Source organism: Dasypus novemcinctus, chromosome 3 (assembly GCF_030445035.2).
Source record: "Dasypus novemcinctus isolate mDasNov1 chromosome 3, mDasNov1.1.hap2, whole genome shotgun sequence".
Classification (NCBI taxonomy): Eukaryota; Metazoa; Chordata; class Mammalia; order Cingulata; family Dasypodidae; genus Dasypus; species Dasypus novemcinctus.
In genome coordinates this window covers 41408035-41480123 of record NC_080675.1, presented here as the reverse complement: position 1 = coordinate 41480123, position 72089 = coordinate 41408035, and the positions used below count along the sequence as shown (strand labels likewise).

The 72089-nt window shown below is 46.3% G+C and overlaps 2 long non-coding RNA genes across 3 annotated transcripts; one reads left to right on the top strand and one right to left on the bottom strand.

Moving 5' to 3' along the window:
- Positions 1–28087: 28087 nt before the first annotated feature.
- Positions 28088–35170, bottom strand: LOC139438646 (uncharacterized). Of its 2 annotated transcripts, none has more exons than XR_011648313.1 (3): positions 34847–35170; positions 33083–33211; positions 28088–28259 (listed from the first exon to the last, which is right to left on the bottom strand). It is a non-coding gene; the product is annotated as an uncharacterized lncRNA (long non-coding RNA). The 2 variants fall into 2 exon arrangements; XR_011648312.1 differs by lacking the exon at positions 28088–28259 and adding an exon at positions 28278–30950.
- LOC139438647 (uncharacterized) lies at positions 35053–40815 on the top strand. The gene is made up of 2 exons (XR_011648314.1): positions 35053–35201; positions 40478–40815. It is a non-coding gene; the product is annotated as an uncharacterized lncRNA (long non-coding RNA).
- The last annotated feature ends 31274 nt before the right edge of the window (positions 40816–72089 follow it).

The following is a 72089-nucleotide window of genomic DNA, read 5'->3' as shown; positions in this document are numbered from 1 at the left end:
CACAGAAAAATTACTTGATAGATTCCAAAGTTCCTTCATTATAAAGACTGTTAGGAAACTAAGAGTAGAAGGGAACTTCCTTAACTTGACAAAGACGACTAACAAATACCTTTATAAACATCACACTCAATGGTAAAACTTCCAAGGTATTCTCATTAAAGTCAGAAAAAAGACAAGGATACCTACTATCACTTCTGTTATTCAATTTTCTGAATTCTGGAAGTCCTAACAATGCAATGAGGGAAGAAAGAGAAATAAAGTATAAGAATTGGAAAGGGAGGAGACAAACCTATTTTTCTTTAAACATAAAATTGTTTAATTGGAAAACTCAAATATTTACAGGGAAAATTATAAATAATAAGAGAGTTTAGCAAGTTTGCTAAATACAACAGCAATATACAAAATCCAACAGCATTCTCTATATATCAGGTAAAATTAATTAAAACAGAAACAGAGAAATGGGATGGTAACTGGAGGGTAATGTTGTATAAGGGGAAAGATTTTCAAGATGAAGATGCTTAAGCACTTTTTTTTTTAAGGTACTGGGGATTGAACCTAGGACTTCGTACATGGTAAGTAGGCACTCAACCACAGAGCTACATTCACTCCCCATTGAGAGTTGGTTTTTTCATTTGTCTGTTTTTAGGATGTACTGGGGATTGAAACCAGGACCTTGTACATGGAAAACAGGCGCTTAGCCTGCTCCTCTATTTGGCACTTTGTATGCTGATGAGAGTGATCCAGAAGAATGGAAGAAGCTGATGGTACAGAAAAGAGAGGGGATGACTTCAGGAACAAAGTTTCTGAGATATCAGGAGGGAATGGGATCCAAAGTATAAACAAAGGAGTTTGCCTTTAATAAGAACAGGGACCCTTCTTTTATTGTAATGGGAGGGAAAACAGATACTACGCCAGATGTTCGGCAGATATCATGGTGGTGAGATGAAGGAGTTCCTATCTGATTACTTCTGTTTTCTCGAAGAAACCTGAGTTGAGGTCATCAGCAGAGAGTGGGACATTTGTTGGAAGTTTGGGGGAGAAAAGGAGATATAGATAGAGAACTTGGAAACTGGAAGAACGAACTTAGTAGGGAAGCAATGTAGGATTTCTTGGCAAAGCTGAGTGCTCATTTGAGGACTGCAGTCTTGAATTAAGTGTTATCAGTCAACTCACTTGAATTGTTTTCTCCATTAATCTTAAACTCCCTCAGGGCTATTACAGCCTAAAGCAATAGTTGGATTTAACCAAACTGAGAATTTGCTAAGCAAGCAAGGCAAGTAGGGCACAAAGAGAGAGGGACAAAGAAGTTGAGGATGTTTGCAAGGTGGTGATTATAATGAATTGTGAAACTGATGGCAGGGAAAGAGAAAAACAAAGACATGAGAGGAGATGGAAAGTAACAAAAAACTGAAGAGGTGAGGGTAAATTGATTCTATGTCTTGATGAGATCAAAGAATTATTGGAGTGGAATTACTAAAGAAAATTGGCTGGAAGGATTAAAATGGTAGCTGGCTCAAAGAACAGTTGAAATCTGGGCTTTAAAGGTGGTGATGAGAAGGTCTAGGTTATGGTTATTTTAATGTAGCTGAGGTAAGTAGACTAACAGATCAGTGGAAATGAGATCAAGGAATTGAATGACCAAGGATGTTAAAGTCACAAATACTGACAAATAGAAGAGAAAGTTCAGTAAATGAGTAATACTGATGTCAGCAAGAAAATAGGAGAAGTGTTATAAGGTCTGAAGGAATGAGCGTCAAAATAGCTGTGGTTTTTAAAGGATGAAGGAGGAGAAAGTGTTGGGAAGTGGCAGTGGGAAGCAAGGAAGCCAACTTCCCTCTCTCCTGGTTCTGGGCTACGTGGACAACAAGAGAAAAAAGAGATACCACTTTTTCCCTATGGGGAAAACCACGTCTTCAGAGGTCAACCAGGCTTCAGCTAATGTGCAAAAATTGAACAGAATGTTCAAAGATGATAATAAGGATTTAGAGGGGCTCCAAAGACATCCATCAAGTGAGTGAATATGGGGTCAGATAATAATTGGATCAGATAAGAGCACCACCAACAGTGTTTATTAATAGTTTCTTCTGCAACCCCCACCACTACTGGAATGTAAGCAGCATGAGGGTAGAGATCTTTGTCTATTATGTTCACTGATATATCCCAAAGACTGGAACAGTGCCTGGAACCTTACGGATCCTCAGTAAATACTTGTTAAAGGAATAATAATAGCTAACACTTACTGAGTACTAATATGCCAGGGATACTAGGTGTTTTATATCTAGGTATTATTGTTATCATTATTGCTATTATTATCACCCCATTTTATAGATGAGGATATTTTTTTTATTGACTTTGTAATAATATTACATTAAAAATATATATATATGAGGTCCCATTCAACCCCACCCCCCCACCCCACCTCTCCCCCCCCCAGCAACACTCATTCCCATCATCATGACACATCCATTGCATTTGGTAAGTACATCTTTGGGCACTTCTGCACCTCATGGTCAATGGTCAACATCATGGCCCATACTCTCCCCCATTCCATCCAGTGGGCCCTGTGAGGATTTACAATGTCTGGTGATTGCCCCTGAAGCACCATCCAGGGCAGCTCCATGTCCCAAAGCGCCTCCACCTCTCATCTCTTCCTGCCTTTCCCCATTATCCATCAGCCACCATGTCCACTTTTCCCAATCCAATGCCACCTTTTCTATGTGGACATTGGATTGGTTGTGTCCATTGCACATCTATGTCAAGAGGAGGCTCAGATTCCACATGGATGCTGGATGCAATCCTCCCACTTTCAGTTGTAATCACTCTAGGCTCCATGGTGTGGTGGTTGTCCTTCTTCAACTCCATCTTAGCTGAGTGTGGTGAGTCCAATAAATCAGATTGTAGGTGCTGGAGTCTGTTGAGGCTCAGGGCCTGGCTATCACATTGTCAGTCCAGAGATTCAAATCCCCTAAATATATCTTAAACCCCAACACTAACTGCAACTCCAGCACATTAGCATGAAAGTCTTATGAAGAGAGATCCCATCTGAGTCCAGATTCATCACACATAAACACCAGTTCCAAAGAGGGGCCATCTGACCTGGTAGTTAACCCCATCTGCCATGACCATAACTCCCATGGGTCTCTTTAGCCCTCAAAGGAACCAATACCTGGGGGTTGTATCTGCTTTATCTGTCTCTCAGACTCTGCTCAGTTGTGTGTAAGGACAATCCTTCTGACAGCCTCCAGACTCTTTTTTAGAGACTCGTAGCCATATAAACTCATTTCTCCTTTCCATTTCCCCCTTACATTAGGTCAAACAGCATTTTAAAGTCATGTTATTTTATGTAGACAGGGATATTCTGCTGATCCGCACTGAACCTTCCGTATAAGGTCATTTTCCAGTTGCATCATCAGTTGGTAGTTGATAGTGGTCCCTCGGTGCCAGGGAGGCTCATCCCCGGGTGTCATGTTCCACGCTGGGGGGAAGGCATTGCATTTACATGCTGAGTTTGGCTTCGAGACTGGCCACATTTGAGTAACATGAAGGCTGACAGGAGGAAATTCCCAGGCACAATGCTGCTCTAGGCCTTGTTCTTATTTTAGGCTTATCAGCTCACAAGCATAGTCATTAGCGTCAGGGGTTCACTGTTGAACCCTCACTCCCTCCCAGTCCCCGCCGCTGCACCTGGGAGACTGTCACTGCTCCCCTAGGGACCACGACAGAGCACCACTGGCCAGGAACCCAGTACCCCCCCTGCTGTGGTTTTTAATTGTTGCCACTATGAGTATATCCATACATTACCATGCACCCTGGACATATGTTCTGTACAGCTCCCTGTCAGCCATATATCACCTGTCAATGGTATCCTATACCAGTATTCCTCCATTGCCATTGTTGAACCACTCTGTGATCCAGAGCTCCCTGAAATTTGAAGCCCAATATAATGTCAGAGTCCCTTACTAGGAAATGGCATATAGCGATGGGTTTAAAGGTTAGATAAAGAATACGTGTTGACTTGGAAAAAATTCTACATCCTATCTTTTTCTTTTTTTTTTTTTTCCCCTAATTATTGAACTTCTCTTCACAGGAGCCCTAGACCACAGCAATGCATATATATAATATACAGCACTCCCATACATCCACCACAAAACTTTTTCCCTTCCACAGCGATACTCTTACACCCTATTCACATCATATTTACTTAAATTGATGTACAGAGTCTGAGACAATAGTTTTCAAACAAGGTGACATCTGTGCTTACATTGTGGTGCATACTTTAGGATACACAGTTTTTTAATTCTTAGTTATCCTATGTTTTACATTATGGTTTACATTATCAGTCTGTCATCTCCTATATGTTATGGTGTAATATTACATGTTTTATATCCGTCCTTGTGTACTCTCACGAAACTCCTCTCTTACCCCCCATTTACCTTGGTTCCACACATTTAACGTCCATTTTCCCTTCCACCTTGGTGCCCACAGTGACAGCCAACCTCCATTTCCCGAGGAGCCACATCCAGAGATAGATGGAATAGTGTTCAGGGCCTAACTTGCTCAACTGCCCCAATGCCCTGGGAGCCACCCTTTCTCTCAAGGGATACAGTTCCCTCTATTTGATGGCATTAGTCCTCCCCAGGATGTGGGTCCACCCCCACTCTCACTACTTGGGTTTCTACCCCATGGTGTCACCCACTCTGGCAGAATGAGCATTTAGACATTCCCCAGTAGATGAGGATATTGAGACATAGATTAAATAACCTGTCTTAGGCCGATCAGGCTAGCAAGTGGTAGAGCTGAAGTTCAATCACACTCTGGCTCTGGTCTGGTTCTAGAGCCCCTGTATTCTTAACCAGCAAATTACCCTGCCTCCCCCTGGTTGATGGGTGTACAGAAGTACGCAAGAATCCAGGTGATGGTGAAGCTGGAACTCTAGTGGTGACTGAGGTTAAAAAAAAAATTAATACTTATTTCAACAGCTAGTCCAAAAGCTAATACAGGGCATTTCCTAATCCCCTGACAGCCTATACTTTTGTTCCTCTCTGACTGTGACCCCTGGGCACTTTCTGCTATCAGCTTCCTGATTCTTTTCTTTTCCTTCTCCCTTATCTTCTTCTCTCACCGCTTACACATCTCCCTTCTTTTGTTATTTCCAGCATATTCCCACTCTGACACCTGGAAAACCCTTAGCCTTTTTCCACTCAACTTCTTGCAAGGGGCAGGCAGGCACATTGGAACTTAATTTCTAAGCATGTGATATTGACACATGGACGGTACAGCAGGCTTTAGGATTAACCAGGCTGACTCACTGTCATACTGATTCCAACTACAAACTCATACTGGGAGCACCCTTTGATGTGCTGGCCACTTTACGAAGAGCTCATACTGTGAAGTGAAAATTCACATATTCATAAATGAATATTCCAACCTTTCAGGAAAACCAAGAAATAAAATGAATATGTGTAAACGGGTGGAGGAAGCCTGGGATAGGGGCACTTTTTTCCGCATTAAGCCTCTGTGTCATCCCTCCATGTAATATAGGCTCTCTGGCATCAAGGCACATGGAAGGTAAATTGGACCTAAGCTGAGTATCCCTAGTGGATCAATGCTGCTGAATCTGTTAAGGTTCTTGGGTTGTGTGCAACAGAAACACCTCTAGCTAATACAGAGAAAGGATATAAGAGGCCCGTGGCATTGAGAGAAGGCTGCAAAACAAGTCTTAAAGATGGGCAAGAAGGAGGTAAGCTCCTGAATCAGAAAGTGAAGGCCACAACAAGGATCAAAAAAGTCTGGCAGGATACTCCACTTGAATGGGATGAAATTCCTACCACTTTCATTCTCTTTGTCCCTTTGCTCAAAATTCACTTTCCCCTGGGGGAATACCTGATTGACCTAGCCTGGGCACCTGGTCTAACTTGGCTCAAAGACCTCCTGATCACCAGTTATTTTCATAGACTATACCCTACAGGAAAGAGATAATCCCCAAAAAGAAAATCAGGGTGATGTTGGGAAGGGGAAATGGATGCTGGGCATTCTAACTTAACCAAAGTTCGCTATTCCCAGCTCTTCCCTGTACATTTAAGAAAATAGCCATACCTCCTCTCTGACCATACTTTCAGAGTCAGTCTTGGATTAATCAAAATAGAAATAAATCTTTTAGTACCAGGCCAGGCATGCTTTGACAGGATTATCTATATCAGATAATGCTTCTTTGGAAGGGACTCTTAAATTTACTGTCACATAAAGTTTTCCTGGTAACCGAAGTTACCTTTTACAAAATGTTATCTACCTCTGTAATTGTAATTCTCCTTATATATACATTTTTAAAAATTCCTTTCTTGCTACTGATTTGGGGTTTTTGTTCTTGTTTCTTTAATTCTTAGTATTTCCTTCCTTTATGAAATGGTTTTTTTCCTTTTGCTACTTTTCCTGTTGGTTTTCTTCCATTAAAAGTGAGAACCCAAGATTTCTATTAATAAAATGACTATCAGAATAATAACACATGTGTCCCTAAGGAGAGATCCTACCTTAAAGTTGATTAAAGGGGGTTGCTATATTCTTAAAAAGAAACCACAAATCACCAAAGTCCACAGGTTTTATGGTTTTGTTCTGTTTACCTCTGCAATATCCTTTTTTTTTCCAAAGAGGCTCATGTCCCCATACCTGTTTTTTTTTTTTTTTTTAATTTAAGATTGTATTTATTTATTTTCTCCCCTTCCCTTTCTCCCACCCTGCTGTTTTTGCTGTCTGTATTGTCCTCTCTTCTCATTTTCTCTCCTCCAGGATTCACCAGGATTTGATCCTGGAGACCTCTGATGGGGAGAAAGGTCAATTTGCTCCACCTCAGTTCCTGGTTTCTGCTGCACTTCACCTTGACTCTCCCATTGTCTCTCTTTTGTTGCATCATCATCTTGCTGCATGACTCACTTGCGCAGGGTACTGGCTCACCGTGCGGGCACTGGCTCGCCACGCAGGTGTGCTTTCTCTTCTTCTTTTTCACTAGGAGGCCCCAGGGATCGAACCCAGGTCTTCCCGTATGGTTGGCAGAATCTCTATCACTTGAGCCACATCTGCTTCCTTGCAATATCTTTTAAGACCAGTTTGATGGAAGACCCATCAAAGAGATTGTTGGAAAAGAGGGAAAACTCTCAAAGAGAAGTACTGCTATTTGAGTTCTTCTAGTCTTTGTCCACACCTTGGGATAAAACAGAATTTTAATGATATATTTTGAGTAAGATTTTCATATTTATATTGCTGTTGATAAAAATTGTGACAGTTATTATTCTTTTCTTAATCATCCTTTTTCTACTTCTCTGAATAGTTATTACTTTCCAAAGTATTTTCACATGCATGATCTCATTTTATTTCTCAAATGAATTGGTTAGAGCACGTATTTTATTCCCATTTTATTATGTAGAAACTGAGTCATCAAAAGATTGTGATTTGTCCAAGGTTACATTGTTGTATTGGAAACAACTTTGAATTTATGCACTGGCTATATCAACATATCTAGTTGGTCATAAAACCAGGCCAAAAAGCAAGATGTCTTCACTTCTAGCCATTTGCTTCTTTGACTCAGAAATCTCAAGTTGGTACCTGGAGGCCAGTACCATGCCTACATCTAGGTAAGGGGGGCCCTTGTCTTGGATCCTGCACTTGCTTTATTTATTTACTTATTTTTAAGATGTATTTTATTTATTTATTTCTCCCCACCCCCTCATTATTTGCACTTGCTGTGTGCTGTGTCTTTAGGAGGCACCAGGAACTGAACCCGGGATCTCTGATATGGGAGGGAGGCACCTAATTGCTTGAGCCATCTCTGTTCCCTGCTTTGTTGTGTCTCTCATTATGTTTTTTCTTCTTGTTTCTCTTGTTGTGGCATCTTGTTGTGTCAGCTTGCTGCACCAGCTTGCTGTCTTGCTCATTTTCTTTAGGAGGCACTGGAAACCTCTGCTCCCTGCTCTATTATGACTCTCATTATGTTTTTCTTCTCATGTCTCTTATTGCTTCATCTTGTTGTACCAGCTTGCCGTGTCTGCCCTTTGTGCCAGCTCACTGTCTTCTTTAGGAGGCACCAGGAACAGAACCATGGACTTCCTATGTGGTAGATGGGAGCTCAGTCACTTGAGCCACATTTGCTTCCCAAATTCTGCACTTAAAGAGTCCCATTCTGGCTTTGTCCAACCCCATGAGCCAAAGAGATGTGACCACCCAGAGCCCATGCCCCTCCTTCTAGGCCACACTTCGGGTCACAGGACCCTAGAATTTCCTGTCAAATGTCACCAAGCCCATCTGGGTCTGTCCTCCAGTGGCAGACTCGACCCTCAGTGTGTGCACCCCTTAGCCTGAGGGGCAGGCAAGCGGTGCTGTTTGCAAGTGTGGGAGTTTAGACCGAGCTTGGACTTGTGGGTTGAGGTGTCCACATGGATGAGATGAGAAGAGCTGGGGGCCAGAAGCCAGCTCTCCACCAGCTGCCCCATTTCCATGACTCCAAGGCATCCCAAAACTCTGAATTTGCACCTGGCATCCAGATCATTAGGTCACTAGTGTTCTTTGTAGGATCGTAGAGCATACCTTAGCAGCTAGTGAGCTTGACTTATACCTTTTAAATATTTGGACATAGGATATATGGCTGCTCTCCATTCGTACTCTTGCCCTAGGCCCTGCAAATGTTAATGGTGCTTGTTCGGTTAGCATATTGTTTGCTTTTTCCTTAACATCTTGATTTAGTTTCCAACGTTAAAAACCAGGAGATTTCCTAAAAGTACACAGATTTCTGGTTATTCTTTAAAACAAAAACAGAAAATCATACAATTCAGAGCCCGCATACCTGTATGGCAAAAACAGGCTGGGGCTAAGTAGCAACGGCTCTCTAGACGGAACAGTTGTTTTCTGATTAGCCACAGTTCCCACCTGTCTCCCTTCACTCAGTTTGGTGACCTTTCTGGCCCCTGGGCACATTTAAATTTGCTAACCCTGATTTAAGCCCTTCGCTAGATAGTTTTTTCTGTATAAAGTCACCATGCTAATCACATTTAATTTTCTTTTTTTTTTTTTTCTCCCGCCTCTTCAACTACCCTCAAGAAAGCCATTAGCCAAGTATAATTCCCTAAATTTCAATATGGATAAATGCCTATCGTTTTGACATCTTGCTTCATAACCTCTGAATCTGTGAGAATCAGTAAAACACCAGCTAGAATTTCAAGAGAGCAGTCTCTCTACAGGGGTCCCCTCTTTCACCCTGCCATGTGAAGTGGAAACCAAAGGGGATGGGTTTTCTCACTTTGACCGGGGTGAAAGAGGGAGATTTTTGATAACTGACAAAGAGCTTTTTGTTCAGGTTTGCATCAGGATAGATCAGTTCACCCCACCACACAGCCCCCTACTTCTTCCAAGCTCATTTTCCCTTTCGGCCCCAGGCAAGAGCCCCCAGCTCTTCCTCCCTTTTGCATCGGAGGCCACAGCCCTTGTCGCCTTCAGTCGCCCACACTCTCCCCTTCCTCTGCCCCTCCTTTCTATCTGGAAAACAGCTTTGCACGTTAGCCTCCAGAGGCATTCACTGGGTTTCCAGTGGGGTCTGCAGCCCCACAGGCTGCCAAAATAGGCCCTTTACACGCCATAGATGGAGAGAAAAATCTGCTTGTTCAGTTGCAACTGTCAAGCAAGGGGCGTGCTGAGCTCAGAAATAGCAATAGGGTCAGGGCAGGGCAAGGCCCCAGCATTTCATTAGCTCAGCCCAGCTAAGGGTGATTAAATGCGCACAGTGGCCCATGAATGGGGCCGTGGAGGGCAGCCTCACAGTGCAGCACAGAAAAATCATTCTTTGCCGCTGTCAGCTGGCTGAATGGGACTTAATTATTGGGATAATGAGAACTGATTTTCATTGTTTTAATTTGGGGGAAGGGGTGAGAAAGGAGGGACTTTTCTTCCTCATCTGGGTGAAAGGATGCTAAACTGTGGCCTCCAGCGTGGCCCCACATCCTCCAGGCTGCTTTTGGCTAAGCTGTCTGGGTTCACTGTTTTTAATCGACGCAATAAGAAAGGGTATTAAGATGGTCTTCTGTGTCAGTGTTTCCGTTAGGCCCTGTAATCCGGGCAGGACGTGTCCTCACAAGAATATGTCTGTGCTGGCATCCATCCCCAGCAGCTGTTCCAAAGCAACCGGGGAGAAAATATCCACTGGACAGCCCGCCTGTGCTCAGCCTCTTCCAAGTGCTTCCAGGTCATGAGTGAAGCCTGCTCTGTTTCTACTTTTTTCAAAATACAAGATCTAGGGAATTCAAATGTTCTGCTCAGGGCAAACGTGGGAGAAGAATTCGGAGTTCTTTGCACCCTATTTGGGGCTCCAGAGCCAAGGCTCAGCTGCAGAAGACACCACAATGGTGCAAGGGTAATCAGAACTCTTGACAAGCCAGAAATCCTTGATGGTTGAGACAAGTTTTGCCCTCCGTGAACCATGAAATTCATTAATCCATTTCCCCTTTATCCAGTTTGATTCACCTGCCACCCTCCCAGGATCTTGCTCTTCACATAGAAATGAGAGGGTTATTCTCTGCTCAATCACTCATTTCTCTGTTAGCCCAACAGTCAAACAGTTAAGTATTTGTAAATGTTGGGGTTTGCGTGGTGCTAGTGCTGTGGAAATACATAATGACACATCCCCCCAAGAAACTCAGAATTCATCTGGGGAGACTAGGGAACTAAACCTGAAATGATTCGAGAAAGGGGTACCTAATTGAGTGTGAACCTCTGGCTGACCACGAGTTGGAGAAGGAAGAGAGGGGCAGCTTAGGAGCAGTGAGGGAAGCCTCATCGAGGACATGGAAGCTTGAGGGGGTGCCAAGGTTGAGCAGAATCCCAACCAAGACCAAGGATGGAATTGGATGGAGTGTTTGAGAGAAGGCCCTAGATATTATTGGAATGACAATTTCATATGGGGAGAGAGATTTGGTTGCAAGGTAGGGTCAGATGATGTAGAGTTATGAAAAACAAGCAGAGCTTTCTCCCCCTGCCTCCCATCAAGTCCATCTTTGGCCATTAAAAGTGGGGTTTGTTGCATTGTTTTGTGTCTGTTTTCCTTTTTTTCCCTCCAAGTTCTTTAAAGAGAAAGGCAGAAAAGAAGATGGTTTTCCCTCCTCCCTGGAGCTCAGAGAAGGGCTCTCTCTTGGATGTTTCAGGTTTTCTAGGTTTAGGTTCAAGACCAGGACTGGTGTCTTCTCAGGGAATGCCTGGGCTGTATACTCAGTGGAATTTCTCGGATCCTTACCCTGCCCAATGCAGTTTAGCCTCTTCTTTTCTTGAAACTTGACACGATATCGGTTAAGTTCTTCAAATTTGGCAACTCAGTTCTTTGTGGCAAGGAATAGATGCCTAAGGAGAACTTGCTCTAATAGGTTCATGATCTACCTGGCCTCCTTCCAAGCAGAAATGCCACAGTCTTCCCAGAAGCCACATCCTCTAAGCACAGTCTTGATAGAATGTGTCTGCCTGTCAGAATCAATTAATCATGCCTGTCAAGAGGGGGGATGGCCTCTCTGGCTGAAATAGTACCTATGTCCCTCAGGATTGAAGAGTCCTTTCCTTGGAAACCCACGTAGGTCAGAGGGAAAGTTGAGTGGGATGGCATGCAGTGTTCCTAGGATACGCTTCCTCAACCCTGAAACCTGCTCTGTGCTTTAACGTCACCCCATTAACCGTTTGTCGCAAAGCTAGGATTTGTCAGCGCAATTCTTCAGGACATTGCTTTGGATGCCTGGTGCCATTCTTTTCTGAAAGAAAAGAGAACTGGCTGAGTAGAATTTATATAACAGCTTTTTAGGGCTCATACCTTTTGTTTCAAGATCTCTAAGCACTTAAGAACAGCTGGTACTAGCCACTCTAGCATAAAGATTTCGCTTTCCAGTCTATCCTCCACTTGGCCTGGCCCACTTAAGAAACTCCACTTCAGCTGGGGAGACCTGAAACAATCAGAGACACACACCTTGTGGAACCGTTCTTTAAAAAAAGCAAAAAACAATAACAAAAAGCATAATCTCTTCCTTTACCGAGGTTTCCATTGGTTGTTTAATGTCTGTAGAAATGGTCTCCACACCTTTTTAACTGAAGACCCCATCAGTAAACAATGCTCCAATATGTACTGCCACTATTTGTTCATTTATTTTACATATTATGCACATGAATTACTTTACTAATATATTATGTACATTATAAAACATACACAAAATTTAAATTTTTAAAGGCTGAAATAAAGATGAAGTAAACAATAGCTTAAAACATTTTGCTAATTGCGATGGTTTCATACTCTTATGAGCTAATATCTCAAAGCACAATAAACACACAGGGAGAGGTTCGTAAATGATGGTGGATGTAAATCCATATGTCAAATAGTTCTGTTGAAATTTTCTCATTTGGGTGGCTTGACTTCTTATCACATATTAATGCTTGGTCATTGTTTACTGCTTGTAATGGGGCTGAAGAGAAGTTGTTCTAAGGGTAGAAATTCGCAGTGCTGCTCTTCTGCTTTTGCTTACACTGTTAATAGTATCTTTAATCTGTTGTTTCTATGTAGAAAATTTTTTTTACTTTTAATTTCAAACTTACAGGCATTTGCAAAAATAATACAAAACCCATACAGAGAATTCCAATATACCCCCATGCACATACTTTGATCCACGAACTTCTAACATTTCGTCATGTTTGCTATGTCAATCCATTCTATCTATCATCTATCAATCAGCCCATCCATCCATCCATTGATCTATCTATCTATCTATCTGTCTATCTATCTGTCCAACTCATAAACATTTGAGAGTAGGTTGTATATATCATGCTCCTTGAACATTTAATACATCCATGTACATTTCCTGAGAACAAAGATATAGAGGCATCTTTTTAATTCTCTTGGTAAACTAGAAAATATCCAAAATCCAATGAACCAAGAACATGTACACTGTAATTAGTAGTATTTTGTTGAAAGCACAGAAGAGGGTGAGGGCTGAGAGCATCACTGTCGATCCCTCTGCATTGTGAAATTCCTAATCTTGCCACAGCATATCTCATGAACAACCCATGACAATATGCCACAAAGTGAGGATCTCACTGCCTGTGTGTATAATAAATATTATAAAGCCAAATATCTTATATCTTAGATAAAAATATATATAAAATTGAAGTCCTAGTACTTCCTACCTAAACCTTAATGGGTAGTCTTGTGCAACCCTGGGGTGTGCATCCCAACTGAAACACATTAGCATTGATTTAAGGGGTTCCTCACCATCTAACTCCAGCCTATCTTTCCGGTCTCATCTCCTAATGTTCATATACCAATGAGACTCCCCATTATTTCTAAAATATAAATTGTCCTTTCACACCTCTACTCCTTTGAACTTGCTATTCCAGGCAACTGGAATGCCTCTCTCCGGTTCTTTACTTTGTTAATTCCTACTCAACCAAGACCCAACTTAAATATCACCTGCTCTGAAAGACCTGTGTCCCCTAGACTAGAGGTTGACAAACTTTTTCTATAAAAGGTCAGATAGTAAATATTTTAAGCTTTGAAGATCATACTGCACCCACTCAGTTATGGCATTGTAGCATGAAAGTAGCCATAGATAATAAGTAAACAAATGAGCATGGCTGTATTCCAATAAAACTTTTTTTTCAAAAACAAGCAGTAGACCCCTGCTGTAAAGAAGATGTTACTCTTCTACTGCCCTCCCCCCCCCCAATTCTAACTTTGTCTCCATGGTTTTTTATTTACAAGGTCATATTCCCAAGTACTGAATTCCTTACTATCAAAGATTTTTATTGAAGCCCTACGAATTATAAGCGGGGGACCTAGAAGTCATTCAATAAATGTTTATTGTTGGGAAGCGGATATGGTTTAATGGATAGAGCTTCTGCCTACCATATAGGAGGTCCAGGGTTCAATACCCAGGACCTCCTGGCCCATGAGGCAAGCTGGCCCATGCAGAATGCTGCCATGTGCAAGGAGTGTCACCCCACACAGGAGTGCCCCCCGCACAAGAAGTGACCCCCATGCAAGGGGTAAAACCCCGTACAAGAAAGCAGCCTGCCCAGGAGTGGAGCTGCCCACACAGAGAGCTGACACAGCAAAATGAGGAAACAAAAAAGAGACACAGAGAAGAAACAGTATGAAACACAGCAAACTAGGGAGCTGAGGTGGAACAAGAGAATTGATCACCTCTGTCCCACTTTGGAAGGTCCCAGGATGGGTTCCCAGAGCTGCCTAATGAGAATACAACAGACACAGAAGAACGCACAGTGAATGGACACAGAGAGCAGACAATGGAGGTGGGGGGGAGGATAAGGGAAAAATAAAAAATTTTTAAAAAATGTTTATTGTTGAATATCAAGGATTATCATGACACTTCTGAGGGAAAACAACGAAGAAAAAAATTCTCCCATTGTATACAAGATTGGTTTACCTTTAAGACTTGTTCTATAACAGAAATTATATAAAAATCCTAATTAATGAGATTAAAGGACTTGGTTTGAGTTGGAACCAGGCCTTCTCTTAGAGGAATGTCCTGCTCACCAGACCACCTATGTCTATCTCCTTCTCACATTGTTTTTGGCCTATGGCTTTTCACGGCTTGGAGAATCACTTCCATTTAAATCACCAGCCACTGCTGAGGCTAAACCCTGTCTTTTTTTTTATGGTACTTTGTCATTTTCAAAGCAAGTAGCACATTCCCATTTTGTAGATGAGGCAACTGAGGCATGTTAAATGAACCGCTCAGTTAGTGAGTGGATGATAAAGCTGGGTCCAGATCTTTTGATTCCCAAACTCGGCTATTTTCATTAAATTATACAGCATCTCAGGTAATTAGAACCAAATGACACACTGCAAAATTAAGTGAAAGAATAAATTAATCCCATTTGAATTCCTAGGAGACCTTGAGATGAATGTATGCTTGAATTGCAATGGTTTTTACTGAAGTTGGCCCAATGGAAGTGTAGACACCTTGCCAACTTTACACAAGATACACGAATCTTGAAATCAGTTTACCTAACCTCCATTTGTCTTGGAAACACAAAAATTTAGACCATAACTTGGATTGAATGAAGAAATTCACACCAAGACAGCATCCCTGCTACTCTCATAAAACATTTCATGAACCCCAGTGCTGAAGACCTCACTGTTTTGTTTGACCGTGAAGGCCGCCTACGCAAGACGTGCCACCACTGGAAGGTTAAGACTGACTCAGAAGCAAGAGGACCACTGGCTGAATCACCACCACTTACTACAGTCCTCTGCTCTGTATTCCTTGGAAACCTCTCGCCTCAGTTTGGGCTTGTCCCAACCCACTTAGAAGGAGAGAGAACAATTTTACAGCCCCGCATGGAGTGACTCCAAGCCAATCGTATCTATTTCCAAATGATCTGACGCAGCAAGCAGATCATATTTCCTTTGGAGGCTTGGCTGAAAACAGTGGAGTCGGAGGCATTGAACCAGAGTGACTGAAAAAGGCTGTCAAAAATCTGAAATAACTCGTATGGAGGTAGAACTAATGAAACACTTGGGTCAGGGGTGGAGTGCTTTCTGGGGAGATTGAAAAAAGAAAAGCGGCCTAGATGACCAAGGGTGAAATTCAAGCATCAACGGGGATTTGAAGAAGGCAGGCAGATCAGCATATGCCCAGTATCTTTCTGATAGCAGGCACCAAGACAAAAAAAATACACAAAATCTATTCTCATTTTTATTATTACCTTTAATCAGATTTTTTCCATTGGAGTTTTTTATGGTTGGCTCCCTGTCCACTTTCTCCACATCCTGCCAAAAGAGTCAGGGATTCTGAATATATTCGCCAAAGGCCAACAGACCCTTTCCTTCAATTATTCTGGTCTTACTACCTAGTGATTAGGAAGTTCCTAGAACAGGATGTAGGAGTATGGAGAAAAATGGAAACTTTCCACCTAGGATTTTCAGGGCCTTGCCAGACACCTTCCTTGGGCCAGGAGTGGGCTGCAATGGATGGCCGCAGATTTCTCAATCAGCTGTCTCTGAGGGTAATTACAGAGTGATGGAATAACCTCAGCTGGACTGTGTGCAAAAATCAATAGGGAATGATGGCCCATTTCACATGGGAGACAGCAAAGTAAAGTGAAAAGATGAAAATACCACCAACGTTGAGTCAGGAAATGTAAATTCAAATGCCAGATCTTCCACTAAGTAACCGGCTGCTGAAAAAATGGGCTTTCTGAGTTTTTGTCTGTAAATAAGAGATTCAGATGAGATTGTATCTAGGATGTTTTGACATCATAAGTTTTATATGATCAATTTCATCTGAGGCCGAGAGGTACAATTATAAGCAGGGACAGAACTGTAACCAGGAGCCAGAACCACTCAGGAAGGCCAGGAGGCATACACTTAGTGTGGTGAAAGCACTATTATGATCAGTAACCTTTACTGAGCATTTACTGTAGCTAATGTTACTAAGCTTTATTATGTGCCAGGCATAGACCTTACAGATATTACTGCATGTCTTCATTCATTACAGCAAAACTACAAGATGGATAATAGTATGATCCTCATCAGAGATTTGTTGAGACTCAGTAGCTTCTCTAAGGTCACAGAGCCATTAAATGGCAGAGCTGGAGCTTTTGGATGATGTCCTGCTCTTCCCACCCCACCCCACCATCGCTTGCTGGCATGACCATGTGCAGCACATCTTGGAGATATCTAGAATGTGTGTATCTATACTGAGCTAAAAAAATATATATATGACTATTGGAAAATTTCAGGAAAATCTGAGGGGAATATCCAAAATGACATAAATTAAGAGGACACTTGCTGAAACAATGGTGTATTGAAACAGGGGACTCCTAAGAATCTATTATTGTTCGGTAAAGTAACACAAAGAAGGCTGAGCCCAGCAAAGAGATCATGAGTAACAGTGGGTCTCTTCCCTAAAGTAGAGAGAAGTTTGGTTTTGTTTAAAATCCTTGGAAACAAGTACCCTGTTGTTGGATGAAAATGGAACTGGTTCTTCACGGGGCATTTGAAGGGATAAGCTTGAGCCCTAGAACTAGCTCCCAACCCAAAGGGGTTTTTGTTCAGATGGGTAAGGACAGATCTTTAACAGGTTCTTCAAACATGTATCTGGTTGTTTTGTTCTCTGCTTTAGCTATGCACAAATATTTTCAGAGGCAAAGACGGAGTGACAAAGAAGGGCTCTTAGAGGCTGTTCCTTGAGAAGTGTGGGCTTTTGGCTGCCCACTTGGCAATGGATGACTCCATGTTTCTTCTTTCCACTCAAATATTTTCACCACTGGAGCTGCGTTAGCAGGAAAACAGTCTAAAATAGACAACAATCATTTCCCTTTGCTTCCTGCTCTTCACAGTCAAATTACCTGGCATGTTTTGGGTACCTGCTGTGTGCCAGGCATTTTTCAGAACGGAACAAGATTGTCCTTGCCTTTAATGCCTTAGCAGTCCAGCGGGAAAGACAGTCAAATGTTCCAAATGCCTGGAGCAGGAACAGTGTGGGAAATACTAGGAAGACTTGGGAAGGAACCAAGGTAAAGAAGCTTCATCAAGAATAGACATGAGAAATGGGAGAGGGCATATCTTATAAAGGGAACCCTAATCACCATCAATTTGTCCACACACCAATTCCCAAAACATTTATTACCTGCTTATCATTTGCCAAGAACAAGGGTTTGGAATTCAAAGATGGATAGGACATGGAACATAGGATACAGGGGGAGTGGTGGGGAAGAAGGCTGAAAAAATAGACTGGGCCAGGTTGAGAAGGACCTTGCTTGCCATGCTAAGTAGTGTGAGTCTTATTCTGAAATTAATGAGGAGCCTTTGAAGGTCTTTACAGAGTGGATGGCATAGATAATCCCCCCATCCCAATATTATCTACCTCAACCCTTGCCTTCTCTCATAGCACTTGTTACAACTTAGTATTTTATTCATTTGTATGTCTTGTGTTTGTTTCCCATCTAGTTTCCTAACTGCAATGTGAACTCCATGAGGACAGGGTATGCTACTAGACTTACTCTCATTTGTAGTCCCATTTCTGGGCACAAAGTGGGCCCTCAGCAAAAATGTACTGAATGAATAATCAAAACACAGTTTAGACAGTGAAGAGGAAGTCCCAAGGCTGGGAGGCCCACTAGGAGTGATTTGTGGTCATAAGAGATGCTAAAAGCCTAATCCAGCGCATTGGTGGAAAAGATGGTAAGGACATATTTAAAGGACTCATCAGAATTAACATCAACAGACCTCAGTGAGGGAGAGGGAAGAGTCAGAGGCGACTTCAAGGATTCCATTTTCTGACTGAGTGACTCTTGATATCATTGAGAGAGAAAATATGCAGGAGGAGCCAGAGGAGGGGCTTGTTGTGGGAAGCAGGGGAGCGTAGATAATGAGATCAGTTTTGGACATGTGCAATTTGAGACAGCCGTAGAATATCCAACTGGAGATGTCCAGTAGACAGTGGGAAATGTGTGTAGGCAGTTCAGGGAGATGGTTGCTGAGGTCACAAGTTTTTAGTGACAAATGAAGCCAGCATAGGGCAAGGTCACTCAAGGAGAGCAGAAAGAATTGAAAGAGAAAACAGAGGCCCAACTCTGTGGGAAACATCATTTAATGGAAGAGTGGGAAAGAGGAGTCAGTGGAGAGGTAGGAGAAGAATGGAGGTCTCCTGGATACTGTTGAGAAGTACGGACTCCACCTAAGAGGGAACTGCTGTTTTGGGGTGACTACCTCTATCCAGTTCTCACCATGTTAATGGGTGGCTCTTGGTGCTTCTGGGTCACTAAGAAGATACAGAAACATATCTGTTTAGTTTTATTAGGACTTTTTCCTTCTAAAATACCCTGAGGGTGGAGCCAGAGTCAGTCATGTGCTGAACTGTAGGCCTATTTGAGGATGTCCTCAGTTCAGAAACATTTTTTTTTGGTGGGCAGCTCAATTACCATCAAATCCTGTGTCTTATTACCTCCAACCGAGAATAGCTTGTGCAGATTAGATAGTTGCTTAATCAATGGCCACACTTTGGAGTCAGGTTCCAGTAGGGTTACTGCAGGTGGCTGGTGCTAGTTCTCTCTCTCGAGAGACATTTTCTTTGGAGGACTGGCTCACATGTTTGTGCTGGTCTTGTCTCCTGAGTTCTTGTCCCCTTTTTTCAGTGTCCCCTGATACATCCAATCTTAAGTCTACAGACACTTCATTCTGCCTTCCTTCTAGCCACCCTTTATCTACCACTTCCTGTCTACTGCTATAGGCCAGTGATACAGGACACTTACTTTAGTCACTGAAAATTTTGTTGAAATGAAATGAAAAGTGAATGAGCAGCCCAGTACACAAAGATATGAAAGTGGAGATGCTCTGGCTAAAGGGAGGAGTGATGGGGTCCAGGAGTCTCATTCCCTCCTCAGAACCCCAGATCCCCAGAACCCCACTGGCCCAAAAGAAAAAGCACTGGCCTTAGAGTCCACAAGCTAGATTCCTGAGGCCGGCCTCCTTCCCTCTCTCTGGTGTATGTTGACCCACCTAGCTCTGCAGTTCTCTGAGATCCTCAGTCTCCACCCTCTTTTCCTGGGCATTTTCCCTCCCAGGGAACAAACAGCCTAGGCTGGCACAAAGAGTGTTGGGTTGCCCTGACACAGGACACACTCTCCATTGTTCCCCTTCCTGAGCAAAATCTCCCAGACCTTCAGGCCCTTTTTTGTGAATGGAGTCACTTCGCCTGTGTGGGTTGAGCTGAGCTTCCCTGGAAAAGGCTGCTCTGGGAAAGGGACTCACAAGACAGGCGTGCCCCAGGTGAGAGGCCAAAACGATATCCCACTGGTGTCCTGACCCCAGCGTACACAAACACATACAAGCAAACCCAAATTAAGGAATCCTGTCCCAGAGGCCTCAACGGTCTCCTCCCAGAGAGGAGGGAAGTCGAAGAGGAGAGGAAGATAGAATGAGGAAGGGAGTTTCAAAAGTTACCAGCATTCATATTTCAAATCCTCTCCCTCTGTGTTGATTGGCCTATCCCTTTCTTGTTGACCAGAGGATTGATACAATAGAGTTTTCATCATTTCCCAATCTGCCCCTTAGAGCTCAGTGAATCCTCTCCCTCGGGACCCCTGCCTAGAGACTGTCCTGTCCTCGCTCTCCCCCTTTGGCTCACTTACCCCCGTGCCCAGCCCAGCCCAGCCCTGCCCAGCCCAGCCCAGCCTGACTGCATATTTCTACTCAGCTCGTGCGTCATGGCTATTCATCTTGTTTAGTGCTTGGCTTGGCTGCAGATGCTGTAAATATGGTAATTTTAGACTCCCTGATTGGGAAGGTTGCAGGGTGGGTCGAGGGAGGAGAGCAGTTTGATTTACACTGTTGGAGCTGGTTCTGGAGCTGGCTCTGCCATCCTCTGTACTCCCTCTTCTCCTGTGAAGCTGCAGCCCCACGAAGATCTCCTGTTTGATTTTGTCCTGCTTTCTCAGGGCTGGGGGAAAAGAAAGGGAGAGGGAGAGGGATGATGTGGGCTCTAAGTCTGGAGAGTTGCAGGGTAGCACTGAAAATGCCAGAAATGCAGCCATCAGTGCACAGGGTGGACGTCCTGACCCTATCCCAAGGGCAGGTGGCTCAGGATGGCCCCCACCCCAGGGCCATGTGCAGGGTGACGTGAGGAATGAAGTGGGGGCCAGCCGAGGCCGATGACCCTTCTAAACTCTCCCTTTTCTGTTCTCCTTCCTCTGCTGACCTCCACCTGTGGGGAGCCATCACTCCCAAGGGCTTTTTGCCAGGAGCTCCCAGGGTTGTCAACTAATGCCCCACCCCACATCTTTGGTACAGAAAAGCATCATTTGCATTTGATTACAGGACCCCTGAGAGAGAGATTCAAATCCTCAGGGAGTGATGATCGGCTGCCATTTCAGGAACTGGGAATCGGGGTGGGAGTTGAGAGAGTTTGAGCCAAAGGCTGCTCAAGTCCTTCAAAAGCCACCAGATATGCTTCCATCTCCTCAGGAGGCCAAGCCTGATCGTATAGTTCCTGAATGAGTCAGACTTGGGACCGTGCCAGTTTTTGAGCCACCATCTAGTGTTGAGACATCCGAGTTTAAGTCATAGAATGTTCAACCCCAGGGGAGGGAACTCAGATTTCTTTAGGCCCAAACACTCATTTGGCAGATGAGAAGCGACTTGTGCCAAATTGCAGTATCAAGTAATCACAGGTTTGTTGCTCCTATCTGGTGTTTAGTCCATGCCCTAAAGTATCTAGAAGAATGAAAGAAGGGTCTGATAGGTCCTTCTTTGCCATTGTGTCCTGGAGGAAGCCACAGCAGAATCCTCCTGCTGTCCCTGCTATAGATATTCAGTCGATGTACGTTCACCTCAGGTGACAAGAGACTCGCCATCTACAAGGCAGCCTATTAAAACTCTGATTGGCTCAGACAGTGTCTAATAACTCATTTCTGCCTCTTCAGGCTCTCCTGCAGCCCACCAGTAACCACTTCAGTGGAGGGATGGGTGTGGGAGGAGGGGCCCTCTGGGGGGAATAGGTTGTCTGGCTATCTCCGGAGTGGGCAGCGTGAAGGGAGCTTCACACCTCTCTTCAGGCAGACTCTGGCTTCCATCTGCTCACAAGAGTGCACCCATCCTGCGTACCAGCTGCAGGAGGCGTGCCTCTGGGCCCCAAGCTACCATGCTGCCACATACTTGTGTTATTTATTTTTCCTCCTGGAAATATGGACATGGAAGCATTTTACTCACTTTTCCATGCCAGGAAAATGGAGGTAACAGTCCTCAGGTGTGTGTGTCCCCCACCAACAGTTGTTATACAGCTATTATATATATAAATGTATTATTGGGGTATGTGAATGCGGGAGGGGGGGAGAGCTTAAAAGTGATTATTTATGAAAACTTCCATGCTAAAAATGCATTGCAGTGAAACTTCACTGGTTTGGATTAATTCAGGTTGTAGTCTGACAAACCTCAGTCATGAAACATCCCCAGCAAAATAGTCTTATTACTCTACATGGAATAGAATAAATCAGAATTACAAAGTACAAATAAATCAGAATTTGTTCACCTTCCTTAGAAGAGGTGTGGCTTGGTCTAGGTTTAAAAATAGATGAGCCTCTTTTGTAAACATCATGTTGCCTGTTGGAATGTAAATGATGTTATTGGAGCACTTTGGAAACAGCTTGTTCTTTTAGTAGATTAAAAATTTCCCCATGAAAAAAGGACTTCACAGTATTTGCCAAGCATACTCTTTCTTCATCTGCAGTATGGGATTCCACACCAGCCAGCCCTGATGGGCCAAAAATTCAGAAAGCTTTGCTGTACCCAATCCAATTTATTCACCAATACCTAGCAACGATCTATGTTCTGGAGAAGTGGGGGGTGGGGGCTTTATGAAGAGACTTGAAAATAACAGCAAGTTAGTGACAGGCGTTGCTTCCAAAATTTTCAAAAATCGTTCAGAAGAAGACCTTTATAACCATGAGGTCTGCTCAATAAGGAAAATGAACCTGCTAGCGGGAGGTGGGGCAGGAAAGCTAGGAGAACGTGGAGGTGGTTCAAGAGCCCTGAATCTCTGTAGAGTTGCAACACTTACACTCCAGTCTATGGGACTCACCAAGGATAACTAAAAAAAGGATGAAGATAGACAATACCCACCCCAAAAAACAGTATCTACAACTTAAAGCTAGACGGTTCCACCCATCTGCCCCATGGGATGTAAGCCCCTTCTCAATAAGAAATAGAGTGGGCATCACCATTCCCAAATCCTCAAGATTGAGGAATAAACAAATGTAACAGGGCAATGCAACTCTGGACTAAAGCAGACATTATTATTCTAGTAATGGAAGTACTTGTTTATCATTGATATGAAAGGCAGTGGTCACCAGAGGTTCTGAGGAGAGGGAAAGGAAGAAAAGGTGCAACATTGTGCATTTTGGGGGCATTGGAATTGTCCTGCATGACTTTATGATGATGGATACAGGCCATTATACATTTTGTCAAAGCCTATAAAATTGTGCAGTGCAAAATGTAAACTATAATGTAAACTCTAGACCATGGTTAGTAGCAATGCTTCAATACGTGCTCATCAATTCTAACAAATGTACCACAGTGATGAAAGATGCTGTTAATGGGGGAAATTGTAGGAGACAGTGGGGGTGGGACATATGGGAATCTCCTATAATATTTATATAACATTTATGTAATCTAAAGCTTCTTTAAAAATTAAAGTTAAAGACAAGGGAAGCAGATTTGGCTCAACTGATAGAGCATCCGCCTACCACATGGGAGGTCCAGGCTTCAAACCCCGGGCCTCCTTGATCCGTGTGGAGCTGGCCCATGCACAGTGCTGATGTGCACAAGGAGTGCCATGCCTTGCAGGGGTGTCCCCTGCATAGGGGAGCCCCACAGGCAAGGAGTGCACCCCTCAAGGAGAGCCGCCCCAAGCAAAAAAAGCACAGCCTGTCCAGGAGCGGCACCACATACATCGAGAGCTGATGCAGCAAGATGACGCAACAAAAAAGAGACACAGATTCCTGGTGCCGCTGACAAAGAATGCAAATGGACAAAGAAGAACACACAGTGAAGGGACACAGAGAACAGACAACACGGTGGGGGCGGGGGGGGGCGGAGAAGCGAAGATAAATAAAAATAAATCTTTTTTTAAAAAGTTAAAGACAAGAGTTTAAAATGGTTTTGCTATAAAATCCCCATAATCCCCAGTCCCATCCAAATTCAGCCACTTCCAAGGCCTGTTAGAGCATCTTCACAGCTCTCCCCTCCATTCCCAGGCCATGGGTGGTCTCCTAACCAGTTAGCCTACCCCCTGTCTCTCCATACCCCCTCCACTCTATACTCAACCCCACATCACTCTTCCTATATGTTACTTCCCTGCTTCCACCCCCTGCCAACAAATTACATTATTGTGCTGTGGTCCGGCAGTCAGGACCCTCATGACCTGGCTCCAGGGGCCTCTCCAGCCTCATCCCCTTGTCCTTCGTCTGTTCAAGGCCAAGGAGCATATTGACCGTCCCATCAAGTACTTAGGAGGTGCCTGTGGTAAGGCACTTAAATGTTGCTGTTGTTGTGTAATCCGTCTCTTGGCCAGTGATAATGCCTCCCCTTCCCTCCCTGCCTGGCTGGGCTCTAACACCTTCTCCCACCCCGACCACCTGCACATAGTGTGCCCCTCTGGTCTTCTGGAAATGTCTGATGTCCACATTCCCCCATCTGACTGGCTCACAGTGTGTACCCCTGCGGTTCATCTCTCTTGCCAGAATGAAATGCCCCAGGGTCAAGGGCTTTCTCTCCTATTTTTTAATAATCTCTCCACACCTAACCCAGCATGCCATATACAGTAGGTGCTTGTACTGGACTGTGATATCCTTAATAATAATAATAGCTCTGGTTTACTAATTAATTCCGTTGTGTCAGGAACTAGGCAATTCGGCATAGATTAAACTTCATAACAACCCAATGAGTGCTTTCATTCATTTCTTTTTTTTTTTTAAGATTTATTTTTATTTATTTCTCTCCCCTTGGCCCTCCTCTCCTCCCCCTCCTCCCCCCCACCGCCCCATTGTCTGTTCTCTGTGTCCATTTACTGTGTGTTCTCCTGTGTTCACTTGCATTCTTGTCAGGCGGCACTGGGAATCTTGTGTCTCTTTTTGTTACGTCATCTTGCTGCAACAGTTCTCCATGTGTGTGGCTGCTTTATTCACGTGGGATGGCTCTCCTTGAGGGGTGTACTCCTTGTGTGGGGGGCATCCCTGCCTGGGGGTCACCCTGCGTGGCACAGCACTCCTTGCACATGGCAGCACTGTGTGTGGGCCAGCTCCCACACGGGTCAGGAGGCCCTGGGTACCCAATCCTGGACCCTCCATATGGTAGGCGGGCGCTCTATCAGTTGAGCCACATTCGCTTCCCTCATTTCTTTTTATGGAGTCAGAAAGTGAGGTTCGGAAGATTTTCCCTTGCCTGAGGTCACAGGTAGTGAATGACAGAGCTGTGATTTGGACCCAGCTTTGTAGAGTCTAGAACTCTGATGGCTCTTGTGAGGACAGAAACTGCTTCTTACCCTAGGACAGGGTTGCAAATTGGCAATCTGTGGGCCAAATCTGGCCCACAGCTATATTTTGTGTGGCCCACTCAGTGTTCTAAAAAATCAGGAAAATTTACACATCATCTAGATTTCTAGCATGACTGGAAAACCTGGGAGATCCTGTAACCCTGAATTTCAGCAGGTTCACCACAGCTCATTCCTTTCTCTTTGTCCTGCTCCCACCCAATTTACTCACTTATCCAGCTGCGTAGCTCTGGGGGTATTTGCTTGTATTGCCAGCCCTCAACTGTCAAGTTCAGGACTGTCCCACACATTGTAGGGTATTTCACAACCCTGGCCCCCACCTGCTAATTGTCAGTATCACCCAGCCTCCAGTCATTTTGACAACCAAAACACCTCAAACACTTTCAAAGCCTCTGGTGAGGGGTGCCGTATCAGCCCCCAGAGGAGAACTGCCAGCTGATGATCCCCTGTACCGGTGCTGGCCCAAAGCGGGGCCTCTGTTAGGTAAACTCAGGAGATTTAGAAAGCAACATCCTTTACTGAATGGTTCTGCACGTTAAAAATTCCCATGAAAACCGAGGCAGGGAAATGAAATGATCATAGTATTTAAAAAAATAAATTATCTGGGGCAAATTTAGCACATTCCCCTAAACACCTGTCCTATGATGGGAAAATAAATTAGTAATAACATGTCTTGCTCCATCCTGCATGCCTCGGTTCCCGCTGTAATGGTAATTGGTTAGGGTTTTCTTTGCTTCTAGTCCTTACATGTAACGAGAGTCACTGTGCAGCTGTCAACCAGGCACCGCCCCGGGAAAAGCTGCATTTAAAGGGATAATGAGAGGATCTGAATTACACGCAGCTTTGCTGCAGAGAAATGTTGTTAATAGCATTTTTGCTTGCTGTTCTAATTGTCTAAAAAACTATATGTTCCAGCAGATATTTAGAATATGGTGAAATACTGAGAGCAAATAAACATTACTCTTAATCTCATCATCTGAAGATAATCAGTTTATATTTTTGTCTGTTTCCTTCCAGTCTTTTTTCCCCTATGCATGTATTTGCTGGTTTGGTTTTGTTTTTGAACAAAACTAAGGTGGTACTGCTTATAAAATTGTCCTTGCCATCTCATAGTGGTATCCATAGCCAGTTTAACCAGTCCCCTTTTGGACATACAGGTTGCTTCCCGTTTTTTTGCTATCGAAAACAGTGCATCAATCAACTTCCTGATTCATAAGTCTTTTGGGGTCATGCCGATAGTTTCTATAAAAAATGATACAGCAGCTAGTGCAAGAAGAAATCGTGTCCTTCAGTGGGGAGATGGTGTTGGCTCTGGACCAAAAATGGGTAGAACAAAGGGTAGCTGGAGCTGGGGAAGGAATTGCCAGGCAGGGAGGGAGCTCACACTGCAGCTTTCTCCTCGATGCAGCGGAGGACAGGGCACCTGCTGAGAGCAAAGGGAGGGATGTTGTGTTGGGGACTTGGGGACTTGGAGGCGGGGTGTGGGGGGTGTGGGGAGGCGGTTTGTGTGAGAGGAGGTTTGAAGCCCCCCGCACAGGTAGCAAATCAGGGCTTAGCCAAACGGTGAAAAAATCTTGGTAGCATTGAGAACTCTGTTTAGGTCACCTGTCATGTTTAATAGAGGCCATTGGCACAGGCCCGGGAAACTCTCCAGTGAAGCCAGGAGACAAGCAAGGTGGGGACGGGGTGAGTGGGGGGTCGGGGGTAGTGGGATTGCCCCAGGCTTGAAGGTCAGAGATAAAGATAAGAGCCTCATGAAATCTTTCCTCCCCAACCCCTTCCCAAAGAGTAAGATAACTCTAACACATAAGTAAAAAGAGTCCTTGCAAACTAGCAAACAGAACTGAGAAGTCATAAGTGCCTACTAAAATGGCTTTACAGACCAGTGCGACTTGGACACAGACCCCCAAATCACCTTTGTGGTAAAAGAGCAACAGCAATGAAACATTTCTATAGTATGCCACCGTATTTTACACAATGTATTTTACACAATGCATTAGCCCCTTCCTCGGGGTGCGGGTTATTAGATGCATCCCCCATTGTACAGAAGAGAAAACTGAAGCTCAGAGACGGTGAATTGTATCCGTGCAGACAGGTGGTCAGCAGTGGACTTGGCTCCCACCCGGCTCGAAGGACAGGCTGGTGATCAGGAATCCATTCTCTTCTGAGCATCTCTGCCGTCATTGTAAGATGACCTCTGCTGGAGAACGACTACGTCCTATACCTGTGAACTGGCCGCCTTTGCAAGCGACCATGTGAGCCACCAGGAAAAGTCCTCTCCAAGTCTGAGTACTCTGTGTACTTTGTACCATACTGGACTTCTCGCCGTTCCTTGGACAGGCCGTGCATGCTCCCACCGCAGTCTCTTTCCCTTTGTGGGGTGGATCCTACACCTGGAATCTTCTCTTCCATGTATGGGCATTGCTAATTGCTTAACTTCAAGTCTTTGCTTAAATGTCACCTTCTCAGTCATGTCTTCCCTGACGCCCTCCCACCACCAACACCCCCTGCCCCGGACTTGAACTTCCTGTCTCTCTTCCCTGCTTTATTTTACTTCCTAGCATTTATCACTTTCTAATATATTACATACTCTATCCATTTATCCTGTTTATTGTTTGTTTTCTCCACCAGAATGTGTGATAAGACAGGAAGTTTGTTTTGCTCCCTGCTACTTCTCCATGCCTACAACACGCCTGAAACGTAGTGGCTGCTCAAAAAGTAATTTTTTTTTTTTTTAAATATTACTCAAAAAGTAATTGTTGAATGAACGGTGGTAGGGATCAGAGTAAGTGAAAGATTTTTTTTTACACTTTTTTAAATTAAAGTTAATAGATCACAAAGAATGTTACATTAAAAAACATTTAAAAAACATAAGAGGCTCCCATATACCCCACTCCCCACCCCCCACCCATCATTTTTGCAAATTGAATTTTTTTGAAGATATATACATCACACACAAAAAATGTTACATTAAAAAATATAAGAGGTTCCCATGTACCCCCTACCCCCTGAACCCCACTCCTCCCACACCAACAACCTCCTCCGTCATTGTGGCACTCATCGCACTTGGTGAACACTTTTGGAGCACTGCTGCACCACATAGATGATAGTTCACCCTGTAGTTCACACTCTCCCCCAGTACATTCAGTAGGTTAAGGCAGGATATCTAAAGTCCAGCATCTGACCCTGCAACAGAAAGATTATTTTTAAGAGTGCTAGCACAGTGACTGGTTCCTAAAGGGAGGCGATATGTGCTGGTTCTCTCTCTCTCTCCTTCCTTTCTCCTGCATTAAATGTTATCTTCTCAGCACAGTCATCCTTCAAAATTAGAATAGTTTTAACACATAGATAATACATTAAGCCTTAACCTCCAGTCCACGAAGCAGATACTGCAGGGAGCAAATACCATGTGGACCCAGAGGAGAAGCAGGTGGGTCACAGGCTGGAGGAGGCACAGTGCCCTGTCTACATAGCTGGGGGAAGGCTACCGTACTCAGGACGTCTGAGGACTTTGCCTCTGTGGTCCACGGTCCCTCCCTAGTGGGATCTGTATGTGAGGAAACTAGACAGGCACGAGGGACCCACCTGGAGCCAAGCTGCCTCCCTCCCACCTGCCGGAGTCCCCGTCTCGTGGGCAGCACTGCAGGTATTTCCTGGGACATTGACCTGCTGTGGCATTGAGAAGGGTCCCTTCTCTTCAGCCGGGGCATTTACACGCTCCTTTATTCATCGTGACGTTCATTTATTCAGTACCTGAGTACTGAATCTGGATTGAATGTCTGCCACGTGCAAACACACCGGAGAGGTCGTGCTGAACAAAATGTGTCCCACAGTCAGGTGAGGCAGTCAGAGCTCAAACATGACATTATCGGACCCAGCCTCGTGCGGGCAACCCCGATGCCTGCCTGACTGACTGGTAGAGCCTCTTCCTTCCAGGATCTTGCTCAGGCCCCTTCCCTGGAGCCCACAGCCTCCTAACCGCTCTCCTGTCTCTAGCCTCTTCAGCTTCCTTTCCCGCCCTGCAGATCCAGCCCACTCTCCCTCTCAGATTATCCCTAAAAACCAGAGCAAGAGAAGAATTTGAGCTTCAGGATACCCAGGGGACTAGTCATGTGGAGCAGAGCACACCTAGCCCACACCAGGGCGGCCTGAGAGGAGAGGATCACCTGAACAACACGTGCAAGGAGGTGGTGGGTACGTAGAGAGGGTCGGGAGAGCAGAGTGCACTGCACGGAAGGGACCTCAGGACTGGGGGGACCTGAGAAGGAGAGGTGACTAGAAAGAGACTGAGAGAAAGGAAGAGCAGGAAGGATAATTTTAGTATATGAAACCTGAGGGAGGATTAGGGAAAGGTTTGCTGTGAAATGCACCTTCGGAAACCTCTGCATGGCCTCTTTCAAAATACCCACAGCAGAGGTCACATTAGGCTGCAAGGCATTTGCAATTGCACATGTTTCTTTGAGTGCAAGTCCAGTGGAAGCCACCTCTCAGGAGGGCCAGCCCAGTTCCTGCAGGTTACAGGCACAATTTCTTTTTTTTTTTTTAAAGATTTATTTATTTATTTAATTCTCCCCCCTCCCCCGGTTGTCTGTTCTCTGTGTCTATTTGCTGCATCTTGTTTCTTTGTCCGCCTCTGTTGTCTTCAGCTGCAGGGGAAGTGTGGGCGGCGCCATTCCTGGGCAGGCTGCACTTTCTTTCGCGCTGGGCAGCTCTACTTGCGGGGCGCACTCCTTGCGCGCATCAGCACTGCACATGGGCCAGCTGCACACGGGTCAAGGAGGCCCAGGGTTTGAACCACGGACCTCCCATGTGGTAGACGGACGCCCTAACCACTGGGCCAAGTCCGTTTCCCCAGGCACAATTTCAATGTCCATCCTCCACCACCATCAACTTCCCTCAAGGCCTCCCAGAGAAGGGCTCCTACTTACCTTTCCAGCCTCGATTCCCTCTGCCCCCCCAACCTTCTCCACTGTACCCTGAATAAGCAGGGTGCCTTCCTGTCTGCCACCCCGCCCCCCACCATTCTTCTTTCTTTCTATATTCCAAAACCCTAGACTTCAAACCTCAACCCAGAGCCTCCTTCTCCTCTCCCAAGAAGGCTTTGCTGGCCACTAGGAAGTGTTTTCTGCTCTTTCCCACACCACCTCACTTCTCCTTGGACATTTTTCACAAACTGTCCTTGGATGGGGCCATTATCTTGAAGTACATGACTTAGCTGCTGTCCTAACTAGATTGTACACTCCTTAAAGACAAGAAATGGTGATTACAATTCTTTTTATGCTACACACAGCAATGGCCTGCACATGAGCCCCTGGCTTGCCCATCCAAGGGGCTGGTAGAGGTGGCAGCTGATATTCCAAATGTGCCTGCGCCATGGCTCCCATCCCTAGACAGGCCAGTGGCCCTGAAGAGTTAATGCCCCATCAGAGGGCCCTGCCCTTCAAAGGAACAAGACCTGATAGCTCTTGTTATATGCAAAGTGGAAAAGGTAAAGAGATTGTTCTCTGCATTTCCTGCCTTTCAACTGAGTGAGGACAGAGCGATGATTTATTGGGCATTTCCTAGCCTCCCCCTCACCATAGGAAACCAGCCTGAAAAAAGGTGCAAATTTTTAAAAGATGTGTGTTTCCAGGGGGTTGGGGGTGAGAATTCCTCTTGTGTACCATTAAAGTAAAAAAAAAGAAAAAAAGAAAAGAAAGCAGCAGGACCTCTGATCTAGAAACATTCTGACCTTAAATGCATGCCACTCTGAGAGCTCAAAGCAGCTCGTGCATGCGGGTGCTGGGAGGGAGTGGGGCGAGAAGGCTGTAAGCATCGTCATCTCTTGGCTCCTCACTGCCAGGTGATCAAGCTCGGCCTCGGCCCACGGCCTTCACTCTGGAGGAATGGGGGGTACAGGAGCCTCTGTAACCTTTCAAGAGTCGGTTTCAGTTGGAAGCAGTTGAGAGAGACAGAGGGAGTCAGGGAAAGAGACCAAGAGCTGGGGGCTGTGGCAGCTGCAAGCCTGACTCTGACATAAACGTTTTGCTTCCCTTCCGTTCTGTGATGGGCACAAGTCAAAAGCTCATTGTCCATGGCTGCATAACCAGTATAAATACTATACATTGAGAAACATCATATAAATGCAAATTACAGAAGCAATTCTGAGGAATGCCCTAATTTTATCAATCTAGGAAGAGGCTAGCCTAACTGGCCTAATTCTTTTTCTGTGTTTTCCCACCAAAGAGATTTGTGGGAAAGGTCTGTCTTTGCCAGGGACACATGAACTTGCCCCAGGCTGGACCCCTGAAAAGAAAAAAACAACAGAAAACGAGCAGGCAGATAGACAGAGGCCCTGTGTACTTGCCCCAAGAGTTCCCAGCTCCACAGAGCAGCAACTCTGCGGGCGCCCAGAGTTCATCCCTACTTTGTTCTGGATGAGAAAACCACGAGCCGGAGACAAAAAGTGGATTCTCCCAAGCCTTGTGAGCACAGACAGTTCTGGAAGTAGAAGTCACACCTCCATGTTTCCAGTAAAGAAGCTCTCCACTCAACCTCACTGCCCTTCTCCATTTCCTCCTTGCCCCGCTTTTCCCACTAACAATCAGATTTTTTAGTTACTTCTGCTGAAAATGAACAGATGTTATAGGTGATCACGAAAATAGCACTGTTTTCCCTTCAAATGAGCTGAGGAATTCTTTTTCATGGAGGTCTTGCCATAAGCCAAGTTTAAAGTACTTTGTGTTCAGTTGTTTTGGAGTTATGGGTGAGGTTAAAAAAAAAAAAAAAGGGCGGGGGGGGGGGGGGGAAAGCCTTCCTTTTTCAATTTTAGAAAGGATTTAAAAAAAAAATTTCTTGAACTTCAAGCAGACCAAAATCTTAGTTCTCATTTGTTGGACAGAGTGGGCTGCCTGGGATCTTTCATGAATCATCCAGGGCCTCGGGGGTGCCTCGGCGGCGTTTCAGGGGCTGTCTCACCCCTGAAGGGGTCTCACCCGCCTCTCCTTCTCCACCCCGGGCTGCCTCCTTCTCCAGCTCCACCCTGCTCTCCCCACCTTTCAAGCCTGGTTGCTTTCGCATCTGAAAACCCTAGGACATAATTTTCTCTCATCCTGCCTGCTGGGATCATCCAGCAGGGAACACAAGGGCCACTGCTTCCCAGCAGGACACGGGCCAGATCCAGGAAAGCCTTTTGAAATCGGGTCCTGGAAACATTCACCTTGGAACCTTGGCTGGAGAATGTTTTTGCCAAGGCCTTTGCCCATGTAGGAGTTCCAAATGGGCTGCTAGAAATATTGCCCAGCCTCCCACACCTCCCTCTGCCGCTCCTCACCTCTTTTCACCCCCTTTGACACCACCAGTGCCTGGACCCAAGGGCTCTCAGAGCTGTTTGCACTGTGCCCGCCTCCACAACCGCCAAGGGGCAAGAGGCAGAGCTCAGGGGGGGGGCTGGCTGATTTCTGTTTGACCAAGCCTAGCTTTTTGTTCAACATATCCTAATTCATATAAAAGCCTAACTTTAGAGAGCATCAGCATCCCCAGGGGAGCTTATTAAAACTGAAAATTTTATCCAGGTTATTCTCTATCAGAGCTTGAGAATCTGCCTTCTTGAAGCACCTCAGGAGATTCTGGTGCCCAGAGAGATTCTGATTCTAGAAGCCACCCTTGGTGAAGTATGGCTTAAATCTTGATCTGGCAGGTTTATGGAGGGCCTTTTCTCTGCAAAGCACTATCTAAGACATGTAGGAGGATTGAAGACGAGATGTGCCAGGGTACAGGCTTGACCAAATACAAACCAGGAGGGGAAGAAGAGGGTGGAGGAAGGGAAGGTCCACATGTCAAGCTCATGGACTAGCTACAGGGGTTCTTAACCTCTTTGGTTCCACAGACCCCTTTGCCAGTCAAGTGAACATCACGTACCCTTACTAAGTCCACACTACACTGTGATTATTTAATAAATATATCACACCCGCACCAACACATCCCCACAGGAATAATGTTGTTTTGAGTTTAAATTCAAGCTCACAGACCCTTTGTTTAGAATCCCTGGACTAGCAGCTGCAGGGGTCCATGTGGAAACACTGATGAGTGATGGTGGTCACAGAGATGTTTGAATCTTCTGCTGCCAGTCTGGTTGCTAGTCAAGCCTTCTCCTAGATCTGGGGACAAGTGATCAAGTCAGAGAGAGGGAGTGCCATTAAATTCCTTAATTCCCAAACGCCTCCAGCTTTCCCCTGTGAGGCAGCACAGCTTGGGGAATACAAATCCCAGCTTTGGAATCAGGCTGCCTGTGGTGGGTCCCAACTTAGCGCGTCTCTCTGGGTGACCTCAAGCAAGCTACATACTATCTCTAAGCCTCAGTTTCTACATCTGGGAAAGGAAGACAAGAGAACCCACCTCAGAGGGTTATGGAGAGGACTGACTGAGATAACATGTGCAGAGGACTTAAAGCAGTCCCGAAAGCAGTGGGGGCTCGATGTTCCTCTTTATTCTCACAGTTGCTCCCATCTGCCCAGAACACATTCCAAAGCTGCCTCTTCTAGAACTACGTGAACAGTTGGATAGTCCATGAATGTCCTTGTCTTCCAGCTCCTAGCTAGCTTTTTGCTTTCCCCTTTTCTCCCTCAGAAAGCCCCTGACACCCTGCGAGTGCCAGCTCAGAAGAGGCAATGCTTGCAATAGCCTCGACTGGCCATTCCGAGGGCTTCCACCACCCATGATGCTCAAAGAACTGCTCAACAGATGGGGGCCAGACTTTTGCAACCAAAAACTCCAGTTTTGAATTCCAAACCTCTGCCTGACGAAGGCAGTGTGATCTACAAGGTGCAATAGGGAATCCAAGGTTGGAATCAAAGGCTCCTGAGCAGATGGAGAAAGGAAATGCACACATGTGCGGGCACCAGCGGAGCCACTTAACCCTCTGCCATGCCGATCATGGGGCTTTTGTGCTGGCCATAGCCTCTGACTACACTCTGACTCAGGTTCCCCACGTGAGGTGGAACCGGCATCCATGGGTGGTCGTGGAGCATGGAAAACCAACTCCTTTTACGTGCTGGGCAATATTAGGAGCAAAGAGGGGTCAAAATTATTACTGGGGCTCTGTTCTAAGGATCCGCTGTGAGGAATCAAAGGAAATAAGAGCTGCTGTAGCTTTAAGCTAGAGACCCCGATTTCTCAGGGTAACCAGATGTTCACCCACAATCTACTCACCCCCCTGCACCCCCATCAACAGGGCACAACGAAAAGGCATCTTGGCAAGGAAACCAGGGTCGGTTTCTGCCCTGTGCTCCAGGTATCACAAGGCGAGCGTTCCAAGGCCAGGTATGTGAGAAAGAACGAAACATTTCTGGAAGACGGTAACCCAAAGAACATCTGGGCATTTTCTAGATGGAGACCACAGCCTACAAATCCAAACGCTGCCCACGTGTCCCTGCAGAAGACCCGCCCCTGAGTTCCAGGGAGGGACCTGGCTCCCACCCGGCCTCACAATGGGGCGCCATGAGACCAGACCCCCCCCACTCTGGCCCCTGGCCCTGGCCGGTCGGAAGGCAGAGGCGGGAAGAAAGGCCTCAGTATGCCTTGTTGACTCTGTCAGGTTCAGAGAAGGGTTCACATGTGACTTGGCGAAGGAGAAAAGTTCTTTATTTCCCCCAGTCTCGGGGCCTGCCAACGCTGAGGCTGAGCCGAGCAGTTTTCTCCTTCCCTCCTCTGACTCCCACACCATTACCGGGAGAGTTCAAGGAAAAACCCCATCCGGAATGGGCCACGCTTGGTTTGAACTGGACCTGTCTTACCCTCAGTGCCTGCTCGTGCTCCTCTCAGCTCGGCCACAGGCCGGCCTGCCCAGGGAGACCTGAGAGCTGCGTGTGTTTGTTCATTTGTTCTTTCTTCTCTTCTTTCTCTCTCTCTCTCTCTCTTTCTTCTTTCCCCTCAGTCCAGAGCCCAGTTATTTACCCAAAGAAAACAAGGAAGTGACAAGGTAACAGAGTACACACGCTGTGAAAATATGCAGGCTGGGGCTGCAGAAAAGAAAACATTCTTCCATAAGTAGCTGCCTTGTTAATTCATTTTTTTCTCCAGATTAGAACCAGCTATTTCTTGTGCTCCTTCAAGCACCTTCTGTGGTTTCCTGACAGCTGCCTGCAACGGGTGAGATTTGGCTTGAAAAATGGGCCATTGGTCATGCTTGGAGCGGGGAGGGTACTCAGGAACCAAAATTCCCAGATTGCTCAAATTCACTCTTTCCTTTTTAAATGGGGAAGAAAGGGAGAGGTGGTGGGGAGAGGACTGTATAAACTCTGAGGCGTAACCTGATTTTCCATGAGAAACGACAGCTTGGTAATGAACAGCTCTTGGACGGCGCTTTCTTGCCTCCCCTGGAAGCTGGTTTCCGATCCCTGGCCAACCTGTGCTCTTAGCCTCAAGTAACAGCCGCAGGCCGACGCTCGGCAATTAAAAATAATATTGGCCCTGATAGAGAACTCTTGCTGCCCCCCCCCCCACGCACACACACATACCCCCTTTTCATTACATGCCAAAGATCACTTTCCCAAACCTGTTTCAGAACAGCTGGCTGCATCTGGGAAGCAGGCTCCAACCCTGCACACTCTGGGTGGACTGGAGAGAGGCCGGGATAATTTGTCGCATTTGCCCTGCCTGGTGTCAGGGGCAGGAAAGGGCCATCGTGCCTTGGTGGGAAGTTAGGCCGTGATCAGTGTGGTGCCCGATTGTCCTTCACGGGGTTCCTAAACCTCAGGACCTACAGGGAATGGCTGAGAATGCCTGAAGCAAGGCCCGCTGAAGCCAATATCGCTCTGGTTCCAATCTCCGTGCGTCTCATTTTTTCCCTTGTCAACGCCCCCTGTCTCCTTTTCGGTCTGTGGGTACTGGCCCAAGGCTTGGCCGGGCTCCTTTCAGGAGAGGTCACGGCCGGCCTGCTTTAGCACTGCTGTGGCCCTTTGTGCTAACGAGAGCCCTCTGGAGCTGGGCGATGCAACCCAGAGCAAGCATGTGATGTGTGCCCCTTTCCCGGTGGCATGGCCAGATCTAGGCCCAAGGGGGGTGCTCGGGTTGGAGGAGCTTTCCCCAAACTTTATTTACAGCCACAGAGTTCATCAGCTTCCCACGAGCAGCACCCAGCCGCCTTAACCTAAGGGTGGGTGGATATCCCCCTGTCTCCCACATGGCTCACCACCACCACAAGGCACCCTCCCCAGAACCAGAAGAAGGCTGGATTCAGGCTGGGAATGGTCTAGGTTATCAGCTTGGGTTGAAGCTAGACTGGAAAACCTTGAGAACAAGGCAGATTATGGGTCTGAGAATAAGATTTTGGCCTCCAGGTAGATGTCTTCCAATGGGAGAGCTCGGTAGGCACTTCCAGTTAGAGCCAGGCCTCTGAAAATCAGAGCCCAGCCCTGCACCCTGGTGAGTGCCCTAACCATGGGCCACCAGGTTTCCCCTGGGTGAACACAACCTCTCCCTGCCCAGGGCCAGGCTCCAGCCTCTCAGGGCTCTAATTCCAAAGGTACTTTCAGATATTCTGAAAACACAGTCGTGACAGGAAAAATCCGCTTGCCCCCACATACACAACACAAAGTGGTCCCAACCCTCACTACAGTCAGGTCAGAGACCCTTTTCTCATTCCAGTCCTTGATGTGGATCTAAGGGAAACAAGCACCTTTGAAGTCAGTGGCATTCACACCAGGGCCAGCTGTGAGGGACACTGCCTTATGGAGGGCCCATCTAAGGCCCTCCTGGAGGAGCCATGCTTCCTCATTCAAAAGATGATTTAGAGCCTTTGTTCAATAATCCAAGGAGTCTCATCATAACCCTGGGGCAAATGGGATCAGACTCTCACAGAGGCAGGCATTTCTGTTCTGGAATTTCTGCACAGCCCTCGAGAGCAAACTTTGCCTAATCTCAGGCAACCATCTCTTGTGGCCTCCCCACTTTCTCCCATCTTAGTTTCAGCCATCTTTAAAATGCCTCTGACTGCTAAGCCCCTGGTAATGGAGATCCAGTTTTAAGAATCAGCCTGTGGGATCCCATGTTTGTTGCTGAGGTTTTTCCCTGAGTTCTGGATGGGGGAGGATCTTCAGATTCCTTCTCCTACTCTTTAGATCTCTGCCTTCATTAAAAGAATCTAAGATTCAGAGCATTGGAAGGGTGTTGATTGGTCATGGAGTCCACCATCCCTCCTGTTAAAGGAGGTTCAAACAGATGACCTTCCTGGGGTTTGAATGCTTCAGGGATGGGGGGCTCTCTACTTTGCAAAGAAGCTTGAGCCACTCTTTGAAAATTATCATCCTTAGGAATTTCTTTCTTCTATTGAGATGGGATTTTCCACTCTATGATTTTGATCCATTGACTGAGTTTTGCAATAATTCTCAAGAGCTGGGCAGAAGTATAGCCAGATTTCAGTATCAGGTAGAGCAGGAACACGAAGGGGGATACCTCCCACACCCCATCATTCTTTTGACATCCCATGGCCTGATCACTAATGTTTTGATGACCTATTGGGTAAACTGACTCTTCTTTCACTCTTCATTCCTTAGTGTATTTTCATGATGGTCTTAACATCTTCATGTCAAAATATTATTTTGTTAAACATTGTTCTTTTCAAGCATTCTATATTTTTTTAAACATTCTATATTTTGGAGAATGTGCTCAGGGGAACCAGCAGCTTCCCTGTGTCTCTCACCCCATCAGGTTACCCGGTGCAGACGGGGGAGTATATAGGGGTGTCTTCCTGGGGGAATTTCACCTCTCCCATCCCTCCCTAGCACCACCCTGGCCACAAGCCATTCTTTCTGAGTGGAGTGTATCTGTCTGTATCCCTTGGGTATGTTGGGATAGAAATTTGAGGACTGCCCTTCCAGAACAAAATAAGCTTGCTTCCTCTTCTTGGTACTAACTGCTTGCATTTTGGACAACAGCTTCCATTGCTTTTGTCACCCTTCTTTCCTATCTTCTTCAAATTAAACAGTTCTAGGACTTACCCTTCTTTATACCTGAGGAAAAACTAATGGCACAGGGTTTCTTACTAGAATGTTAGCCCCATGAGGGATGGGAGTATGTCTATTTTCTTGCCCCTTATACCAGACTTCACTCACCATGTGATGTTGATCCATCTGTAGAAGGCTCCTACTCCTAGAGCACCGTAGGTGCTTGCCCACTGCTGCCAGATCAGCTGTCCTCTTCCATGGCTCTGTGCACAGATAGTCATGGAATCGTAGGATCCACCTGCAGAGCTGGGAAAAACTTACCTGGTGCCTTGCTGACTGGGTGCATGTCCTAATCTTCTCTGAATATTCATCAGACTCCTTTTCTAAATCCCCTATTTTCATCATATCACTTCTTAACTTCAGAACCAAGACCTTCCTGTGCCTTCCCACATCAAGTCCCAACCTCTCTGCTTGGTTTTCAAGATTCTTCATTATCTGGCCCACCTTGTTCATCCAACCTAATTTCTCGTGACTCTTCAATGCTTACTCCCTTCTGCCATTTCTGGTCAGGCCACGTAGTGTATTGTCACTTCTGTGTGTTCTTGTCACTCCTTTCTCAATATGCTTGCTTTTGAGCCTATTTGGGCTCAAACCTTCTCTTTATCATTCTATTTTCTACCCAAGTCATCACGGATAGTGCAGGGTCCATCTTCTTCACAAAGCCTTCCCCAGTGGCTAAAGTACACATATCTCTCCCTGCCGTACCCACAGGCTGGGCTACCTTGGCTGAGTCCTTATAGCCCCCTTCTATGTCAGCTCTGTCTCTGTAACTAGAGTGGAAACTCCTAGTACTTGGATCCGCCTGTTGTGCCTAGCACATGATAAGAGTTCCCTAAGCAGGGTTGCCATATTGCATAATGTCAGGAGCCCAGTTCACATTGTATTCCATCCCAATTCAGGACCCAAAAAAGAAATGATTATCCTTATCGTGACTCAGTTTAATTCTTCAGATGATTATTCAAAAGCTACTAGGTGTTAATTACCAGGAACACCGAAATAAATAAAATAGCTGATGCTACTGGCAAAGAAATTAGTCTTGTGACATAGAAAATAAGTAAACAGATCACCATAATTCAACATGAAAAGTGCTAAAATATGAGCATGTATAAAGAATGGCACTTGATATGCAGCCTGAAGGATAAGCTGAAGTTGCCAGGTAGGCAAGTCAGGGGAAGGCAAAACAGCAAAAAGGACATGCTGTGGGCAAAGGCAGGGGGAAATGAAAGTACGGCATACTTAGAGACTTCCAGGAGGTACAGTTTGATCCCTGATAATAAAACCTGAAGCTCAAAGGTTAAATGATTGTCTGTAGTCCCCCAAAAACTTTATACCAGATCATTGGCCCAATGGGATTGTGTGCTTGCTCTCAGTACTTCTGGAATCAGAAATGAAAGGAGAGAACCCCACCCTACTTGGCCCTCCCGTGATCTTCTGAGGGTTGGGTGAGGGCACATCATAGCATCCTGGTGTGTTTTTCCACCTACAGTACCCCGTGTTGCTCTGTGCACAACGGGACATTCCATTCAAGCCGTGTAGTCAGAGCCTTGGGAGCTCCCTCCGTGCAACCTTGGGAATGGGCAGCAGTTCCCTGCAGGTTCCTTTGAAGCGCGCGCTGTTTGGCCCTGCCTCATAAGAATTTTTCCTCTTCTTCCTTTAGTCTTATCTTCTTCTGATGTTTCAGGTATGAGAAGCCGGGTTCGTCAGCTAAACCTGTGTGGGCAAAGGTAGAAGAGCAGCTTCCCGCTGCTGCTTGACTTTCCCTCCCAGCCCAGCTGCCAGGTGATCCGGGCTGCCATGTTGGAGCTTGGAGCTGCCTGGGCTCCAGCAGTGCGTGGCCTGATCCCAGAGCGTGTAAAGGGTGTGGGGGTCTGCCTGGATAAAAGGGGAGGCCCAGGGTTGTGGTTCTGGGCACCTCTAATTTCCACTTTCTCCCTTTCCCCTCGGCGTCATCAGCAGGAGTTTGTTTAAGGCTTCTAGGGCTTGTCTTTGTTTTACCTGGGAAAGTCCCCATGGGCAGAGTAAGGTCTCCCCAGAGAAATGGGCTGGGGCCCTGACCTCTGTCACTCGAATTGTTTGGGCGAAGAAGCCCCCAAAGGGGTTAGGAGGGTGATCAATTGGCAACTTAAGGAGCGAAGACCTCCCTCTCCCTCTCCTCGCTCTGCTCATTGTGCTCCAAAGGGCAGTGGGGTCAGCAGCAGCGAACTGAAGGACCGACTAGCCGCGCCTTGAAAGGGGCTCGTTTTGTGTTTCAGTAATGAGCGCTCTCTTTCTCCCCTTGGATGCACTCGGATTTCAGGGAACCTGTCAACTGCTGTTTTCATTGTATGTGGCTCACAGGGAACTTGGATATAGGGCAAGCCTTTTGAAAGAAAGCAAGGGAAAAAAAAGTCCTGAATAGATGCAATGTGCTGTCATATGCAGATCACAGCTCCAGTTGCTATGGGACACTTCTGCCTGCCGAGAGGGCAAGAAGCCGAAGGTCCTGTGTTGACGTGTGCGCCTCCTTGGAGACCGGGATGCCACTGCTGAATGGGCACAGCCAGCAGCCAGCACTGCCACAGGCGCTCGGGCTTGCCGCGGAGCCAGGCCTGGCAGCCTGAATCCCAGCAGCCTCTGCTCCCCTACTGGCTCCTCGGTCAGGAGACCCTAATGCAGGCGCTGAGAGAACAGGCCAAGCTAATCCTGGAAAAGTGAGTGGGGACAAGTGGAAAGCATCCCTCCTTAAGGGCGCCTGATATTAAAGCCAGGTTTTCACCTTCTTTGTTTGTCTTGCCCTCTGAGAACACTTGACAATAACATTCCTTTCCTGGCAAGTTCATTTTGTAGCCGACAGACATTGTCTTCTTTCCCCTGTTGACCAAAAGTGGCCCAGAGTAATAGGACAGGCTGTGCTAAGAACGAGAAGGACGAGCCTGCCTTGGTGGCCACCGGGCCCCTGTACCCAGACCCCTCTGCCCGGCTGCTCCCTGTCCTGCCTCCATTCCCCCCACCTGAGGGAACAGGGAGTGCCCAGAGGAAAGCACAGGACAGGACCTATTGGGGAGCCTGAAGTAAGAGCGTGCACAGAATTAAGACTCGCTTCGCAGGGCCCTCAGACTTCAAGGAAGGAATGTCTGGGACCAGACACGGCTTTGGGGAGACTAGTCTTGACACTTTGTGTGGGATTGGCCAGAGGGAACCAGCGATGGAGGTGTGTAGAGAAGGTGATGGTGGAACTTGAGAAAAACAGGGGAGAGTGCGGAGAGAAATACGTTTCCAACAACTGTTTACTGAGCACCTTGCTCTGTTTAATGATGGAACAAAAGCAAGGCCAGGTTCTATCATTATGAGGTCTAAGTCTGGGGGTTGTGGTGGAGCTAGTGGCTTTGGAACCTACTGTAACCTTTTGACCCATTTCTTATTACCCCTTGCCATCCCCACTTTTTCCTCTGGCTAAGCTTCTGACTATGGGGTTATCAAGACAAATACTTAAGTCCAGGACCCTCCTTTCAAAGGAGCTTCAAATCTAGTAAGGGGATAACATTTACATATTATCTGAAACAATAGTGTAAGACTCTGTGATCAATGCCCCAAGAGGAAAAGCTCTAAGGCTTTGAGTCCTCTCCCTCCTCTCACACACACACACAGAATCACATACTGCTTCATGTTTATGTTAGCTGTCCAGTTTGCAAAACACTCACATGTGCATCATTTCTTTTAAATTTCACACCAATTAGTAAGTGCTAGGCAAATGTAAAACACTATAGCAACCCTTCCAGGAGAAGCCTCCAGCATTGGCAGAGGCAAGAGGCAGGCACAGCAAGTTTCCTTAATTGGCTGAAACACAGGGCAGGAGGCAACACAAGCTAAGACAAGGGAGCCAGGCTAGAGCCACGCATGCTGGAACTGTGCAGAATATATAGTTTGGTTGGGTTGCTTATTGGTTGGTTGGTTGATTTTCAGTTGGTTGTTGTTTGTTGCTTGGTTGTTGTTTTTTTAAGACTTATTTTTTAATTTTATTTATTTCTCACCCCCACCCCCCCACCCCCCCCGTTGCCTCCTCTCTGTGTCATTCATTGTGTGTTCTTCTGTGTCTGCCTGCATTCCTGTCAGCGGCACCAGGAATCTGTGTCACTTTTTGTTGCCGTTGTTGCATCATCTTGCCATGTCAGCTCTCTGTGTGTGTGGCACCACTCCTGGGTGGGCTGCTCTTTTTTTCACGCAGGGCACCTCTCCTTGTGGGGCGCACTCCTTGTGCGTGAGGCTCCCCTACACAGGGGACACCCCTGCATGGTACAGCACTCCTTCTGTGCAGCAGCACTGCACATGGGCCAGCTCACCATATGGGTCAGGAGGCCCATGGGTTTGAACCCTGGACCTCCCCTGTGGTAGGTAGATGCTCTATCATTTGAGCCAAATCCACTTCCCTGGTTGGTTGTTGATTGCCTGTTTTTTGACAAGTCCCCTCGGGTTCCTCACTCATGAGTCAGATAATCAAGCTTGTTAGAAGGGAAAGCGGTTGTGACTCAACAGATAGAGCATCCACCTACTATATGGAGGGTCCAGGGTTCAATCCCCAGGTCCTCCTGACCCGTGTGGAGCTGGCCCACATGCAGTGCTGCTGCATGCAAGGAGTGCTGTGCCATGCAGGGGTGTCCCCTGCATAGGGGTGACCCATGCACAAGGAGTGTGCCCTGCAAGGAAAGCCACCCTGCGTGAAAAAAGCACAGCCCACCCAGGAGGGGCACTGCACACACAGAGAGCTGACACAGCAAGATGATGCAAAAACAACAAAAAAGTGACACAGTTTCCCGGTGCCGCATGATAAGAATGCAAGCAGGCACAGAAGAACACACAGTGAATGGACACAGAGAGCAGACAATGAGGGTGGGGGCAGGGGGAGATATTAAAAAAAAAAAGTCTTAAAAAAAAAGTTAGATGGAGCAAAAATAACAGTGAACAGTCTCTAAAGACAAGAAGGGGCTACTAGAGGTCGACACAAGAAGTGAATATCAATTGTATCTCATTGTTTATTAGAAGAAATATATAAAGCATGATCCCAAGAATTTGAAAACATGCCATTCTGGGGAAATTTGTTAGCTTACATACCCTTATAGGTGCTTGGTGCTAGCTATTTCATACTCCAAACAAAAAAGTTGGCCACAACTCATCAGTTTCTGTCCCCCATCCTCTGGTTTAGATGTAGGGATGTTTGTAATCCATTTTGAAATGTCACTTGAGGTTTTATCTCTAATCCAATTACAGTAGTGGTTTCTGCTCAATGTCTATTGGTCTCTTAGAGCCTCTTAAACTGATTGTGGATATTAGACTCTCTTACACGCATCAGCCCCAACCCTGCATCACGGACCCCACCCAGCTGCCTCCCAGACTTCTCATCTCACGTGGTGTCCTGGAGCTGGAGCTGCCCTGCTGTCTATCTGGTTGGAAGCTGAAGCTTGCTCGTCAGGCAGCTGATGGAAGCTCCTGAAATAAGACATGAGCATTGGTCATTTTCTCTTGAGCTGTACTTCAGCTGATGGGTCCTACTCACCAACTGCTTGCCTCAGACTGATCCTTCAGTGAATCTCTTCTTTCTGCTCTGCCCTGAACCCACTTCCTAATTTCCCAGTTCCCTTGCCTGGAGTTTCTGATTCAGTGAGCCACCAGGATAACAACCCAGATGACCCCCACCACCACCAACTGCAGACTCTCACATGGCCTCTGGAGGGACTGCCCACAGACTGGGCTGCCAAGGCTGCTCCCGCCTATTCCGGGGCTGTCCGCTCATCCCTGATGCAGAGCTGACCCTGACCTCCTCCATGACTGGCCTCCCAGATGATGACCCCAATCTTGATACTTCTTTTCCCCTGTAGACCTTGACTTCCTATCTCCAAATGGACTACACTGCACTTGCAGCATTACCATCAGCATAATAATAGCTAATGTTTATTGAGCTCTTACCATGTACCAGGCCCTATGCATGTACCAAGTTATTTAATCCTCACCACAACTTTATGAAGAACCCTATGAAGAATGGATACTACCCTATTTTACAGGTGAGGAGCCAGAAGAACAGAGAGATTAAATAACTTATTCAAGGTGAAATAGGTGATATATCATGGCACTGAGGCTTCAAGACACTGTCTTAGTGTCCTAGGGCTGCCATAACAAAGTACTACAAAACGGATGGCTTAAAACAACAGAAAAGTCAAATTTAGGACAGTTTTGGGGGCTAGAAGTTCAAGGTCCATAGGGGAGGATCCTTTCTTACCTCGTCCATACTTCTGGTGGGTTGCTAGTAATCCTTGCACTTCAATCTCTGCCTCAGTCATCACATAGTGTTTTCCCCTGTGTCTGTCTGTCTATGCTCAATTCTCGCCTTCTTAGAAGCACACCAGTCATGTTGAATTAGGAACCACCCTACTCCACTCTGTTCTCATCCTCACTAATAACATCTTCAAAGACCCCTGTTTCTAAATAAGGTCATATTCACAGGCTCGAAGGTTAGGATTTGAACATGTCTTCTTGGGGGCCCAATTCAACCCATAATAGGTGCCATCATCTCCCACCTGGATTACTGCTTACTTACTAGAGTATCCCACCTCCCACTTTACCCTGTTTACAGTCAACTCCCAGTAGCCAGGGTGACCTGCATAAATCAGATCATATTTCACCTCTGCTTGGAAACTTTCAGTGGTTCCAGTAAAGCCAGAAGTCTCACAGAGGCTGACAAGGACCACTTGATCTGACCCTGCTCCTTCTCTGTCCTCATCTCCTGTTATCCTCCCTTCATTTTCTCCTCCTCTCTAGCCATGCTGGACTCCTTACTATTCCTCTAGCTGCCCACCTCCCTGCTTCAGCATCTTTGTATTTGCTATTTTCTCTGCCTGGACTGTTCTTTTCCCTAGATTCTGCCTGGCTCCTTCCCTTCTCAAAGAGGTCTTTGCTGACACCCTTTTATAAAGAAGCTCCCAGTCAGCCACCCTTACCGAAAGTCTTCCTAACTCCCTTATCCAAATTTTCTCCATAAGTTTATCACCAAATAATACATGAGTTATGATTTTTTTTTATTGTTCGTTATCTACTTCTTTCACTGGGAAGAAAGCTGCAGGAAGGCAGAGCCTTTGCTCACTGCTGTGTTCCCATCCCTTGAACAGTACTTAGCATATATTTGTTGAATGAATGAATGAATGAATGAATGAATGAATGAATGAAGGCCATGACTCCTCTCAGGAACTGAGGTTCTGGGGAGACATTAGGCCAACATCCAGATCCCATGTCCCAAACTATGTATGTTCCTAAGCTACCATTCATCTCACAAAATAAGACTTCAGTTTCATTTGGCCACTTACCTCCTAGCACAAAGCCTGACAAACAGGAGCATGTAGCACATATTTCTGAGCTGAGCTCAATTTTCCATTTCCATGGATTGCCTTTTTTTCCTGGTGCTAACTCACCTGTTAAAGGGAGTCCAAAGCTCTTCTGTCTACACATTTACCCCAATTCTAGAAATCAGAGAGTGAGAAGCAGTCACTTGTTCACTAACAACATTTTTGACCACACAGGTCTTACCTTTCAGTCATCAAACCCCTGTCCATGTGTTCATGTGGTCATGGGGTGTTATCTCAGTGGGTGGAGACCCACACAGTAACCAACAACATATTAAATTCCCATCCAAAGGAGTCCTGCTGCATTCTCTAATATAGTGGCAAGAATCTCTAGACTACATAGGCAGTGCCTATTAAAAGAGGACAGACCAATATGCCAGGTCCTTTATATTAATGCTTGTACTAATGAACCTTATTCTTATAAAATGGAAATTTAACCTAGTAATATATATTGCCTAAAAGTTACCTCCTGAAAATGTCCTTGTTACTCAAATGTGGCCTCTCTCTAAGCCAAACTCAACACATAAGCTCACTGCCTTTCCCCCGGCATGGGACATGACTATCAGGGACAGGCCTCCCTGGTACTGAGGAATTATTACCAAGCACCAGTTAGCAATGCAATTGGAAAAAGTTCTTGACCAAAAGGAGGAAATACTAAGTACAAATAAATATTTATGGCTAAAAGAATTCAAAGTGAGCTGAGAGGTCATTCCAAAGGTTAAGCATATGCACATCTCAGGAGAATCTCACTGACTTGCAGTACACAATACCTCAAGCAGGAGCATTCCTGAGGGCTCTAGAGACAGCTGGACCCCAGAGGCAGGGCACACAACCCCAAGAAATCAACACCCTATTGGCGGGCCTTACCTTGGGATATATGACAACCAATTTTCCCAATGTAACAGGCTTAGACTCATTTATAATTTCCCTACACATGGTTCTTCTGCTCCGTTTATTTGAACTTATAATTAGCACTATACACCAGTTAAATATATGTCCCAGAGACTTACATCTTCTGGCTCTTAAATGCTGGTTGAGCCTTGAATCTCAGCAGAGTTGCAGCCAATACCGACTCTCCAGCTCATTGGACTTCCCCAGGACAACTAACAAAAGGATGATCATAGACAATGTCCATCCCCCCAAAAACCAGAGAGTATCTCCAACTCCAAGCAAGACAGTTCTGTCCATCTGCTGCCTGGAATCTAAGCTTCCTCTCAGCTGGAAACAGAGTGGACATCACAATCCTCAAATCCTCAAGACTGAGGTATGAACAAACATAAGGGGGGAATGAAACGATGGACCAAAGTAGAGTTATTATTATCCTAATAATGGAAGAACTTGTAACATTGATATAAAGATAGTGGTCATCAGAGATTCTGAGAGGAAGGGGAGGGAAGAATAAGTGTAACATGGGGCATTTGGGGAACTTTGGAATTGTTCTGCATGATATTGCAATGACAAATACAGACCATCACACATTTTGTCAAAACTTATAAAATTGTACCATGCAAACTGTAAACCACAGTGTAAACTATAGACCATGGTTAGTAGCAATGCTTCAAAATTTGTTCATTGATTCTAACAAGTATGAAATGTTATTAATTAACATTATTAACGATAATGAAATATGTTATTAATGGGGGAAAATGTGAGAAGGGGGGAGGGTAGGGCCTAGGGGAATCCCATAAATATATATTTTTAGGAGGTACTTGGGATTAAACTCAGGACCTTGTACATGGGAAGCAGGCACTCAATCACTGAGCTACATCTGCTCCCTAATGATAGCTGGTTTTTTCATTTGTTTGCTTGTTTGTTTTTAGGAGGTATGGGGGATAGAATCTGGGACCTCATACATGGGAAGCAGGCACCCAACCACTTGAGCTACATTCACTTCCCTCCCCTATATTTTTTTTAATTGAAGTATAGCATTCTTACATGAGCATACATAAACAATAAGTGTATAGTAAAAGTTGTGAACTTAGAAGATAAACATGCATAACATTATATAGGGGTCCCATACATCACCCCTCCACCAACACCTTGCATCATTGCAATACATTTATTACAAACTATGCAAGAACATCATCAAAATATTGCTACTAACTGTAGTTCATATCTTACATTTGGTGTATTTTTCCCCCAACCCACCCTATTATTTTTAAACAAATCAATTTTATTGATGCATATTAATAAAGCATACAATTTATCCAAAATGTACAATTAGTGGTATTTGGTATAATCACATAATTGTGCATTCATCACTTCAATCATTATTAAAGAATTTTTCATTATTTCGATAACAAAAATAAACGAAAAACAGACAAACAAGGAAATTCCTCCCCTCTCAATCTCTGTTTTCCCTGCTCCCTATATTTTTTATGTAACTCTTCTGCAATCTAAAACTTCTTTAAAAATCAAGTTAAAAATTTTTAAAATAAACTTGTCCAGCCCACTGAACATTATTTAAAGTAATAAAACTGGGAAATCTTTGTTGATCTCTCTAAAATATGGTTCCTGTGATCCCAGCCAACGGCCCAGCAGCCTATGCAAGTGGTGCCCAGAGGGTGGCCAGAGCAAGTCCAGACCACTCAGACCTTCATTTTGAATCCACCAGGCTGGTCAATGGGTTTGGGGTCAGAGAAACTGGAACAGCCCTGAGGTTTGAGACCTCTGCAGTAGGAGGTTCTGGGCATGTGTTCCCCCCATCACCATTCTCCAACAGAGAGTAGTTTATTATTTTTTTCATGATTGGCAGCCAGACAGCACGTGTGGTAACCTCATTAGGCCACTGCAAGAGCTTCCTGGAGCAAGGTGAAAGCCTGCCAGTTTAGCAAGGACTTTCGTCTCCAATTTCTGGTCATAAGGGAACTGAGGAAATGGGCCAGAGAGACAAAAGAAGCAAGGGGGTGAGGGAAGTCCCCTCATCTGAATCTTCTCTGAGGCTAGAGAAAAGGAAAAAAAAAAATGTGTTTGACTGGTTTTCTGGTTGCCTTACTAAGTCCTTGACTAATAAGACCTTGGCTTCCAAAAATCTTCTCAAAAGTGGCTCTTTCTCTACTGGGAAACCATGGAGCTGGGTTTGGATAATAGTGTAATAATGGCTGGTACTGCTGACTGAGCATCCGCTATGTGCTGGGCATTATGTCAAGCTGTCCAGATGCATCTCCATAGTGGGAGCTGCTGGGCCCAGGGTAGTCTGCAGGAAAATGCTGATTCAGCAGCCCTAAGAGGATGGATTTCTTCCCTCCAATTTGTAAATGAAGGAGTTAAGTCTCTGAGAGATTACGTGACTTGTCTACATTCATATGGATCTAAATAGTGGGGCCATAATAAGAATTGGGGTCTGATTCCAAAGCTTATACAGTGGAGATCACCAGGTTGCATTATTTCCCCCAGGCTGAGAGTCTACACCAGCTGGTTTGGAGTGAAATGAGCTCAGTTTGTGCTCTTCTGGGTCTCAGGCCCCAGTTGGTAGATTGAACTTGACTACTGAATGCCAAAGCCTTGCCTGGTAGACTCTAGAATGCAGCTCTTCCCCTTCCATCCACACCCCTTTGGTGAGCTGGAACTGTCCTGGAGTGAAAGGTCAGCATCCAGAAACTTCTCTTGCAGCAGCCCCAGAACCCAGGCTGATTCTCAGTAGGCAGCCAAGTACACTATTTGGGCACCTGCAAAGCTTCATCTGATGCTTCGGGCATCAGAAAGCCCCATACTTATGTTTTAGAGTTTGGTGTACTGTTTATTTGGAAAAATTATATATAGGAAGGTATATTAGTCAGGGTTCTGTAAAGAAACAGAATTTCTCTCAAAGGGTTTAACTGAAAAGAATTTAGTGAAGAGACAACTTAGAGATGGGTGGCAGGGTTCAGGGAACCAGCAAGGAGGGTTGTGGCCCCCAGGACCTAGCAACAGCTGGAAGCTGTTACCACCCCAGGGCCTGACGGAACAAAGCAGGGTAAAAGCGTTGCAGGGCCATGGTGGGAGCTGGAACTATAGAGAAGACCACCTGGTGGGAGCAGTGGTCCCAAGGATGCAGCCCCTGCAGAACCAAGGTCCTGAAGCAAGGAGAGGAGAGACCCTCCAACCTCTGACCTCCAGTCAGTGCTTTGCATTAGCTGAACCCAAAAGGAAGCCAGAGGGCAAAGGGAACTGGTGATTCATTTCCTAGCACCCAATCCCAAAGGCCACAGAAAAGGACAGCAGAGCAAGGAGAATGGAACTGAGGGGAGAGGGTAAGTGGAGAAGGACAAGCACAGAAGGGCACCTTAGTTTTATTAGTGCTTAGGATCATTGCACTGCCACCCCCATCCCAGTGGAGCTCAAGGCTTTTGGGGAAGAAGTCAAGTTCCACACTGGAAGGATGAGGCTGCATGAAGCTTTAAAACTTTATTCTAAGGAAAATCTCTTGGCATCCTTTCCAGGACACCTGGTGAGATAGAGACGCTAAAGCCTGGGAGTGACTAGCCCCAAGGGACACACAGAAGAATTCTGAGGGAGAGGCCCAGGCCTTTGCACTACAGGGCTTCTAGAGTAGGAGACATCCTTACCTCTTACCAAGGAGATCGGTACCAGCCTCTGAACTCTACTGCTGCACTGGACAGATTGCAAGTGAGCCCTAGTTTGGGCCATGATTTGGGGCAGGAGGCATGCCGACAGGTGAGCCAGGAGTCAAAGGTGGGCCTTCGCCTGGTTGCTCAGCCCCCATGCAGGGTCCAGGGCTTTTTCTTGAGCTCATTGCTGCTTCAGCACGGCCGCAGCAGATCCCAGTGTGCATATATCTCAAGAGCAAGAGAAGATGTTGTTTTCTTTTATTCAGAAAAAAAAAAATCTGGCTAAAGGAGGAATAACCAGAGCCATTCTGTTTGTGGTTCGCTAAGATTCCCCAGAAAGCAAGCTTGGAAGTCCAGGTCCTGTGTCAAAACTCAAGAGACCAATTCCCTTTCCATGACTTGGATAAACAGAAAAAGCTCACACGCTGACAAAGAGTCATGGAAAAGGAAGCAGAATTTTCAGGTTGGTCCAAGTCTTTTCAGGCCTTGCTCTCTAGCCTAAAAGTCAAAGAGCCCAACTGACCTCCATGATAACTGTGACTGAAGAAGAGATCCAGTGGGGCCGGGAGAGAGCTGGGGAGCCATGCTAGGTTTGTATGTTCTGGGTTAATGGAAACCCAAGGAACTGACTCCTCTCCATGGAATAACTAGAGCAAAGCCACTCAACTTGACCTTCATTGTCCTGAAGCCTTGTCCATGACATTAATCAGTTTGAAAAGTGACCAAGGATGAACCCTTTCTCTCTCTCTCCTTTAATCTAGTTGCTTCCATGGTGAAATGTAAAATTATTATCATTGTGCATCTGATTTTTACTTAAAATGAAAAAAAAAAAATCCTGGGCTGGTCAATTGGTATTCTAAATCACATTTCATAAGCCAGGTTCCTCCATGGTATGCTTTACTTGGTAAGGGAACTACTCCCCAACTTGTAAAAATAAATCACCTCTTTGTTTTATTTTCAAAATTAACCATTTCTAGAAGAAAGTAGATATTTGTCTTAGAAGGACAATGTGTTTCCCTTGCTTTTTCTGCAATCTGTCCTCCAATGTTGGTGAGACTAGGTTGGGACATAAGCAGATTGTCCTAAAATCATGAATGACAATTACAATACTAGCCGCTACCATGCCTGTTGTTTGCCAGGCATGGTGCTAAGCTCCTTATTTATAGCAAGGCTAAGTAATTTGTCCAAGGAGTTAGCCCAGGTCTGTCTGACTACAGAGCCATTCATTCCCTTAGCACTTTAGGGAAAGGCACTCTTACTTCATCTGCCCAGGACCTTCCCTACCACACTGCCCCACCCAAGCATTTTCATCATCATGGAATCCACTTTGTTAGACATTGCTTGGTCCACCTTCCACCTCTGTTTCACAATCCCAGAGCCCCTCTCTAACTCAATCATCACCATGTGCCAGCTATGCCCCAGGTCCCAAGGCTCCTACTCACCAGCCTACCAGGCTTTCATCCCCTTAGAAGATTTCCCTCTCATGTAAGTTGGAGGGAAGATTAGGAAATGAGGGTCCAGCCCTTAACATTTGGAAGTCCTGGCAAGAGTACAATGGAGGTCGAGATCCTTATGTCCAAATAGTCAAAAGATATAAATCAAGCCAAAAAACTATTAAATATATGTTCCAACTTCCTGCATGGACAAATTTGGCCTCAATCTGAAGGCCAAATTTGAATTTAGAATTCATGAACTCCTCAGAGTTCTACACTGGACCATGGAGCACTCCATCCCCTGGCTCCATCCAGCACCATGAGGGATCCTGAGCATGTGCACATGGCCCCTCACCCACATAGCCAGCTTCTACATCCCCCCAAAAGCCACTCCCTGGTCACCTGCTGAGGCCTACAGTGTGGACAGTCTACCCTTATTGGACAGACCAAGAATAGAGATCACACTGGCCTTGGAATCATTCTCAGAGGACCCTTTAGGCAGGGAATTCCAGGATCCAAGTGCCCAAAGCAAGGTCTAACAGTGAAGTGTGTGTGTGGCATCGTGGTGGCTATGTCCCTCCCACCCATGCATGCCTCACCCGTAACTAGGCTGTGGCTAAAGAAAGCTAGAACAGACCCCTAGCAAGTGGACCACAGCATGCCACGTGGGAGTGAGGTTAGCCATTGAAAATGGGGGAAAGAGGTTTTGGAACTCTCCTGGAAAAGTCTTCATGATGTCCAAGCTCCTCGCCAGTCTCTGGCTATGCATTTGCATGAGCTCCACTGACACTCATGTCTCAGAGGTATTTCAGGAGTCACTGTCTCAAGAGCCCCGACACAGTGACACAGTAGGGGGATTGTTTTCCTCCTCTCACACTCCAGACTCTAATCCCCACCAGCCTGTGCCATTGGCTGCCTTCCTTGGCAGGAAGGTGACAAAAGGACATGTCTCTGGAGAGTCAGATCCCTCAGCCAGAATCTTGGGGCCATATAAGCCAATGACAGAGGGTCCCATCCTTCAGGCACTGACCTGTTTTCCTTTCACCTCTAATTGCTGGATGTTGGTGGCATTCACTCAAAGCAGATTCATTAACTCTTCAAAGAGGGCACTATTACCCATCTTAGAGCAAGCCTCTTTTCTTCTCTCCCTCCCCTTCCTCCTGGGCCAGACTTCTCTACTGACCGTTCCCTTGCATTGATTCCCAACACCTACCTTGACTCTGGCCAACTCGCTCCTCCCCACCTCCCTCATCCACTCATTCTGCTCCCTGCTCAGCTGTCCTTCTCACTTCTGTCCAGATCCTTTTCAGCCCTCAAGATCCTCTTTCATGTTTCATCTCCATGAGACTTTTCTCCTACTTCCATGAATGCTTCTCCTCCTTCATCACCTGTGTTTTTTACCACCTGGACCCTCTGTTTGGCCCATGAGTTACATTCATGTTAGCACTTTATACCACATGGTATTATAATTCTCTCATTGTCACATAAGGAAGAGGTCTCAAAGACCACCTAGTCCAACCCTCATCTTTGGATGATGAGGAAACCAAGAGACAAAGTTTTCAGAACTGACCCAAGCTGGACCTGCTGGGTTTGGCAGAACTAGGAATTACACTCAAATCACGCTCAACCTCTTGACCCAATCCAAGACTTTCCCATAACCCGCTGCTGCCTCTCTGCATGGAAGTCTGTGTTGCCCAGAGGATGAGGAGGTCATTAAGGGCAAACCAAATGGGCAAATGATGCCTCCCCATTTATTGGCAGGACAAAGCCCAGAGCTGTATCCCACCTCTGCTTACCACATCTTTTTCTAGTTCTCTGCTATCCATTTTAATAACCACCAGGGAAAAAGGGATTACAGGGGTCACTCAGATTTTCTGAGGGCAGCTCTGATCCCCAACTCTCTGCCCATGGGGAATTTCAGGAACCCCCTTTTCTCTGGAGGTAATAAACCAAATTTCTGCTCCACCATTGCAAAGGAGGAGCTCCCCATGGTTCTCACACTTTCCTCTTGGAGGCACAGAGCGCAGTTTATCAAGTCTCCCCAGGGACCAAGAGCAGCCCCAAGTAGGAGGCTGGGGGCTAGGGCAAGAAGGGGGCTAAGTAGTCAACCGAGGAGTACCGGGAGTGAAGGAGTCTAACTGGGACAGAAGAGTCAGGAACGGTGAGGGACAGGATGACCTGCCCAAAAGAAGGTCCCTAAGTTCCAAGTAAACTCCTCAATGAAAGCTCACCCCTAATAGGGCAGAGCAGAGTTCTTTTCCTCCCTCCCTCTCTGGTTGTCCTTCTCACTGCAAGGAAGAAAAACAGAATAATGAGCCACGTCGGAGTGTGTTACCCGAGCAGCTCTGGAAGGACGCGGCAGGCGCCTGGCTGGGCGGCTGACTTTCTCTGTTTCTGGTAGAGATTTTATAAATATTCAGGGAGTTTGATGGGAGGCTGGTGGTGGGGAGGCAAGAAGAGCTGCAGTGGGGGGAGATAACTCAGTCCCCGGGGGTTCTTGGCCCTCTCTGAGGCCTGCTTTTCATTAGCATCACCAAGGCAACGAGCTCATCTGCTACAGATCCCATCGCGCCCCTGCAAAGCATCCGCGGCACGTTAAGCTTTGTGTTTAATACTGAATCTGCCCCAATCAGTCTTCCTCCAAAATTCTCCCTCATTCCCCCCACTTTGGGAAAGAAGATAATTAAAAGAAAGAGAAAAACTACAATGCCAGCTCTCTAACGCTGGTGTGGAGGGACAGAGCTGCAACAGTCTTGCGCCAAGGGAGGTGATTTGCCCTGAGGTCCGCTCAAGGAGGGGCAGTGAAGAGTCCCGAGCAGGCAGGCTAAGCCCCAGCCTCACTCCAGGTCCACAATTCCTCCTCCGCTTTGCACTGGCAGCCCTGACTCTTGGCTCCTGTCCCCCTGACCTGACCTTTCCCCTCCGCACACACCTTTATTCTTGACCAAGGCAAACATTTGCAGAGTTCCCCTGAACGGCCTGGCTGGTCACTGTGCTGATAAGTTCCAGATGCCCGCTGCCGCGGAGGCCAGTTTGTGTCTCTGGTTTTAACCAAGGTGTCCAGGGTGTTCTAAAGGGATGGAGTCAGGGGAGGTGGCGACTGGCCAGCAGGTAAAAGGAGACCCCAGTGTGCAAGGCTCTGTGGGAGTGCCTCACTGCAAAGAGGTGATGGGTGTCAGCTTCTTAAAGAGGGCCAGGCTGCTGGACAGACCTGGCCGCCGGGGAATGTGCACCCAGGATTTGTAACCCCAGCGCGGCAGCCACGCCCCTCCTGAGCAGTTACCCCAAGGAACTCCAGCTATCCACCTAAAAGTCTGCTGTGAGCTCCGGGGGGCCAGCAGCCGGGACATCCTGCTCTGTGCAGAGGGGGCCCTCGGCAATGTCAAAGGAGCCGGATAGTCACGGTGCCGCGGGGCTGGTGCTGGCCTTTCTGGGTTGTCTTGCTCACCTGTCTTTGTGTCATCGAGCAAATCTGAACCTGAGCCTCTCCCAAACCCTCCTCTCTGTGGAATCTGATCACCCCAGCCCTCCCGAAAGATTTGTACTCAGAGTCCTTGGGCCAGCCCTGGGGAAACACAGACCCCAGGCTGTTTAGCAAGGCTAGGACTAAAAAGCAGTCAAAGCTGGAGGAGAAGAACACCCCCCCACACACCGCCTTCCTTCCCCCCAGAACAAACGGAGCAGAACCAGGAACCCAAGTTATTTGGGCTCAGACGAAAGCAACCCCTTGCTGTCTTGCTTCTTGTTTCCACTTTCCCCCCAGAGATTGGCCCTTGAGGAGCAAACCCACAGTTCCTCTGCTGGTCTGAGCAGGAAATTCCCATCAGCTTGAGGGACAGACCATATGGGGGAGATTTCATCACATCCATCCCCCTGAGATACAGAATCATATCAAAGTCTTATCCCAGTCCCTGGAGAGCAGTCTTTCTCGGCAGGCCGCTTCTGTGCTTGCTTACACAGGCCCCTGCCAGCTTCTTACCTTAATGGGATGTTGGATTTTCAACAGTCAGCCAATTAATAGTGAGGAGTGAGGCAATTAACAATAAGTAGATGCATAGCGGAGCTGACTGGCCAGCGCGGTGCGGTTTGGGGATCTGTTCTGGTGGGAAAGCTGCTTTGAGGAGGCAGAGAAGTGCCGGCCCAGCCGGCAAAAATTAGCAGGACCGATAAGATGGTGGAAGATTCTGCTGCTCCAGCGGTAGGCCTGGGCCCTGCACATGGGTATCGCCCGGGGCATGTTACAGCCACAGCATCTCAGGCACTTTAACAAGATGCCCAGGGGGTTTGTTGCACATTAGGGTTTGAGATTCTGGAGCAACAGAGAAGAACTCTGATCTCATAGATTCTAAATCCAGCTCTGCCACACAGTGTGGCATTAGGTCAGTTAAGCCCCCCTGTCTGAGCTTTGCTTCCCTCACCTTTAAAGCAAAAGCGATGTAACCATTCATAAGAGGTTGACATGAAGCCGGAGCGCAGCCCCAGCAGGCTCCTACCCTAGTATTAATAAACAGCAGCAGCACAGAGTCAGTTAATATCCTTTGTGCCACCAAATCGGCTACCCAGGAGATGGGGCTTTGGCCACTCTTCTTGCCATTTCACTTTTCTGGGGGATTTATAGTCCCCTCACCACGAACCCTGCAGCCAACGGTGGTAGCCTTTCATCTCCACTTGCCATGTGTGAAATAAGGCTCATGCTTGCCCTCCAAGGGGCCGTGCTGTCTCATGGCAGAGTAGTGCTCTGCGGGGGTGAACCTGGATGGATGTGGACAGGTCAGTCAGGCCGGGAGGAGGGCGGTTCTGGGAAGAGGAGATGCAACCTCTGACTCTTGGAAGGAAGCCTTCTACATGTCACTGTCACCATCACCCACAGGAGGTAGGAGAGAGTCTGGATTTCATTTCTTTTACCATCCGTGTCCTTCCTTGAGAGGCAGAAAGGAGGCCCATAGAATTCAGCTGCCTTCGTGGGCTGGAGTTTTAACTCACTTCCTTTGCTGCCGTTCCCCCCCTGCTTGCCCAAGTAAGGGCAGCAGAACTCTGGGATGGACGCTACCCAGGGCCTGCTGGTCCGCGAGGTCTCCTTGCTCTCTGGGATGCCTTCACGAGCTGCTTTCCCCACGGGGCTTTGCTGAAACTGCTTTTCGCGTTAGTTTTGGGGGAAAGGCAGAGGAGGAGCCCCTGGGTGTTCCTTGGAATGTACTGGCGGGGGTTCCTTGGGAGCGGCTTTCAATCTCGCTAAGCCTTGGTTTCCTCTCGCATGAGCATGCTAACGCGGAACCTCCCTGAAGAGGACCATGCAAGTCTCTACCCATCCCAGGGATGGCAGGCTTGCTGGAGGATTAACCGAGGTGATAAAACGCACAGGGTACAGAACGCGGTCTGGGGTGGATGAATGTTAGTGGCTGTTCTTGCAAAATTGTTAGATGAGGCAGGCCTTGGACCGTTTTAGGCTGAAAAATCGTCCTGCAGCCCCCCGACATGTGCCAACAGCGCACACAGCCTCCCCTCTCCTGCGCGGGGCCCCCACTGACCCTCCCCTCCCCCACCTTCACTTTTCCTCTCCACAGCTGCTGGAGTTGAGACATGGCTCATCAGGCAACCCCAGTGAGTTAGAGCTTTAAATAAATACTTGCTCAAAATTGCTGTCACATCTCGGCCGCAGGCTCCTCCCGACCTGGGGACGTCTCTCCCTCCCCCTTCCCGCTGCTGCTGGAAGGCAGGCGGGGGCCATTGGAGGAGCACGTAGGCTGGCCCCAGGGACCCTGCACGGGGCGTTGAGGGTAGTCCTGATCCAGCACAGACTCTCCTCTTCCTGGGTTTGTTAGAAGCCTGACCAGGCCCCAAGTCTTATGACTTCCACAGATGTTTCTGCTTAAGGAGCCCTGGCATCTTTATGGCCTGTTTTTTCCATTCTTGCCTCTCTTCCTCTGTCCCAGCAGCCCTGAATGCAATTTGGACTTCATTTTCTTTCTAATGGCTGCAAGGATAGACAGGATTTTTATTTTGTTCTTTTTCGGTTCCTTCCTTTTCCTTTGCTCTTCAAGGGACACACACACACACACAAATTTCATATGCATTCAGATTTGTGCTCATGGTGCAGATTTGTTAATATTGCACAAGCATTTGCTTTTGCTTCAGACCCAGCCACATTTCAAAGCCTCCCTCCCTGCCTCCCACGCTACTCAAGGCCATCACCTTTTTCTTTAATTAAAGAAGCATTAGATTACATAAATATTACATCGAAAATATAAGGGATTCCCATATATCCCCTGCCCCCCCCCAAAATACTTTTCCCCATGAACATCTTTCATTAGTGTGGTACATTTGTTACAATTGATGAACACATATTGAAGCATTGCTGCTAACCATGGTCTGTAGTTTGCATTATAGTTTATACTTTGCACTGCACCATTTTATAGATTTTGACAAAATGTGTAATAGGCTGTATCCATCATTGCAATGTCATGCAGAACAATTCCAATGTCCCCAAAATCTTACACCTATTCTTCCCTCTCCCTCCCCTCAGAACCTCTGATGACAACTGCCTTTATATCAATGTTATAAGTTCTTCCATTACTAGAATAATGTCTACTTTAGTCCATAATTGCATCCCCCCCTTATGTTTGTTCACTCCTCAATCTTGAGGATTTTGGAATGGTGATGTTCACTCTGTTTCCAATTGAGAGAGGGCTTAGATTCCATGGGGCAGATGGATGGAACTGTCTTGCTTGCAGTTATAGATACTCTTTGTTTTTGGGGGATGGGCATTGCCTATAATCATTCTTTTGTTAGTTGTCCTGGGTGAGTTCAGTGAACTGGAGTGTAGGTGTTGGCTGCAACTCTGCTGAGATTCAGGACTCGCCCATCATATGATAAGCCAGAAGATTTAAGTCTCTGGGACACATATTTAACAAGTATAGTGCTAATTATAAGTTCAAATAAAAGGGGCAGAAGAACCATGTGTAGGAAAATTATAAATGAGTCTAATTCCTTACATTAGGGGGATAGGTTATCATATATTCCAAGATAAGGTCCACTGATAGAGTGCCAAATTCCTAGGATTGTCTGCCCTACCTATAGTGTCTAGATATCTTTAGAGCCCTCAGGAGTCCCACTGTTTGAGGCACTGTTTACTGTGGTAGACAGTGAGATCCTCCTGAGACATGCATAGGCATAACCTCTGGAATGACCTCCTGACTCACTTTGAAATCTCTTGCTACAAAAACTCATTTGTGTTTACTATTTCCTCCTTTTGATCTAGGTCTTTTTTCCAAATGCTTTGTTAGTTGGTGCTTGGTAATAATCCTTTGGTGCCAAGGAGGCTCATCCTCGGGAGTCATGTCCTATGCCAGGGAGAAGATAGTGACTTTATATGCTGAGTTTGGTTTAGAGAGAGGCCACATTTAAGCAACAAGGAGGCTTTCAGGAGGTAGCTATTAGGTAGTATATAATACTAGGCTAATTTTCAATTTCACAAGAATGAGGTTCATAAGTACAAGCATCAATTTCAGTGGCCTAGTGCACTGGTGTGTCCTTCTTTGCTAGGCACTGCCCATGTATTCTAAGGATTCTTGCCACTCTATCAGTGAATGTAGCAGGACTATCCAGGATGGGAATTCAATATTCTTTCAGGTATTGTGTGGGTCTCCACCCACTGAGCCTATACCCCATGACCACTTTGAAAACATTCATATTCCAACATGTCCCAGGTGCATCCCTCCCCACATCTCCCCCCACCACTGACACCCTGCACCAGTGACCCTCCCCTGCCACAGTTGCAATCCTTCTGCAATCCAAAACCTCCTCAAAAACAAATCCAAAAAATAATTTAAAAAAAAATCCAAATGGAAAAAATTTTTGCATTGTGTCTTTCATCACTGTAAGATATTTATCTTTTATTTATAGTGACAATTTCTTCTATATGTCCCCCCAAAATCTTATTTTTTTTCACTTTAATTTCAAAGATTTTCACAGAAAAGTCACATTGTAAATATAGACAATTCCCATATAACTTACACCCTCCCTATCTCAAAATTTTCCCTATTAATAACATCATATATGAGTATGGTACATTTGTTACAATTGATGAACAAATATTGAAACATTGCTACTAGCCATGGCCAATGGTTTACATTATGGTTTACGTTTTGCACCGTACACTTTTTATAGGTTTTGACAAAATGAGTAATGGCCTGTATCCATCATTGCAATACCATGCAAAACAACTCCAAAGCCCTAAAAATGCCCTTATGTTCCATCTCTTCTTCCTTCCCTCTTCCCTCAGAACCTATGGTAACCACAGAGTTTCAATATTTGAACAATAAGGTTCATAGTTACATGTATTAATATTGAGGGCTTGACATATTGGTCTGTTTTCCTTTATTAGGCACTGACTATGTTCTCAAGAGATTCTTGCCCCTCTAATTGAGAAATAGCAGGACTCCCCAGGATGGGAGTTTAATATTTTCTTGTTTATTATGTGGGTCTCCACTCACTGAGATAACACCCTATGACAAGATGAACACTTTCATATTCCATAGAAGCATGCCCCAGATGTACCCTATCCCACATATTGCCCCTCTGATGCCCTGCACCAGTAACCCTCCCATGTTATATTAGCCAAAAGAACATTCCCACCACTACAGTTTTAACCACAGACCTACAAATCCCCAGAGCCCACCTGTTCCCTCCTCCAGCCCTCCCACCATTTCCATGGATAGTCCAACTCAACCCCCCACCTTACTCACCCTCACATTCCAGCACCACCATCACCAGCATCCAAACCACACCCTTCCACATTATCGTAAGTTTTGCCCATGTTGAGCATCAGCTCACCACCCTCTACTCCTTTTCTGTCTCCTGATAACCTGTCTTCCAGTCTCCAGCTCTGTGAGTCTGCTCCACTTGCTTGGGTCATATCAGTGAGGTCATATAAGATTTGTCCTTCAGTGACTAACTTACTTCACTCGACATAAGGTCTTCAAGAGTCATCCATGTTGTCCCCTGTCTTAATACATTCATTTTATTCCCCCTTAGGCCATCCCAGGGCAGCCCATCCATGTGTCCTCCCAGGTACAGATTCTGAAGACTAGTGCTGGCCTCTGCCTCTGCTGATGGCAACAGCCTAGCTCTGTGTCAGATTCTGTGAGTTCAGGAGGGATTCTACTGATTGACAGAGTGAGAATTGAGGCTGAAATTGCCACCCACCTCTTCAGACTCTGCCCAGCTAGCCAGTCTCCCCAGGCTCAGGTAGGGCCAAGTTGACAGTTGTTTAAAAATGGAACTAGTTTTCCACAGGCAGGTCACATGTTTGAAACCAGTCTTGCTCCTCCTCAGATCAACACCTGTAATTCCACTCAGCTTGCCATAGGCATGGCAGCAGGTTTCCATTCACCTCCCCTGCAGGGGCTGGGGCAACCTGTTCCACAAGTCCATTTCCCAGAGGAGGAAAAAAAATTGAAACCAAACCTGGAGACTTCAGGTCTTCAGCTTTAGGCCTGTCTACATCAAAGGCTCCTGGTCCTGAGGCCCTTTCCTGCCCTCCAATACTGAGGAATGGACCTGGATTTCCCCTCTGGGCTCTCACTAGGGTATTAACATCTAGCCATCTAGCTGGAGTCCTTGGTGCTGGGACCACCTGACTGCCTGGCCTAGACTAAGACTCATTCCCTAGAACCATCCCATCTTAATTTTCCTATGGCTCTGCAGCTGCTCTATCTAAGAGGATGATGATACAGACTCCCCTCTCAAGGTTTTCACAGTTGAGCTAATTGTCACCAACTCCAGATTCTCGTGATCTCCTTTGATGCTGACCATCAGGGGGTGCGTGAAGTTTTGGGACTGTCCTAACTTTAGCACCCTCACCATGGAAGGACATTTCTAAATGGACAGTGGGAGGATGGCTGAGCCAAGACCCCTGAAGTACTTATGAGATTCCCACCTGAGAAGGACCAGGCGGACACCCCCTCCTCTCCTCATTCTGGCTGGTGCCATAGTTGGACAACAATGGTGCCACTGGAAATACCAGCCCCAAGAAATTACTGTCTCCCACCAGCCCAGGGGCCAGGTACCTGCATCTTGGCAATTAAGAAGCAAGAGCATACCAGGAGTTAAAAATGCTTTTTGACCTGAATCAAGGGGGAAATGGAAAGGACAAATGAGTTTATATGGCTATGAGTCTCCAAAAAAGATCCGGGAGGCTATCAGAGGGGTAGCCTTTATGCACACCTCACCAGAGTCCCAGAGACAGATGAAGTAGATACAATCCCGGGTATTGGTTCTTCTGAGGGCTACAGAGACCCACAGGTTCTATGGTCATGGCAGATGGAGTTCAGTGCCATGTCAGTTGGCCCTTCTTTGGAGTTGGTGTTTCTGTGTGATGGAGCTGGACTCAGATGTGATCTTTTTTCACAAGCCTCTCCTGTTACCTTTACCAGAACTGCAGTTGATGCTGGGGTTTAATATATACCCAGAGGATCTGAATCTCTGGACTGACCATATGATAGCCAGGCCCTAAGCCTCAACAGACTTCAGCTCCTACACTCTGGTTTATTGGACTTACCCCACTCAGCCAACATGGAGTTGAAGAAGGTCAACCACCACACCATGGAGCCAAGAGTGCCTATAACTGAAAGCAGGAGGATTGCATCCAGCATCCATGTGGAATCTAAGCCCCCTCTTGATATAGATGTGGAGTGGACACAACCAATCCAAGAGCCACAGGATGGAGGAATAGAATATGGATTAGAGTGGACTTAGTGATATTCTATTCATGAACTATTGTGATTAGTAATCGAAGAAAATGTGGCATTGGTGTGGAGAAAGTGGCCATGGTGGCTGCTGGGTGTGGGGAATGGGAGGAAGAGATGAGATGTGGAGGAGTTTTTGGGACTTGGAGTTGTCCTGGGTGGTGCTGCAGGGACAATTACTGGACATTGTATGTCCTCCCATGGCCCACTGGATGGAATGTGGGAGAGTGTGGGCTATGATGTGGACCATTGACCATGAGGTGCAGCAGTGCTCAGAGAAATACAATGAATGTCTCATGATGATGGAGGAGATTGTTGCTATGGGGGAAGGAGTGGGGTGAGGGGGGTGGGGGTATATGGGGACCTCATATTTTCTGAATGTAATAAAATAAATAAATAAAAAATAAAGAAAGGGACCATAAAAAAAATTTAAAAAAAAAGAAGAGCCCCACACTCATTTGCCAATCTTCTACACCATGGAGATGAACTCTCTGTCTGCCCCATCAGATTTAATCTCTCCCTCCCCTAGAAGCCTACAGGGCCAGGCCCTACTTGGTTCCTTCTTCTGCAGTTTTTTTCTCCATACCACAGGGGGCAATGTGGCCTCCCTTAGCATAAAGGACCCATAAAGGGCCAACTTGAACTTAGTTGATGAGAACTTGAGAACCAACCCAGAATGCCAACTATGGGCCAGGTCCCCTTCAGAGAGCGTCTGGTGGATTAACTCATTTTGTCCTCTCAACAACTCAGTGAGGTTGCACAACAACTCAATCACCCAGGACAGGAACATTGATCTATTTCCAGGGTCTCCTCTAAAAACTCCCCAACCTCAGTCTCTGGCTTGGAAGAAAGAAAGGGCACACGGTGGGGAGGGGAAGATGGTAGAAGGCAGCCAGGTCCCAACGCAGTAAAACTTTTCTAGAAGCCCTGCCCACTTTCCTAGAAAAGCCGAGGTCATCAGCCATGGCTGGATCAGCTCCAAAAGAATCCTTTCCAACCCCCAGAAGACCCCTTGGTGGCTTGGGAAAGGAATAGCTCACTGGGGTGCTTTGTGTGTATACATGGGACTATCAGGCTGGGCAAGGGTATCTGGTGACGTATTACAGCCAACTGAGAAGAGAAGACAACCTTTTGGAGGTGGGACAAAAACGTTCGCCTCAGGGTAATCTTGTGACTCTCCCCAGCTCCCCAGCCCCATTCTCTTTTGAGAGCTTACTCCTGGACAAGTCGCCTTTCATACTCATTTGAGACCACAACTTCCTCTCCCAGAAACCCCATTAAATTGTGAGCGAGTGTCTGTGCATGCGCCAGAATTCCTCCCCCATATGTTTTTAATTTCTCATACTTCTGTGCACGTTTCTGCCATTATGGACATCCCTGGGCCATTCCCCTTGAACTCATTCTCTGTCCCTGAAGTCTTCCTCTACCTATCTCTTCTGGAAGCCTTGCCAGAAGATGCAATGAACCCCAGATTTTGCCTTGAGAACGAGAATTTCTACCTTAGAGATCTCATCTCAGCCACTGAAGATGTGTGTGGGGCCAGTGGGATGAGAAGGGGGCGGGGGAGAATGTAATGGGAGGTGATCCAGCCCCAGCTTCCCAACCATTCAGCACCCCCAGATCGGAGCACATTTCCTCTCTGGCTTCCTGCCAGGCAGGGAATCTAGAAACACAAGGTATAATAAGGCATGCCCCACATGGCAGCTTGAGTTTCTTGGAGTTGCTCTGAACTGGGAGCAGGCAGCTTAGATTTAGCCCTGGCCTCACAACCAGGAGTTTGCTTGGAGCTTCTGAGCCCATGCCTTGCCCGTTTTGCCCAGGCCAACCAGTGTTTCAGCAAACTCCTTGATATGCTGGAGCCTTGGACCTTTTATTCTATTCCCCTCATGATTTCCTAACCCAAGGGAGAAGAACAGTGACAATGAAAATACTAAACTTGGCAGATGATTCAGAATGATGGCTGATTCACTAGGGAATGCATGCTCTGAGTTGCCTCTACAGATTTACCTGCCCAATGGTGTTTAGCATCCATTCCTATCACAATACAGAATAAAGCGACCGGGGTCAAGGGGCAACCAGTGGGGGGACCCCATTCTGTGGGCAATACTGCATCTGTGAAGAAATGAATTGAGCACCCCTGACTTTTTATATTGGTGGTTGGTTTTGTGGAATTAAGACAATTTTCAAGGCTGCTGGTAGGTTAAGTTTATCCTTGTGTTCTAAGCAAGGGTTTTGAAGTCAAATAGAATGTAGTCTTTCTGGCCCACAAAATGATCAATGACTTTCGAGGAAGGACCAAGTAACCTTATGACCAGAATAATGGAGCAGCTGGAGTCAGTCTCTCTAATTTCTCTATCATGTTATTTACCATAGACAAGTTGGACACAACCTAAATATCCAACCATTTAGTTAAATAAACATTTTATTATGGAATTCGACAATCATTTAAATTATGTGCTAATCCCTTGAGAAAATATTCACAATATATCATGAAACAGTAAAAGCAGATTATAAAACAGTATATATAGAATATGGCAGTTTTGTAAGAGAAAAGTATTATGTACTTTTTTTTAACTGTCAGCATAAAAATGCTGACAATGCTATATCTGGGTAATAAGATGATACTTGACTTTTATTTTCTTCCTTGGATTTGTCTCTATTTTTCACATTTTTTTCCATGAACATATATTATTTCAAAATTAGGGGAAAAATTATATTTAAAAAAGGTTAACTGAGGGTCCACCAGACATCAGTTTCCTGTTTCTCATCCCACATCCATTTTCCATTTTATTTTGGAAATTCACATTCCCCAGTCCTCCCCACAACAGATACTTGAGTAGCGAGAAGCACAGAGTAGCTGACATCCTAAACAATATGACCAAGTTGAATTTCTCACTGACAGTAACAGCTTTGGAAAGATTTTGTTTCCACCTGGCACTGGGAATTAAATGTACCCAAACTATGTTTTTTTCTAATCGAGGACAAGGATCAGATCTCCAAGTGTTCTTAAACGAGTTTCCAGAGGTCCACAGAGGACAATTCTAAGCCCAGACAGCTGCTCAGTGGGTTTTCTAACATAGGAGTGATTTGTCCCTTCTCCTAGGTCTTTTTACAGCATCCTATCCCTCAGAGGTTTGGAGATCTGCTGCTGCAGTGGGGAATAAAAGACTGGAGAGAACAATGGCCCTTCTCCTTTTATGGAAGGATGTTGAGGGGAATTGAAGAGAATAAATTGAAGGACTAAGACAACTAGGCTTTGTTTCTTCAGTTCATAGGACAGCATCCTGCACAGAGTAGTGCACAGTGAGTGGACCGAAGAAGTAATAAATGAGTTCATAGAAGGCAACAGTTGCTAAGCCTTGGTGCCCAGCATTTTTGTTGCAGATTTTAAAGAACCCATCTCACCAACTCCTTCCAATGCACAGTGGTCACGATCATCTCCCTTCTCACCCAAGGCACCAGCACTGCAAGTGTTCCCGTTACCCTGCAGTGACTCATCCAGGCAGTGGCAGATCTTGGCGACAGACTCGGAAGGCAGAGAGAAGCTTGCATGTCGTCCTGATCCACCATCCTAGAAGGTCAACTCTGCCACTCCAGGGGTTCATGTTACCTAATTCTGGTGTGAAATCAATTGGGGGCTTTTCTCAATCAGCCTGACCTTGGAAAATTCACTCCCCTATTGTATTGGAAAATTCCTCTTACGGCTGTCATTGCGCACATCAGGAGACCAAGATTTCCATTTTCTCAGAAGAAATTAACCAGCTACTATAGTTGTGGCCAAACCTATTCCTGGAATTTTTTACTCATCCTCTGAAATCCATAATCCAATCCCCAGGAGAGGAGGTCTGAGGCACGGAGAACATTCTCCCAAAGCTGAGAAATGACCTGAGGCTAGGCTCGATGACTTTGCACTGAGTCTGGGATCCATACCCAGCAGGAACAGTGGTCAGCTCAGCCCCAACACTGAAATCATTTAGTGTCGTCCATATCCTGGCTGCCTGGGAACTTCTGGGTATGGCAGAATGGAGAGAGGGGAAAGGAGGGCCAGCAGAGTGCTTCCCTGGAGAATGAGACCCCACCACCCCATCCTTGATGAGACTCCTCAGATAAAAAGGGAGGGGACAACAAAGATGGTCCCTGATGGATGGAAGTCTACCCAATTTTTGCCAGATGGCAAGATGGGGAATGTTCACTTTTCAGATGATTGACACAGAGATGTGAAGAATCAGATCCCAGGGGCCCAATCCCAATGGATTTTATGGAGGGTCTCTATTTCAGCTCCTGGGATAGTTAATGCAGGGAAGTCTACTTGAGAAACAATAGACTAGGGTTCCCTTTACTCAAGAGTTCCTGGGGAAGCGGACTTGGCCCAGTGGTTAGAGCATCTGTCTACCACATGGGAGGTCCGCGGTTCAAACCCCGGGCCCCCTTGACCCATGTGGAGCTGACCCATGCGCAGTACTGATGCGCGCAAGGAGTGCCCTGCCACACAGGGGTGTCCCGCATAGGGGAGCCCCACGCACAAGGAGTGCACCCCATAAGGAGAGCCACCCAGTGCGAAAGAAAGTGTAGCCTGCCCAGGAATGGTGCCACATACACAGAGATTTGACGCAACAGAAAGAAACACAGATTCCCATGCCACTGTCAACAACAGAAGCAGACAAAGAAGAAGAACACACAGCAAATAGACACAGAGAACAGACAACCAGGGTTGGGGGGGTGGGGGGAGGAAGGGGAGAGAAATAAATAAATAAATAAATCTTAAAAAAAAAAAAGTCCTGGGTGGGCTCAATCCAATTTTAAATCTAAATTCTCAAGCGCAAGTAGTTTCTTTGGGAAAGAGAGAGCTACTTATGTTCGAAGAAGCACTACAAATAGGAAACCCTTAGGCCTTACAGTTTTCTTATCAGAGATGATCAAGGTGAAGCTTCTGGTTCCTGTGATAGACTATATAAAACAAAATAAGTCAAAACTCATTCATTCATTCATGTGTTGTTTAATAAACATCTATCGAAAACTTGGTATGGACACATGAACCAAACATCTTACTGAAGATTGAGGATTCAAAAATGTATTGGATAAAATGATACAGCAAATGTAGCAAAATGTTAAAAGTTGGTGGACCTGGTTTCTGGGTGGGAGTAGGTTGGAGTTCTCAGTATGAGTTTTTTCCTACTTAAAAAAAAATATTTTTATTACAGAAGCTACAAACTTACAAAACAATCATGTACGTGTATAGAATTCTCATACAACACTCCTTCACCAACACCCCACACTGTTATAGAACATTTGTTTCAGAATATTTGTTATATCATCAGACTATTAACTATGGTCCATAGTGTACATTTGGCGTATTTTTTTCATACCCCCCTATTATTTTTTTATCATACTATTACAGTTTTTGATGTTAGAGTTCTGTTAGTTACATATACATACTTGGATCAATTTCTTCTATCAAGGTTGTGTCACTTAGCTACAAGTTTCCAAGTAGTTGGGTCTTTGCTTTTTACCAAGTGGTTTTCTATGAGTTCTTCCAATGAGGTAAGAATTACTACAACAGTTTGTGCTAATTCCATCATAACATCACACTGCATTTTAATTATCTATTTTTCAGCCTCCCATTAGTTTGAGAACTCGTGGGTGCAGGGACTGGCTCACCTCCTCTTGTAGAATGCCTGGTACACAGAGGTGCCAAATTATTAGCTAAATGAGTAATAAATAATATTTCTATTCAAATGGTCTAAGTACATTTATCTGTCATTAATAACCTCCAAATATCCTAGTCTATAGTATGATTTAAAATTTAAAATTCTCAAATTTAAACAATTATAACAAGGCTTTGTACCAAATAATTTCTTTTTTGTTTTAAGATTTATTTATTTATTTCTCTCCCCTCCCCCCCCCCAACCCCCACCCTGGTTGTCTGTTCTCCATATCTATTTGCTGTGGCGTCTTTGTCCACTTCTGTTGTTTTCAGCGGCACCAGGAATCAGTGTTTCTTTTTGTTGCATCATCTTGTTGTGTCAGCTCTCCGTGTGTGTGGCAGCATTCCTGAGCAGGCTGTACTTTCTTTTGCACTGGGTGGCTCTCCTTACGGGGCGCACTCCTTGCGAGTGGAGCTCCCCTACGCGGGGGACACCCCTGCGTGGCAGGGCACTCCTTGCACCCATCAGCACTGTGCATGGGTCAGCTCCACATGGGTCAAGGAGGTCCAGGGTTTGAACCGCGGACCTCCCATGTGGTAGACGGATGCCCTAACCACTGGGCCAAGTCTGCCGCCTGTACCAAATAATTTCTTACAAATTACAGCTTTGAGGCACTTTATTATAAAGAGTTGGTAATCATATACCTAAATTTATATGAACTTGAAATTCATCATAGATTTACTTCATTTCTTAGCTCAACCTTCTGGTAAATCGTTAACTTCATTGATTTTGGCTTCTAAAGAAGGAGATACTCCCTTGTCTGGGTGATTTAAGAGCATAATTCGCCAATGGGCATCTCTTACTTTTTCCTTTATTGGCAGCAGGGCTTCCACCTAGGATTAATGCTGCCTCCCGTTTTGTCATTTGGGGCTCAAACCCACCTCTGTGATAGCCACCACTGAAGGCAGATTTTGAAAGACTTTGAAAAACTTGTTTTACTTGAGGCTCCATATGCTCCATGGCTTGCAAAACATAATGGCCTGCAAACCCTGCAGCAGCAGTGGTCAGTCCAACTGCTACCCCTGTACTGGCCATAGCTCCAGACTGGCTCCCCTGCCTCCAGCGGGAGCACGGCTCACTCCAGCCCAGAGGCTGTGGCTACCCACGCCTCTACCTAAAAGCGATGCTCACACCTCCAGCAGCCACAAACCACCCCCCTGTTACTAGCACAGTGCACCTTTGGCATTGATGCAAGAATACTACAGTATCACTGTTAACTATGGTCCATATTCTGCACGAGTTTTGTATATTTCTGCAACTGTCCTGTAAGTTTGACATTATTTCAAAATAAAAAACATATTTTTAAAAAATGCACTAGTCACGATCCTGCCTTTAGCAGCTCACAGCCCAGAAGGAGAAATTACAATGGAATTCAGTTGGAGCTCAAACTGTAGTAGGAAGAACAAGGCACGGGAGCACAAAGAGCAGCACTGATAACTCCCAGAGCGTCTGGGATGCTCCACAGTAAAGGGGACCGGTCAGCTGGGGTTGGTGAATGAGTAGTTTTCCAGTGACTGGACTGATGTTCTCATTGCAGACGTGAGTGCGGTTCACTATAGGCACTGGGGCATCAGAGTCAGGGCCACAGTGGGTGACAAGCTTTGGGAGGACATGTACTACAACACCCATCAAGAGCCTCGCACTGTGCTCTTGGCCAGGGAGCTCAGGAGCTAGTGGCCCAAAGCAAGGTTTAATATTTGCTGTAGACAGAAAAGCACCCCAGGTCAGAGTCCAGAATCTAGGCCACGGTCATCCACGCTCCTACTGAGGACAAGGAGGGTCCTGCTCTCCTAAAGTACAAAAAATGCCTGGATGAAGACTGGAGGGGGCCTCCGCGAGCGTCAGTCCAGCTTGCCATGCGATTTCGTTCCTCATCCTTTGCTTCTGCACCTCACTTCCTCCACCAGCCATTCCCTCTCCCTAGGCCCCAGAGCCCCCAAGGAACATTCACTCAGGGTTCCAGACTCAGGCAGATGCGTCTCCTCTAAGACTTTCCCAACACACCCCCCTTCCTTGCCCCCACCTCCACCTCCAGCAGATGCCCATCTCACCGGCATCAGACATCACTGCACTCACTTATTTACTCCTGTCTCCTTCAGCGGGGGGGGGGGGGGGGGGGGGGGGGGGGGGGGGGGGGGAGGGGGGGAGGTGTTTCTCATCTCTACAGCCCCAGGGTCTGGTGAAAGTTGAGTGGATGCAGGCCATGCTTTATGCTTCACTTTCCCTGGAGTCATCTACTAGAGCAGAAAGATGGCACTATTGCAAAGCCCTTCCCAATAAAAGTATATGCTCCTGTTTCGCATATAAAGCAGCAACAGTGTGGAGAAGAGAGGCCCGGGCGGCACTTAGTTCATGGTGGATCTGTGAGTGCAGTGAGCGCTCCTCCATCTGGGGTTAACCCTGCAAGGCCTGGACTGCTGCGGAAATGCCTTGGGAGCCTGGCTTTTCCCAGAGGCCCATGGCCCACCCCAAGTCAGGTGAAATTCTAAACGAGCCAGAACCCAGCTGAAGCAGTGCCAGGACCCTGCATTTTCTGGAGGGGTCTCCCTCACTGCGCCTCCAGAAGCCCGGGGCGGAGAAGAGCCCCGCCGTCCCAGCACAGTGTCAGCTTCCCCCTTCTCTGTCAGCAGCCGTGGAAGAGCCTTAAGAAAATGGAGTATTATTATTTGTTTGTTTTTACAGGGACTCAGTCTCTAGTAACTGGGTTAAAGTCCACTTAGAGAAAAGGAGAACAAAAGACGTCCTGTTAGTGCTGGAAGTTTGCCTCTTAAGATATCACTGAGAGGAACTGGGAAGAAAAAAAAAAAAGCCCAGCAGGGCAGAGGAAGCTGCAGGCCTTCAGGAACACAGCAGCACTTTGGAAAGGAAAACACAGCCGACTTTCATCTCCTGCGCCCTATCTGAGCGGGCCGCTCCCTTTGCTGCTGTTTTATGACCCACTGCGACGCTGACCATCAGGCACAGGCCAGAGCCCTCTTCCCACACCCTTTGAATGCAGGGAGGCTGCCAGGGGCCGTGGCAGTGTGGGCACATCTCCACAGGCAACCAGAGAAAGCACAATCACGGCGAGAGCTGAGAACGAGGAGGAGGATGACAAGTAATAGAGAGAACTTACACCGGGCCAGTTGCCGTTCTAACGTTCCATTTCATAACTCATTTAATAAACACCCAGGAGGCTAGCCTGCTACTTCCCCAGCTGGGCAGAAAGGAGGTGCTATGAGGTAGACACCTGGCCCTGCCCTGTGTGGGAAACCTATTGGTCTCCTTGCAGGTAGAGGAACCAAGGGGTCAGTAGGTTCCACAAATGGAATGGGACCAGATTTCTAAGGGTATCTTCCAGAGTGCAAACTCGTGCTATCTGGCTCCGAGACCTGAGGACTTGTCCTTACTCTCTTCAAATGAAAGAAGAAAGTCAGAGAAAGACAAGACTTCCCACTGCCTTTCCACAGTCTCCCATCTACTTCAAACTTTTACCTGCTGCCTTTATTCATCAGTGCTGCGGCCACGTGATTTTCACCCATGGCCGCTCAGACCACAAGGCAAGCCTGTATCATGGTTGCCCGTTCTGTGTTGGCTCCCTTCACTTTCATTGTAAGAAGCTGGAATTCTCTGCTCCGACATCAGGAAAGGGGCCTGGAGCCAGGATTGAGAAGACAAAAATTCCCTGAAAGCCCAAGGTCCTTCCTGCGTTCAGATAACCCTCTTCCTTCCAGGGGTCTGCTGGTCCCCACAAAAGTAAGCCTTGGCTTGTGGGACCCATGCCCTGGAATACGTGCTCCCTGCCCTGCACAGCGGACCTTCTGGTTCTTCCAACTCACACAGTCAACACTAATTTTTGCATTGCCTGAAAAAAAAAAAAACACATTTCGGTGATTTCTGACCAAACGCCAATGAGTCCTCACCAGAAACCTAAAAACGAAAGCTTCGTTGCACCAATCTATCCTCTCTTCCCCCGTGTTCCAAGGGATACAGTGGATGGGTGGGGGAGATGACCTGTGTGCTGCGAGCCTCAGTAGCTGAACTGCTCCCGCAGCGCCCTGTTTTCTGTCCGAGGCGCTGTGTCTTTGAGGGGATTATTTGCACCAACAAGCAATAACACGGCCAACAATGGGGTGAGGGGAAGACTCAGAGACACTGATTCAGTGTTCTTTGGAATGTTTCTCCCTTGGCTGTACTCAGGGGGGTCCAGCCCCCCTGGGGAATCACCAGAGATTTAAGGTCTAATTAAACTGC